The sequence below is a fragment of the Cetorhinus maximus genome, chromosome 8 (genome assembly GCF_964194155.1).
Source record: "Cetorhinus maximus chromosome 8, sCetMax3.hap1.1, whole genome shotgun sequence".
NCBI classification, from domain to species: Eukaryota; Metazoa; Chordata; class Chondrichthyes; order Lamniformes; family Cetorhinidae; genus Cetorhinus; species Cetorhinus maximus.
In genome coordinates this window covers 96,871,260-96,943,348 of record NC_135886.1, presented here as the reverse complement: position 1 = coordinate 96,943,348, position 72,089 = coordinate 96,871,260, and the positions used below count along the sequence as shown (strand labels likewise).

At 43.4% G+C, this 72,089-nt stretch overlaps 1 protein-coding gene across 1 annotated transcript; it reads left to right on the top strand.

Annotated features, from left to right (window-relative positions):
* Window positions 1-25,129: 25,129 nt before the first annotated feature.
* On the top strand, window positions 25,130-60,952 carry LOC144683820 (5-hydroxytryptamine receptor 2A-like). Its single transcript, XM_078547284.1, has 3 exons — window positions 25,130-25,463; window positions 51,225-51,425; window positions 60,132-60,952. Exons 1-3 carry the CDS (start codon window positions 25,130-25,132, stop codon window positions 60,950-60,952), a joined length of 1,356 nt encoding a protein of 451 aa, XP_078403410.1.
* Window positions 60,953-72,089: the final 11,137 nt, after the last annotated feature.

Here is a 72,089-nt window from a genome sequence, read left to right as displayed (position 1 = left end):
TCAACGATCTCCTGTGATCGGGAAGGGTGAGTACCATGTTGGCATGGGTCACTTTGCAAAGCAGTTAAGAGCTGCCCATCCTCCCATGGACCTCAGAGGTGTTAGAGCGTGAGTGGCAAATGTCAATGAGGCAGGAGCTGGCCAAGGGGTTGAGGCCTGGCTGCTTGGACTGAGTGCCTTGAGACTCATCATGAATCGGCTGAGCCCTGCGAGGTGTTCCTCAGGTGGGGTTGGCCAGGCTGCAATGGCACCGCAGGTAGAGAGTGGACTAATCAATGCTCCTCTATCCTTTCAGGAGAAGACATCCCATAAAAATATTGAGAGGTCACGGGTTGGCGGGGGACGCCCACACCTCCTCATTCTCACACGTTATGAGCAGGAGGCCCTGGAGCTCGAGAGGTGCCATGCGAGGTGGTCAAGTGGCCGTGGTGAGGTTGGAGTGCCAGACAAAGGTAATAGTGCAGTGCACTGAGGTGAGAATGTCGGCTTTTGCAATCATTCTAGTGTAGTCTCTATATTGATGTCAGCCTCGAACCTGGAGTCCCCGTTGATAATGGAAAGATGAGGGCACCATGATGCAGATCTCTGTCTCACCAGGGTGCCAGGCATGCACCGTGACAGTGTCATGACTTAAACTAATGACGTGTCACTCTTGTCCCTTTTAGGCTCACCAGCAGGTGGTCACTATGAGAAGACTGAAGGCCCGTCCCTGACACCGGAGGACCACCATGCTGAGCACACACATGCGTCACACCCTCTCTGTTGAGCAGGCATCTATGCCCCTTGGTGGGCATAAGATGGTCAGCTAGTGTCTCGGTGCACAACGGTGAGGGCGCTTCACACTTGCTTGAGGTACAGGCGGAGGCAGCGAGTGCCCATGGCACCGGCAGTCGGAGGATTGCTGGAGACCAGGACAATGCCCAGTCAATGGCTGATGATGGGCCTCTGGAGCCGTCCATTAGGCAGCAAATGCTGGGAGTCCAGCGGGTGTGCGGGAGGATCTGGTGAAGATCCAAGAGGATATGCGTGCCATAGTTTCTATTGTGGAGGAGTCCATGCAGAGCATGAGCACTGTGTTGACCCTTATTTCTGAGCTCACCCTCCTCCATGGAGAGAGTGGCGACTCTCATGGAGAGGCTGCTCCAGGGACTCAATCAGGGGTCCCTGGGGACACAATCAGACCTGCAAACCCACACATCAGCAATCACCTCAGCTGGTCAGTGTGCGGGATGGATTGGGCACCCAGTATCCCAGCTAGGTGCCCGGCCATCAATGGTGAGCAGGGAGGTTAAATGTAACCTCACGTTGGTGCACGGGCTGCCTGTCGTCTCTGCGGGCTCCTCTCAGGGTGCTCCAGATGACAGCAGCAGCTCCTCTGCCCCACCCCTGTCAGCGACTGTGGAATCTGATGAGGCTGCAGCAACTGGGGAGATGTCAGCCGTAGCATTGACCACTCCCTCCCAGGCAGGACCATCAAAGGCTCCACAGGTCAGAGGACAACCGCCAAGGTCATCAAGGCCAATAAGACAGCAGAGTCAGCAGGCTGTCTCCAATGCTAGTGCCAGCGAGAGGGGAGACCAAGACGTAGCACCCGCAAACGTAAATATAAAGCACCTTAAGCACAAGACGGACTTATCACTGGTGATATTTTGTTTCGCCATTTTGGTTTAAATTTTTTCATGGTGTGAATAAAACACCGATTAATGTTCATTTCAGCTATGTTTCACATTCACAATTCAATGAGATGTTATTTTGTGCTATTGGCCTCTGTATGCTTCATTTGTTCTGGTAGGTGCAGGGAAGGTCATTATGTAATGATGGACGTGAGTCTCCTGAAACTCTATTGCAAAGGCACAGAGAATATGTTGTTGGCCAAGGAAATGGTCCTGTAAGGGATAGAGTATGGAGCCCGCAGCCCTGGCATGTGGTGGTGGTTCTTATTTGGTAAGCTAGCTGAAGGAGCGTTGGATCAAAGTGTCCCAGGTGTCCCTGCCTCCCTGGAGATTACCCAGGTCTGCGTCCATGCCCTCAGCGTTCCCCTCACTGCCCTCGTCCTCGGACTCACTACTGGATCATCATCTGTTGCCTGTGCAACTGCGTCAAGATCTTCTTCCTCCACTGGATCCCCCCCTGCCAGTGCCAGATTGTACAGAGCGCAGCATGCAACCACTATCAGTGACACCCGCTCTGGGGGGGTATTGTAATGTTCCCCCTGAACAGCCCAGGCATCGGAAGCGCATCTTGAGAAGTCCGATGGTTCTCTCTACCACAGCCCTTGTGGAGGCATGGCTCCTATTGTACCACTGCTTGGCCTCTGTTCTTGGGTGGCGGAGAGGCCTCATGAGCCACCTTTTGAGGGGATAGCCCTTGTCACCCACTAGCCATCCATCCAGCCGGGCTGGAGTACTGAAGAGCCCTGGCACCTGGGAGTGCCTGAGGATATAGGCATCATGGGAGCTGCCAGCGTACCTTGCCCAGACTTGCAGAATCTGCATCTTGTGGTCACAAACTACCTGCACATTCATGGAGTGGAATCCCTTCCTGTTGAAAAAGGCACCCAGCTCACTCGCTGGTGCCTTGATGGCCACATGTGTGCAGTCGATTGCACCCTGGGCACGGGGTGAACCCAGCAATGGCTGCGAAGCCTCTGGCTCGCTCTGCCTGGCTGGCCTTGTCTTTACGGCAATGAATGAAAGTCAATGTACACCTGAACAGAGCGCTGGTCATCAGCTTGACGTAACTGTGGACAACTGATTGTGAGACTCCACACAGATCCCCCACTGAACCCTGGAAAGAGCCGGAGGCATAGAAGTTGAGGGCCACTGTGAACTTCAGTGCCACTGGCATAGGGTGTCCACCCACACAGTCAGAGCTGATCTCAGGCCCGATCCTCTAACAGATGGAGGTCACTGTCTCCCTTGAGAGACAGAGCCTCATTTGGCATTGCACCTTGGACATATTGAGGTAACTGCATCGCCGCCTGTAAACCCTGGCAGAAGGATAGTGACATCTTCTGCTGCCCCTTCCGCTTTGGACTTCCTGCTGGCCCTGCACCCCTTGTGCCTGCACCTCTCCTCCCACAGGTCACTCCCCTGGAAGCTGCATTGGGACACCTGGCCTCCTCTCCCTTCTGCCCCTCTCTTCCTCCTCAGAGGAGGTGCCTCCAACGGAGATCACAATCCCCATTACCAGGATAACAGAAGCTCATCTGATACCTGGAAGGGCCACATAGTCTGAATCCTCCGGCAGCCTGGAAGACAACAATGAGTCCTGAAATGAAGCCTAGAAATGCTCAGAATGCAGCTCTGAAGTGAGATGAAGCTGTCCAGTTCACAGAAGCAACTAGCAGCAAGTTTGATCCAAAGCTCCTCACTACTCACATTGACAATGCCACTGACCCTTCTTATCCTGCCCATGGATGAGCTTTTGCTAATTGTGGCCTGCCCGCCTGCCCGTTTTGCCCGTGCGACGGCCGAAAAATGGCACGGGCTATGTAAAGTTAGGGATAATTGTTGTGCCAAGGGCCTTAACTGGCTTCTTAATTAATGGCGGGCGCCCCTCCGATTCCATTGCACGCCAGCCGAGCGATATGTTGCGCAAGTGCGTGTTGATGTTAGTACGCTTGGTCGACATGATCGTGCATTATTTCATGCTCGAGCGGGTCGGGCGCACGCGTGCCCGCTGAGTGAAAAATCCTGCCCAATGGTCCAGATTTTGTGATAGCAATGACAGCAAAACAGTCAGCACCGGCAGTTGTTACTCAGCATTCTAGGGCAGAATTTCACCCATGTCAGACAGGTGCGTTGGGGGCATGTGGGGGTGGTCAGGAAGTCAACCGCCGCCTGCGATTGGGGCCGCGATTTCATGCTGCCAGTGCTCAGCACTGCCTGAGCTGGTGGGAGTGGAGTGCGGGTGGGCCAAACGCAAACTTTGCGCATGCACACAAACGCCATTTGCAAATCTCCCCGAGGCAGAAATGAAGTGTGATTAAAAAAATAATACAGGAAATAAAAATGTAATGAAACATGTCCCCTCGTGACTCTGTCACATGAGCAGGAAAATGTTATTAATGAAAAACTAAAGTTTTTATTTTATTTTTATTTGCTTTTGGAAACCTCATCCCACCCATGGATGAGATTTCCAACAAAGTGCAAAGGCTGCTTGACCTTTCCGTCTGCCCGCCAACCGTAAGGTTGAACGGGAAGTGAAAAATTTCTTTTAATTAACTTTTTAAAGGCCTTAACAGGCCTTTTAATTGTCGGCAGGCACTCTGCCAACTCCAGCGCGCGTCTGCTGACTGAAATATCACGCGAGTGCGTGATGGCGTCAGGACACTCGCCCAACGTCATCGTGCATCATTTTACGCTTGGTCGGGTCGGACGCGCGCCCACCTGCCGAGCTAAAAATTTTACCCCTAGAGTCCGAACATGCACAGTTGAATGCCAAAACCCAGAAGTTGCTGTGAGTGATTCTATGCTTTCCTATAGGGTGAGCTGTTAAAGTTCAGGTTGCAATCAAGTAGAAATCACTGATCTGACAAGAACTTGACCTTTTCTGCTATTGTGTCATTGCAAAAACCCTTAAAAAGTTGCACTTTATTGAATGGCTTAAAACATAGCTTTTAACAGCGTACTAAGTTCATAATTACTACTGAAAGACTTTTCTCACTCTGGGAAACAAATTTTATATTTATGGAATGTCCTTTATGACAGAAAATTTCACATTTTTAAATTAAGAATTTTTTCAAAGTTTGTTTTTGATATTTCAGTTTCAACCTAATCCCATTTGTATGTCTCAATCATTTATTTGGCTCTCCGTAAAATGTTAATAGAAAGTGAAGAATGTCAATGTATTTTAATTCTTGGCTTGCTTTCTGTGAAAATACTTTAATGTGATTGGCCGTTTACCTGCTTGATGACTGTTGTTGGACACTTGGAGATCCTCTTGCCTTGGAGCCAAATTCAAACTGATGTCAAGAAAGGGGAAGTTCACTCCATAGAGATTGCTAGATCTTTATGGGCAGCTTTCTTCAAGGTCAGCTGTGAGCAATCACTTTGTTGCTGACTGCAGAACCTGGGCTAATGACTCTTCTGATTAGATCCATTTTATTTTATCATCTCACTGGATGCGAATATCTTAAAATTAATATTTCTGGAAGAGAGACATGCTCTCGAAGCTTTTCATCTTGCACTCATCAGGGCAGATGCAAGAATGTCAAATTTCAAAGAGAACAATTTATTCTGCACGAGAAAAGGATGCAGATTGGTTGTCATGTTGACTCTGATCAAGGCGTTGTCATAGACAATACACCAGGGAACAATTGCTCCCTTATGCTTCTATTTAATTCAAAAAAGGCACAATTCTTCTACCAATTAGAGTCAACTTTACAACCATCAACATCATTTTTTTATGAAATATAAATTGTTGCTCCCTTTGAAATTTGGCATTTTTGCATCTGTTCTAATGAGTGCAAGAAGAGTAGCTTCAACAGCATGTCTTTTCTTTTAGCAATACTTAAAATGAATGTTATTTTTTAACAATAAAATGACAAACTAATAATGTGAAGCAGTGTTATAAAACATAATGCAATCAGGACTTTTCATGCCAACATTCATTTGAAATATCACTATGTAACAACATAAGCTGCTGTTAGATTTCTTCATGTATATAATGTGATGTAATGCAATTTGAATAATTCACTGAAAATTATTGCCACATCTGCCCAACTTTGTCAGTAAATCTGGCTATACCTTGTAAACTATGATTGAAGAGGCACTACAGTACATTAATGGGAATCCACAAGTAATTCCATCTGTCTCTGTAAACAAAGCTTTTATCTGATTCCTATACACAAGTTCCGTTGGCTTCTTCATGTATTTAGAATTGCCTTTATTTATTTTACTTCAGATTCCAATTGTTTTTAAATTTATGAAATGCAAAGCCTGACAAGGTGGTGGAAGGAGGTTCATTCAATAGTAACTTTCAAAAGGATATCGGATAAATAGGAGGATATCGATAAAAAAGGAAAGATTTCCAGGGCTATGAGAAAAAAGCAGGGGATTAGGTCAACTTATATTGCTCCTTCAAAGGCACGATGGGCCAAATGGCTTCTTCTGTGCTGGTCCTGATATTTAGGGGAAGTGGTTGGGGGGTGAGGGAGAGGCTGCAAGCAGCATAGAACCCAGAAAGGCTGAGGAACGCAGCACTCCTGCCAAACTTAACGACGGGACCTCTACCATTTTCCAGCTCCATTTTGCACCTGGCGGCCAACTGAATGGATCACCTAGCCAGAGGCTGGGCGGGAACACCAGCAGCAGGAGGCCACAGCCAGAGACCCTTGGGAAAGGTCCCCAGCAATCAGAAGGCAGGAGGGAGGCTCCCTCTGCCATCTGTTCTTGGAGTGGGGACAGGGGACAGGTTAATATTGAGGCCAATGATTCTATGAGCTCCTCAACTTAAAGGTACGATTGCCTAATGCTCCTGTTCTATTGTTCATTGTTAATCTGAGGCCAGGAGTTCAGTTTCTAATATCGGGAACAGTCCCTCTTCAGTTTAAATCACCAACCATTAAAATACAACAGATTTACTGGAGCAATGGGCGGAATTCCACTCCTTTGGGGCTGTGTAGAAGTGTGTTTTCTGCAGCCCCAGTCTTTGCTCTAGGTCAGTTCTCTGCATCTGGAATTGTTTGCCATTGCAAGCTGAGCTGCCAGGAATAATTCCATCTGCCAACAAATCTCCCGGTATAGATACTATCACTGCAGAAATTCTCAAGGCAAGCGCAGAATCAACTGACCAGTGGCTATGTAATCTCTGTAACCTGGTCTGGGACACTGCCTTTGTTCCCCAAGACTGGGAAGAAAGGTTAATTGTCTGCATCCCCAAAAAAAGGCAACCACACTGAATTGGAGAGGAGTCACACACCTATCAATGCCATGTAAAATCTATTGCCAAATGATCCTTAACCATATTTAAGACATGGTGGATGGTGAACTTTGGGAAGAACAGGCAGGCTTCAGACCAAAACACACTTGCTCTGAGCAGGTTTTTACACTGTGGTACATCATTGAGAACTGCCAAGAGCATCAAGCCCCCCTTGCCATCTTTAGTCACTTTTGATAACCTACACCGACCTTCATTCTGGAAAATTCTCTCCTCATATGGAATCTCAGCAAGAACGGTTACAACTAATGAGGAGATCCATGAGAATTCCAGATGCTGTGCCAGGACATGGGTTGGTTACATGTGCTGCCTGGGGTCAGGAAAAGTTACATCCTTTCCCCCTTTCTTTTTGCTGTCACCATTGACTGGCTATTAAGGAAGTCATCCAAGGGATAATCTTGGACTAAAATGGATCAGTGATAGTCAGCTTACAGACTTGGACTTTGCTGATAACATTGCTGCCCTATCAGACAGCATAGCAAGGTTGCAACAGCTCATTAACTAAATCAGCAATCAGGCTGAGAAGGTGGGACTCACCAAAATGCCCAGAAAACAAAAAATATGAGGCTGGGTAAACCAGCAATAAACAACAGATGTTTATGTCAATCAAACCAAAGTTGACATCGTAGAGGACTTCACAGACCTGGGCAGTTCCATTGAGCTGCAGGGAGCCATTGACAAAGAGCTCAATGCGAGAATAGATAAAGCACCATCAGCTTTCAACCAACTGAAAAAGATTTGGAACAGTACAAAGCTTTTCATGAAAATAAAGCTTAGGTTCTACAATGCAAATGCGCTGTCCTCTCTCCTATATGGTTGTCGAACTTAGAACCTGTAAGACCTGCCAAGAAAGGAAACTGTATATATTGGATAACAGATATCTCCAAAGGATCCTAAGCATACACTGGTGGGATTTTATACCCAACACTGAAGTAAGAAAATGCACAGAACAGTTCCAATTTCATCCATCATCTGCAAAAATGGCTGCCTTGGCCATGTCACTCAACTTCTGTCTTTGCAGCGCTCCATCAGGTCATGCACTGGGCTCCCACTGGGCATAGAGAATGAGGGCAACCCAAGATGAACTGGTACCAGACCATTTTTGGAGAGATCTCCAGCTGGCCAACAGATGCTGGACTGATGTGAGAACATTGGCTGTTAACATGAGAGAATGGAGAGCTTTGTCTTCCTCGTGCATTTCTAGACGTGGGTACTACTAAGTCTAAAACTTAATAAGAGGGGCACTGTCAGGGTCAGAGAGGAGAACAATAGGCAGCACTGCTGTGGGACCATTGCTACAGGCCTTAAGATTTGCTGAGACACAAAATTAGGGGCCACAAAAAGGAAAAAAGCTTCCTGGCTTTGTAGGCAGAGGCTTAAAGAGCTGCTGACCACCAGAATGATGGCCACTGCTGGGCTTGAGGAGGCGAGCAATCGGAGCTTGTGGAGGCAAGAAGTTAGGGCTTGAGGAGGTGAGTGCTCAGGTTTTGAGGAGGCAGGCACTCAGGGTTTGAGGAGGCGAGAACTCAGTGCTTGGGGAGGTGAGCAGTCAAGGCTTGAGGAGGTGAGCACACAGTTTGTGGAGGCAAGTTGCACTGGCTTGTGACTTTATAAAGTCATCTCAATTTCTCTGCTCCTCTCACCCATTCTAATCTGTCTCTCTCTGAACTTACTGCACTCCGTTCTCTCAGGTCCAACCCCAACATTGTCATCAAACCCGCCGACAAGGGTGGTGCTGTTGTTGTCTGGCGCACTGACCTCTACCTCGCGGAGGCTGAGCGTCAACTCGCAGACACTTCCTCCTACCTCTCCCTGGACCATGACCCCACCACTGAACATCAAGCCATTGTTTCCAGGACTGTCACTGACCTCATCTCCTCTGGAGATCTTCCTCCCACAGCTTCCAACCTGATAGTCGCCCAACCTCGGACGGCCCGCTTCTACCTCCCACCCAAAATCCACAAACAGAACTGTCCCGGCAGACCGATCGTGTCAGCCTGTTCCTGCCCCACGGAACTCATTTCTCGTTATCTTGACTCCCTTCTCTCTCCCCTTGTCCAGTCCCTTCCCACCTATATCCGTGATTCCTCTGACGCCTTACGGCACATCAACAATTTCCAGTTCCCTGGCCCCAACCGCTTCCTCTTCACCATGGACGTCCAATCCCTCTACACCTCCATCCCCCACCAGGATGGTCTGAGGGCCCTTAGCTTCTTCCTTGAACAGAGGCCTGAACAATCCCCATCCACCACTACTCTCCTCCGTCTGGCTGAACTTGTTCTCACACTGAACAATTTCTCCTTTAACTCCTCTCACTTCCTCCAAATAAAAGATGTAGCTATGGGTACCCGCATGGGCCCCAGCTATGCCTATCTCTTTATGGGGTATGTCAAACATTCCTTGTTCCAGTCCTACTCTGGCCCCCTCCCACAACTCTTTCTCCGGTACATCGATGATTACTTCGGTGCTGCTTCATGCTCTCGTTGGGACCTGGAAAAATTTATTAATTTTGCTTCCAATCTCCACCCCTCCATCATTTTCACATGGTCCATCTCTGACACTTCCCTTCCCTTCCTTGACCTCTCTGTCTCAATTTCTGGTGATAGACTGTCCACCAATATCCATTACAAGCCTACCGACTCCCACAGCTACCTCGGCTACAGCTCCTCACACCCCGCTACCTGTAAGGACTCCATCCCATTCTCTCAGTTCCTTCGCCTCCGTCGAATCTGTTCTGATGATGCTACCTTCAAAAACAGTTCCTCTGACATGTCCTCCTTCTTCCTTAACCGAGGTTTTCCACCCACGGTTGTTGACAGGGCCCTCAACCGTGTCCGGCCCATCTCCCGCGCATCCGCCCTCACGCCTTCTCCTCCCTCCCAGAAACATGATAGGGTCCCCCTTGTCCTCACTTATCACCCCACCAGCCTCCACATTCAAAGGATCATCCTCCGCCATTTCGGCCAACTCCAGCATGATGCCACCACCAAACACATCTTCCCTTCACCCCCCCTGGCGGCATTCCGTAGGGATCGTTCCCTCCAGGACACCCTGGTCCACTCCTCCATCACCCCCTACTCCTCAACCCCCACATATGGCACCTCCCCATGCCCACGCAGATGATGCAACACCTGCCCCTTCACTTCCTCTCTCCTTACCGTCCAAGGGCCCAAACACTCCTTTCAAGTGAAGCAGCATTTCACTTGCATTTCCCCTAACTTAGTCTACTGCATTCGTTGCTCCCAGTGCGATCTCCTCTACATTGGAGAGACCAAACGTGAACTGGGCGACCGCTTTGTAGAACACCTGCGGTCTGTCCGCAAGAAAGACCCAAAAATCCCTGTCGCTTGCCATTTTAACACTCCACCCTGCTCTCTTGCCCACATGTCTGTCCTTGGCTTGCTGCATTGTTGCAGTGAAGCCCAACACAAACTGGAGGAACAGCACCTCATCTTCCGACTAGGCTCTTTACAGCCTTCCGGACTGAATATTGAATTCAACAACTTTAGGTCTTGAACTCCCTTGTACATCCCCACCCCCTTTCCGTTTCTTCCCCCTCCCTTTTGTTTTTTCCAATAATTTATATAGATTTTTCTTTTCCCACCTATTTCCATTATTTTTAAATCTATAACTGTAATACCCTATCAGTCTTTCCACCCCACCCCCACTAGAGCTGTACCTTGAGTGTCCTGCCATCCATTCTTAATTAGCACATTCTCTTCGATAATATCACCACCTTCAACACCTCTTTGTTCCTTTATCTGTGACATCTTTTGATTATCTGCTCCTATCACTGCTTGCTTGTCCCTACAACCACACACCCCCCCAACTTCTCTCCCCACACCCCCCACCCCCACCTTAAACCAGCTTATATTTCACCCCTCTCCTAATATTACTCAGTTCTGTTGAAGGGTCATGAGGACTCGAAACATCAACTCTTTTCTTCTCCGCCGATGCCGCCAGACCTGCTGAGTTTTTCCAGGTAATTCTGTTTTTGTTTTGTTTTGGATTTCCAGCATCCGCAGTAGTTTTTTTGTTTTTATCTCTGTGACTTTATAAGTGTTTGGTGTCTCACCGGGGGTTTTGAGGCTGGGGTTTGAGAGGACGGGGTGGGGGGAATCCGGGAGAGGTGGTAACACCCAAGGGGCCCATTAAGGAAGGTGATACCCACCGACCACCAACCTCACTCAGGGAAATCTATTGAGCTCAGCATTGTGAAGGCTGAATCGGAGGGCTAGGAGGCCTCTACCAGGTTTTCTCCCTTCATGTTACAAATTTATCATTGCTATCCCTTTCACCAGGCAGCCCTCAGGGACGGTGGAAAGAGGGACTGATAGGAAGGAAATGGGTAAGGAAGCTGGGCCCTACCACCCGTTAGCATTTATATTCAGTGGGTGAGGAAATTGGGGGTGCATGACAGGAAACAGAACTGGCACTGAGAAGGAGACAGTCAGTCTTGCAGCCAAAATTTGTCACATTTTCTGCTGCTCATCCTAACCGATTTCAGATAGGATTATGCACGATAGGCATAGGCGCATGGGGTAGGATTTTATGGGGTGCAGCTATTTTACAGCTGAATGGCCATTGATACACTGGACGTGGGATTTCTTCCCCTGAGGAACAAGAAGTCCAGCTGCTGGCCACCAGAATGATGGCCACCGCTGGTCCCGAGAAGGCAAGCACACATGGTTCGAGGAGGCGAGCTGCACTGGATTGTGACTTCATAAGTGTTTGGGGTCTCACCAGGGGTTTGAGGGCTGGGGTTTGAGAGAGAAAATGGGGGGAGGGGAGCACAGGAGGGGTGGTAACACCCAAGGGGTCCATTAAGGAAGGAGCCCCCTGCCCACCACCAACCCATGCAGGGAAACCTACTGGGCTGGGCATTTGACATGAGCTTCTCCCACCGCCAGTTAAATCCCAGCGGCAGTGAAATGAGGCCTTTGAATGGGCATCAATTGGCTCGCTGATGGGCAGGTCCTCAATGCCACCCCTGGCACTGGTAATATTGCAGTGGGGGCAAGGACGGGCTGGTAGATGGCAGGGAGATTGCGCATTCAATTTTATGTGCCCACCCCTGCCTTCAAACCTTCTAGTGGGGAAGTGTAAAGTTCAGGCCATACTGTCAACAACGATGCCCAAGACTATTCTGGATTACAACATTGTATTCTTTGAATAAACTGCTATTTCTTCTCATGCTGTTTCCAGTTTTCCATGGGAAAGCTGGTGAATTCTCTGGCTCTAGCAAGCAAGACATCAGTCATCTGTTTGATACTGGATTGGCTGATGTTACTGATATCCCCTGGGGAAGCCTGCAATGAGTTCGAAGACAAAATTTTCAGGCTATAGTGACCTTAATAGCCCCTGGCAAAGCCATGTCAATGGTGGAGGTCAGGAACATGCTGCACATCTTTATCATAGCAACCAAACTAAATGTCAGTCATGGTTTTAATTATTTATTCTTGGGATTTGAACATTGTCAGGAGGTGAGTTACTCATTGCAGGGTTCCTAGCCTCTGACCTGCTCTTGTATTTATATGGCTGGTCTAGTTTAGCTTCTAATGGTAACTAATGGTAACCCTTAGATTATTTATGGTGGAGATTCAGCAATAGTAATGCCATTGAATGTCAAGGGGAGATCATTAGATTCCCTCTTGTTGGAGATTGTCATTGCCTGACACTTGCGTAATGTGTATGGTGCTTGCCACTTATCAGTCCAAACCTGAATGTTGTCCTGTTCTTGCTGAATGAAGGCATGGATTGTTTCAGTATCTGAGGAGTTATGAATGGTACTGAACTCTGTACAATTATCAGGGACCATCCCTGCTTCTGACCTTATGATTAAGGGAAGGCCTTTGATGAAACAGATGAAGATGTTGGGCCTAGGACGCTACTATGCTGACAGTGTCCCTTGGACCAATCTAGCTAATTTTACTTCTGTCAGTGTAAGTGCTTTGGAGTGTCATGGCACAGCCCTTTTCTAGTGTAGTCCCATCTGCCAGACACCCACCCTTCCTCACCTGCCTCTTCCTCCAAATAGCATGTAGAGGACGATTGCCATGGAGATATCCATGGTCCAAATTTGTAGGTAGCAAATAAAAAAGACTATTCCAAAAAGCTTATACAACCTTTTCCACTGATAACTTGACCAGAAATAAAGTGAAAAATAAAAGCCTTGCAAAAAAATACCCAAAGCATTCATTTAACTTGTAATGTTCCCCTTTAAATTTTGTTTCACCAAAAGACAGGATCCAATAACCCTTGAAGTATGAAGGGGTGCACTTCCAGTGTGCCCAACAGGGAATAGTGTGAATGACATCTCTTTTGGTCCATTATAATATCGAAACAAGACTCCTGCCCGTATGCAATGGAGGGTCCAGCGTCAGTCCAAATTCCCACTGGGAATGTGCTCCCTACACGTATTGCCACAACAATGCCCATGGTATATAAACCTAGTTCTGATCTTGCTTAAGTCATTTCATTGTGTGTAATTTAGTTTTACTGGAACACTGCTGGGTTTAATTTCTTTTATATGTTAATTTTAGCACCATGGTTATCCTGTTTGTATAAAATCCTTTCTGCTCTATTTTACTGTAATCTATCTGTTCAAAATTAATTGCTTAATGTGTGTTCAAATCACTTTTTGAGAAATTTACATGAATACATCAATTGGTGTACTGAAAATATTGCATGGAGGAATTAAAGCCACATAAACAGACATGGGGCTGGAATTTACACCCCCCCCACCACCACCCCCCCAACCCCCCTGCCCCCACTGAGCATGTTTTCAGCAGTGCGGCATGTAAAATATGCCAGCTGGCCAGGCCACTTCTTTCCCACCCAGCCGCTGACCCATTCCCCATAATATGGGGGGTGGATCAGGCATCCACTTGGTCGCCCACCCTTAGGTCTATTGAGGTCCTTAACTGCCCAATTGAATGGCAATTAAAAGCTTCAATCCACTTCCTAAACACCTAAAACGCTGGACAGTGGCAGGTGGACCAGAACGCAGACAGTTTTTAAAACTGCTTTTTTGAAAAAGCGAAATAGAAGTAGGAGGATGGTACATCAATTGGGGAGTGATCTGTGCACATCGGGGGCACCCAATCATCACCCCACCCCCGGACCCCAAGATGTCGCTCACCGACCCCCCCACCCCCCGCCCAATTTTGTTCCTTCCCGCTTGGCCTCCAAAACTCACATCCCTATTCCCCTCACTCCCTCCCAAGGGTGCCCGATTCCTCCCTGTCCTAAAAGCCCTGGACCTACCTGGGTCAGGTGTCCATTTATGATCTATGTGGGCCTCCTCGCAGTCCCATCAGCACTCACTACTCAGTTCTGGCCCTGCTGGGGCTGATAGAGCAGCCAGCTAATCAGATTGTCTGGCAGCTCTCGGGGACGGGACTTCCTCCCACTGAGGGTCAATGGTCTGACCCTCAGCCTGTTTATGCCACCACATGGGGTTATCTCCATGGGGCAGGCTTTTTAAGTACGCACCCCCACCGCACCACCAACCCACACCCTGTTAAACCCAGCCCATGGTGTAAATTCTATTTGCTTTTGTTTTGAATTAAGCTCATAGTTTGAATTCAAGTTGGATAATGTAGAACAGTGATAAAAAAAAATCCGGTGCAAATTTCAGGAAGAGCATTGCAATTTGATTTTTATATTCAAATCATTTCAAGGAAACATTGAGCCATCAGCTGGGAAATCTACTGCGAGAGATGAGCAACAGGTGGAGTTGTGTAACGTTTTAACCTTTCCAGGAGCTCAGTGTCCTTTAGAGGTGTATTCAAAGCCATATACAAAAGAAGAATTGTTGGTCACAGTGTATCAAGCCTTATTGTTTAAAGAATACTGCAACCAACTGTACATGTATCATCGTTCCCACAATGTCCCATGAGATGAGTCCCAGATCACAGCGGGGCCATTGGCAAGAAGTGAGTGGAGACCAAACACAGGAGTAAACCCAAGCCAATCGTGCACACCTCATAGCAACCGATCAAAGAGACATTGGCAGGCTTGGGTTTGGTTTGCCTGCTGATTCATTCAGTGGATAATAAGATGTGACACAAGGAAACTGGGTGAAATGAAAAAAGAAAATACTGGAAACACTCAGCATGTCAGGCAGCATCTGTAGGGAGAGAAAAACAGGGATGGATTATATATTGAGGGTGGGCCCCCCACATCCCAGTGTAAATTTTGGGGGTGAGCCTGCCTCCACTTAGCCAGCTCGTCAGCTCTCCCCACTTTAATTTTTGAAATGACAGCCCTTTCATTAGTATGAGATGGGATTTCCATTCCTCTCCTCAGAGAGCTGCTGGACAATCGGAGGTCAGTAGCTCTGCACACCAGCAGCACTAGCAGGAGCGGTGGCCACTGCTGATACTGCAGGTGGACCAAGAAGTTGGTGTTCAGCGATGGATACGGACATTTTGGTATGTCTGGGAGCTCGCTGGGGCCAGGCTGACAGCTCCTGGCGAGGTGGGAGTGGGTGCATGTTGGGCAGGGAAGTGGGAGAGAGTGCTCGTGGGGAGACAAAACTATGGAGAGGGGCCTCTGTTGACACCGGGAACCCGGTAAGAGGCAGTATCACCTTCCACCTCCCCACCGCCAACTACCAACCAAAACCCTTTACTTCCCAGGATGTCCAGAAGAATGTGCACATTCCCTACCTTTCCGAGAATCTCACCCCTATCCACATGACCTTCCCGAACTCCTCCTTCCCACCCCAGCGTCATGTCCGCCTCCAAGTCCCTACCAACCACTCTTGCCGTCCCTTCTACCTCTACTGGTTGCACCCTCACCCATCCACCCACCCTACCAGCTCCCTCTGCCCTCTAATACTCACCATTCCCTCCTACAATGCCCTTCCTGAGTCCGCTCCCCAGGATACAGTCATTGACTCCACAGACCCCACTTTGCACATTCACCTGAACATCATCCCCTCCTTACTCCTTTCTCCTCCTCACAAAGTCCTGCCCCCCTCTGAACTCCTTCTCCCCTCTGAACCCCTTTCCTTACACCTTCCTTCCCCCTTACACCTGCCTCCTCAGTTGCCGCATTCTCCCATGTTACACCCTCCTCCCCCCGTACTCCCTCCCCCCTCAAACTCACCCCTTCCCCCGACATCATGGTTCTCCCCTCCCAACCTCATCTCCCCGAGGACACCTTCCTCTCCCAGTCAAACCTAGACCGTCCTCTTCACCCCCCGCTGACCATCCCTAGCAGCCCATGGCCAAGACCGTGATGTTTGGAAGCAGACCCCAGACATCAACGGAGACCTCCCACCTTCCATGAGTTGCTTCGGGGCAGAGCCATGTCCATTAAAATCCACCCAGCAGGGGATGCACATGTTCCTTCAGGGCCCAGTAGTTTTCGGGCTCCAGCATCTCCTGCTCCTCAGATGTCCATGATGCGAGCAAGGCCCCAATGGTAAGTCCCAACTTCTGCACGTCACACTTGTCAAGACATGTTCCGGGCTGGTGTGTTTTCCTGCTGACGTGATCCAGCATGGGGGATGATTCCAGCAAGCAGGGTTTATAATAATAAGCAGATGTATTAAAATGACATTCCAGATGTGCGCCGGCAGGAAAGGCGGCCCGCCATTGACGGGCGGAGCAGACAATCGCAAACCGGTTTCACAACGTCAGGAAACTGATTTTGTCACCGCCTTCTCACCATATTGTCTGCTCACACCCACCATGACACCCGATGCCAATGGGGACGGAAAATTCCGGCCATGGAAACCTTTGTAATCTTTGCGTGTCTCCAAGGCATAAAACACAATAGGCGACCAGATGGAGAACAGTTTAAATTTATCAGCTCCAGCATCTTTCCTTTCTTAGCAAGGGCATCCACCAATGGCATGGGATCAAGTAATTTTGTGTGAACCCCAAGTACTGAACAGACCTGCTTGCCCTCTACAGGGATAGACAGTCCAGATTTAGCAGTGACCCACAAGAAGGCAATGCTTGTACATTGTCTCACAACTAAAGGCCAGCAGTTCACAGAAGACACGCCTATGATTAGTACGGTGGTAAGTGCTCTCAAAAAATACTTCAGGCCAAAGAAAAGTGTGATGTTCAAATGATATATGTTCCGCCAGAGATGCCAGGGAGTCATCATGGTCAGACACTCTCAAAATGTGCCCAAATTGTGGAGACGCTTATTGACTTACAACACATTGTCCAGCTTGAGGGAAAAAGTGTAGCTCATGTTTAAAGTGGAATCACTTCACAAAGGTATGCAGGTCGTTGAAGAAGAGGACTTCATCGGCTTGACACATGGAGTGTCTTTTCCTAAGAGTGAGATACGGCATGTGTATACCACCATGGACGGTAAAGCACCAGGTAATTTTAAAGAATGCTCAGTTGAGTTTGCAGGCATTTCAGTGTCACTTCTCATCTGTGTTGACGCAAAAGTATCTATTTTGAGCGACACACTCTACCATCATTATTTTTCACAACTTTCTCTCACTCCTGTGACAGACATTCTTCAAGCTGACGATGACTCAATTATTCCAGTTTTTGAAACGATCACAAATCCAGTGCAATACAAAAATGTCACATGAGACAAGTTCATGTTCTCTGTAGCCAAAGGCAGAAGCCTTATGAAGGTAAACCTGTTTGAGGAGCTTGACTTCAAACCTAAAGATTCTACTGGAGTACACATTAACGTGATCAATGATACTGACTATGTACAATGGTATCCTTCCTTATTTACTGGATCTGGGGAGATTAAGGCGTACTGTCATGCTCCTTGTATCGATTGTCAATTCTGCCAGTTTCGCAAAACTTGATATGATTGCTATTCGTGATCCATGCCACAGTGTCACAGGAGTTGCAATGTCTTGAAGCAGATGGTGTCATTGGACTCACCACCTTGGGTATAAAACCTAGTCGATGCATTTTGCAGTACTGCAAAATTGTGAACTTAGTCTATGCGTCAACCTTAAAGCAGTCAACAAAACAATCATTCCAGGAGAGTATCTGTAGTAAGGGTCTGGCACATATAGGGTTAATGTTGGACTGAGTACAGTACTGCCCACACAATGATGTAAGAGAACACATGACCTGCGCCTAGGGGTCAGCCCAGTATTGGACAGAGTTGTGTGCACAAGCAAGAGAGGAGACAGCTCCTAGCTTGAACCCTTTACTGTATGTATGTACATAGCTCTTGTAGTTAATAAATATATACACTTATACATAAGATATATACTACATAAGAATACAAATAATTCAGTAAGACCTACCGAACGGTATCCAACCCCCTACAATAGTATCCATTTCATTCAATCCAAGAGCTATGGCATCATCTCTGCATATCACCACAGCACAAAACACAACTCTGGCCAAAATTTATCCCACAACTCATACCTAAAAACAGATTATTTGGTCATTATCACATTGCTGTTTTATGGGAGCTTGCTGTGCAGAAATTGCCATGATCCTTAAAATACAACAGTGAACTACAAGCCAAGAGTAACTCATTGACTGTAAAGCACTTTGTAACAACCTGAGCTCATGAAATGTGCTATGTGAATGCAAGTCTTCCTTGCTCTTTAATGGACATCTTCCTGAGGAGGCAACATTTTCATATTATCTAGGTTTCACACTTTGATGACAGACTAACCAGGTGGAGCAAATTGTGACTCAGAATTAATGATGCTTTCTTGATATGCTTTAGAGGAAGGTATTCACTCTGGATGCAAATTTTCACAAAATCAGTCAATCATGCTTCTTGAAGCTTGCAGCATCAGTTGCTTTGCATGCACACATTAGCATTCTGACTGTTACTGAGGGAACTCTGCAGAAAAAATTGATGAGAAATATCACGGTGAATAACTTTCAGTAATAGAAGAACATTCAAATTAATTTCTAAATCCCATAAAAGACCAACTTCTCTTAGCATCAGTAACAAAGGCACAAGAAGGAAAATCGCAATGAGATTCCACTTCCTTTACTCTGATCATAAATTATGAGGTAGAATTTGAAATTTGCACCTGAGTATAAAAATGGCATAGTCAATGGGCTGCCTATTCTCGAAACTGCACATGATTCCTTTCCAATGATTTCACAGGGAATTAAGTCCAAAGGATTCTACAATGACAGGTCAATTCACAATATAAGTTTTACATCCTGGAGGCAAGTTGAAAATCTACCCCAATAAGACTGTTGTCTTTAAATATTTATCTCTGCAGTCATTGAAGTACCAGAAATTAGTGTGTATTGATAAGACTACCAATGCAAAAAAAATTGCTAGTCTGTGCCGGAACTTTGGTACTCCTTTTAGCATTTTACAGAGCCAGCAAAACATGATTAATTACTGACAAAGAAACTACAATAATATTTCACAAGCAACTATTTATTGAAGATAATTAAAAAGAGAATCAAAGATTTAGAAAATGATATGAAATTCAACAATTCTAGGAATTTTCCAGCGTCTTTGCCTGTGACCTCATGGCCCCACTTAAAATTACAAGAAAATATCAAAACCTCCACTAGGCTAACTTTTCAAACCTCCCAGAAATCAGTGTTGGTGACATTAGTGACTGAATGGTGAATGCATTGATGTAACATTCTTCAGTGAACTACCTTTACAGGGATGTTAGATCATTTACAACAGATGGGCTAGTGCCACCATTATAGGGGACTGAGAAATTTAGTGGGATATATCATGACTTTATGCAATAGCGTGAAACAGGTGATAGTCAATCAACAGCTCAATTTACATTGAAGTCAGTGGAAATAAAAAAATGGGAAGTGATGGAAAACTGGTAGTCAACTCTCTATCTCTACTCTTACACTATGACATAAGTCAAGGTCTATCCTAATAAGTGCTTATCCACTGATGTTGCTCAGTTCTAGACTTGGTGTGGTATGTGTGCTCTGCCCAAAAACAGGTCCTTGGCTCATTGTCTGCTGATGCTTCATCTTGGGCTAATTTTCTTGGCAGTTTGCCATTGACTTTCATTCTCAAGGGCAGGGCAAGGAAGCAAGTTCCAAGTCTACCTCAGCTGGAATGAGAATTGAACTCACACTATTGGCATTATTCTGAACCACGTGCTAGCCAGCAATGCTATCTGGCTCCCTTTGTTCTAGGCTTATAGACTTGAAATTTATTTCTCCATTTCAGTTTAGTTCACAATTTAAAGTAAACTGTGCAAATAGAAAAGTACAGCAAATATGTCACAATACATTGTCTATACATACATAACAAACACTCATTTACAATATTTCTCTTACAACATTATAAAGAATCATAGAAAAAGCAATGTTGTGGGTTACTTGTTATAATTACTCCCGTGTACTGGGTGAAAGCCCCAGCTGTGCAGAAGACTTTCATCTCTTTGCATAGTCACCATGGTGTATTTAATTGCTGCGCCAGTTCATTGAGTCATAGAATCATGCAGCACAGGAGACCATTTGGCCCATTGTGTCTCTGCTTGCTCTTTGAAAAAGCTGTCCAATTAGTCCCACTCCCCTGACCTTTCTCCACAGCCCTGCAATTGTTTTTTCTTTTTCTTTTATCCAATTCCCTCTTGAAAGCTATTGTTGAATTTGCTTCCACCATTCTTTCAGGCAGTGAATTCCAGAACGTAACAACTCGCTGTATTTTTAAAAATCCCCACTTTGCCTCAGATTCTTTTGCCATTACCTTAAATCTTTATCCAACAATTACCAACCCTTCTGTCACTGGAAACAGTTTCACCTTATTTAGTCTATCAAAACAAATAATAATTCTGTACACCTCCCATTAACTCTCCCCTTAGCCTCATCTCTAAGGAGAACAACTCCTGCTTACTAGTCTTTCCATGTAACTGACGCCCTATATCCATGATACCATTCTAGTAAATCTCCTCTGCACCTGCCCTGTGACCTTGTCATCTTTCCATAAGTGTAATGTTCAAAGTTGGACACAATACACCAGCCAGGGCCTAACCAGTGTTTTATAAAAGTTTAGCATAACTTCTTTGCTTTTGTAATCTGATTTTTTTTTGTTCGTTCATGGGATGTGGGCATCACTGGCTAGGCCAGAATTTATTGCCTATCCCTAACTGCCCTTTCTCAGAGGCATTCTAGATTCTGCAGTCAAGACTGAAATCTAATCTCAGATATGATATGCCCGCTGCACCTCTTAAAGGTTTTGCTCCAGTTTGACAATTTTTTTACGAATATTTGAGTCACGATGGTGACGTAACAATGGCTAACATTTCTGAAAGGAACTGCTGTTGACAGCTCGTGAGATGGGCGGTGTCAAATTTTGAATAAGAGCAGGTAAGTGCTCCCTGGTGTCCTGGCCCAATATTCATTCTTCAACTAATGTCCTTTAAAAATCAAGAGTCTCTGCTGATTATCAGATTGCTATTGTTGGAGCTTGCTGTGTCCAAATTTGCTGCAGCATTTCCTATATTACAACAGTGACTACACTTCAAAATTAATTAGTTGGCTGTAAATTGCTTTGGGATGTCCTGAGAGAGTGAAAGATACTATATAAACGCAAGTACTTTCCTTCCTGTGTTTTGAAATTACAAATTGTGAAACATAAATTATATATAAATATATTATTAAATCATATATATCTATTTTATTCTTTCACAGGATGTGGGCATCACTGGCTAGGCCAGCATTTATTACCCATCCCTGATTACCATTGTTCAGTGGGCATTTATGAGTCAACCACATTGCTGTGGGCCTGGAGTCACATGTAGGCCAGCAGATGTCCTTCCCTAAAGGACATTAATGCACCAAATGGGTTTTTATGACAATCAACAGTGGTTTTATGATCACCATTAGACTTTTAATTCCAGGTTTTATTGAATTCAAATTCTACCATCTGCCATGGTGGGATTTAAACCCAGGTCCCCAGAGCATTATGCTGGGTCTCTGGAATACCAGTCCTGTAATAATACCACTATGCCACTGCCTTTCCTTATTCTTCCTACAAAATACATCACTTCACACTTCTCTGAATTAAGTCACACTATGTGTTGGCCCATATCCACTAGTCTGTCTATGTCCTCCAGAAGCCTGTTGTTATCTTCCTCAATGTTTCACTGTTTATTACATTTCTGAGTCCTGTGTCATCTGCAAACATTGAAATTATGACCTGTATACTGAGCCCAGGTCACGAACACATATCAAAAAGAGCAATGGTCCTAATATTGACCCCCAGGGAAACAACACTCTATATCTCCTCCCAGTCTGAAATACAATCTTTCACGACTAGTTCCTGCCTTCTGTCCCCTATCCTTTTTTTCACCCACACTTTCATTGCTTCTTTAAGTTATGGGTTTTAATTTTGCTAATTACATTACATACTGATTATGTTTTATTCAGCTGCATTGCGTTAAGTTATAATTTGTTTCAAATAAATACAGGTACTATACTTAATGAATGCTTTCTTGGAGCAATCAAATAAATACAAAGTAATTAAATTAAATCTCTAGGAGAGTTATTGTATTCATTTAACAGAAAAGCAAACATAAATGAATAGGATGTTATGAAGAGGCAATGTGATTTTTTTTATCGTTTTATTGTAAAACACTGCTTTGAATCTTGTTCCCATCCTAAAATTGTTGGGTAAGGATTATTAACACATTTTTAAAGACCACATAGGCACTTGATTTAAGAACTGAAAATATTAGCCGAGCATCGACAAGTGCACAGTAAGGAGATATTTCACAACCTAGGTACAACAGCACTGTCACAGGAGAAGGAGGATATGGGAGGGGTCCCATTCATAGAACAAATTTCTCCACACTTCAAATCTGCTAAATCACACTCACTCACCTGCCTGCGCATATTGAAGGCACAGGGTTCAGTGAGATTTGTCATCTGGTCCATGAAGACCTGCAGGGTGTAGCAACCATCTGTGCTGCACTATCAGTGGCAGGAAAGATCAATGCTGCCTGCAGCTCTTATGCCAAAGTGCTCTTGCATCAGCTGTTATATTGTCCATTATACAATGTAGCCAGGGCCATGTTTCCCCACAGGCCCACCAACCTGCACTTCAGAAGGAAACAGCAGCAGCAGGGACAGCTATAGTTTTACAACATTCATAACTTCCCACAGCTACAAGACGTCATTAAAGCCACTTGCGTGCCTACTAGTAATGCTATGGCGTAAGTAAATAGGAATGGATATTATTCCATCAACGTACAAATGATATATGAACCCTTTGTATGGAAAGGTTGCATAGTGTCTACTATCCCTGCTATCGTTAGCTGCAGTGTGTGCGGTGGAAATCGGTACTCTAATTACTGCTACAGACAACTTTTAAAGAATAATTATCCTCAGGATATGGACATCGCTGGCAAGGCCAACGTTTATCGCCCTTTCCCAATACCCTTTGAGAAAATGTTGCTGTGTCTTTTTCTTGAACCACTGTGCAGTATCCTTTGAATAGTGAAGGTGTTCCTATAGTGCAGTTTGAGTGGCAAATGCCAGAATTTTAACCAGCAATGAGAAAGAAATTAAGCATTGCTGAAAGTTAGAGTTGGATACTTCAAACATATTTTGCAAAATGGGGTCCAGTGGCTTCATGCCAAGTGATAATAACATGTTCTTTGAGTGAAAAAATGCTTCCCAATTTCTCTCCTAAAAGACCCAGCTCTAATTTTAAGATCGAGTCCCCTCATTTTTGGATTCCACATCGTAGGGAATAGTTTCTCTGTGTCAACCAATCGAAGCCTTTTGACTCTTTAAATGCCTCCACCAGATCACCTCCCACTCTTCTGTACTCAAGGCAAATTTATGCATCCTGGCCTCATAGTTGAACCCTCTAAATTCAGGAATCATTCCGGTGAATCTGTGCAGCAAATTTCCAAGGCCAGTAATCTTTTCTGAAGCCCATGTGCTCTAAACTTAATGCAGTACTCCAAATAGGGTCTGACCAAGGCTATATAACTTCCTCCCTTTTGTAATCCACACCCCTTGAGATTACAGCCAACATTTCATTAGCCCATTTCATTGTTTTTGGATCAATCTACCATCTTTAAAAGATTTTTCTATTTGAATTCATATACACAATGCATTAACATCATGATGCAATTTTCTGGTTGAAAAAGCAAAAAATGTTGCACATTGGGTGCAAAATTATGTTTATCATGTTTTTCATCTTATACAAGCCTCAGTTGGCAATGTTAAATCGCTAAAAAGATACACATCATAAGCTCTGCACATAATTAAAGCATCTCTTCATGATTAATTTGGAACATACAAAGTTAATGCTCCCCTCATGTTCTGTGTGAGGTAGTGATGGATAAAGCAGAAGTTAATGAACTCAGGAAAAAGATAACTGTCAGGGCAACAGAGATGAAAAATACATCAGAATTGGCACTTCAATAAATCTCTTGCCTATGTGTGATGATAGTTTTGGCAGAGATTGCAATAAATTAGTTGATTGTTTCGCCTTGAAACCCTGCTGCAGAGGGAACTAGAATGAATAAATATGCATGTGAAAATGTTAGTTACGTAGGCAGCAGATACATTTTGATATTTTTCCAAGGACATGAGGCACTATTCATTGAATGTTGAATGCAGGTAGGAGTGCAGAGTTTTGATGAAATTAATATTTACAAGTATTGAATGAAATAACAATGTAATAACCTTCTAATTGTGATTCTTTTCAGAACTGGACTCATTCAACTTCAGAAGAACATATTGATTTTGATCTTAACGAGTTCATTATAATGAAAAAAAAACAGCCTGTGGAAACCCACATGAAACTTCTCAGCTTCTGAAAAAAGAAAATCAGAAATGAGACTGAGAGATGTAAAGTATACAACAAAGAAGAAAAATTGAGAAAAGGGGATGGCAATATGAGCCATTTGAGGAGCTTGGCAACATGTGTGGTGATATTGTGGTTGGTACTGCAAGAGGTGTGAAGTAAGAAAATACTGCACTTTTGATTCAATAACCCAGGTGCGAACTTTGAGAACCCTACTATTGCCTGCACTTTGCTTTTACTCATTCTGCTCGTCTGACAATAGAATGTTTGAAGGCTTGAAATACATGGCTTCTCAATTGAATACTCACAGAATAATGGATGGATTATCTTCTTATGTGTCCAAACTCAGAGAGCTAGTCTTCCCTTTAGTAGAGACCTTTCACAAAAGTAAAGGGCAAAGCATTTCAGATCTCATTTAAGGAAGTACTTCAAAATTTGTCAGCATTGCTACAGTTCCATGTTTCTGTATTTCAGTTTGCACAGTGTTCTGATGGCCAGATACATCAACAGCTCTTATACCCTGAACCAGAGTTTGACCCCAGGGGAAATATTTAATGCCTCAGACTCAGAGGACATCTCACGCACAGCCATCTCAAAAAAGAACTGGCCAGCCTTGCTGATTCTCGTCATCATTGTGTTGACTGTTGGGGGAAATATATTAGTGATCATGGCAGTCTCACTGGAGAAAAAGCTACAGAATGCTACAAACTACTTTCTAATGTCCTTGGCTGTTGCTGATATGCTGGTGGGAATTTTAGTTATGCCAGTTTCCCTAATTACTATTCTCTACGGTAAGTTCTATTTGGGCTTTATCAACCTGTTGACAATGGGGTTGGCATTCTTGCAAAATTGTCCAGAGATTTCAATTAAATAGAATGATCAAACCATTTTGGAATTGTAAATGGGCTGAGATCTGTAAAGTAATTAATTTTCTCTTTCAAGGACAGAAACTCTCAGTCAGATTCCAGTATTGTGCGAAGGAGCACAATTCATCATACTCCTTAGTGCTGAATTGGATGTAACCAGAACAGCAATAGAATTGTAGACACATTTAAGATTAGACTTAATTGTAATCTGATACTGAGTAAAATTTAAAGAATGCAGATATCCTAATTATAAATTTAAAAGCATGAGTTTTAATTGAATTTACTAACTCGTACTTGCAAATATGGGCATGTTAATTAGATTTATAGGCCACAAAATTCGGCTCCATAACGCCTGTTTTTATGGCACTGCAAGTGTTGTTTTAGCTCCAAAATTGCAGCCACACCACACCCGCACACTTCCGGTGTGAGCCGTACTGGGCAGAGTTTTTGAGAGACCATCATCCTGTGCTCAGGGAGCATCCACTGGAAGCATGCAGAGTAGGCAGACTGTGACATCAATCAATATGTAACATTAATTAGATGCCAGCCCTGCCACTTTCGAGCTCAGCAGTCTGGCTAATACTTTCTCTTAAACACGTACAGCTGAATGCAAATTTAGCAGCAGGAATGACCCCCAACAGGACTATTTAAAAGGTCATCAACTACTTAGAGGTTAGTTGATACTTGACTTCTACTGGTTCTTGTTGGAGTTTTAGAAATGTTCTATAGCTTTTAGAGTTATTTAAGGATGTCAAACTCCACAAAGAATAGTGTGGCATGTGCTGAGGGACTTAGCTCTGACTTCAAGGATTCTGCACCTTCAGCACTTGCTCTCAAACATAGGTGCATTCCTTGCATAGTATGCATTCCTCTTGGACTATAGCAGAGGGAATGAGTAGAAGTGGTACAGAGAAGGATAAGCTGCTGGTAAAGGGAGGAGGAGGTGGAGAAGGGTTCTCAGTAGGAGGCCATATCCAATCATGCTGCTTAGCGAGCAAATCTCCTCCCTCTACCCCACCAAAGAACAATGTGGCAGACTTCAATAATGGATGTCCTCACTTAAGTCTGCCATCTGCTACAGCTAAATCTGCTAACTCAGAGTTGGGTGAGGGCAGCATTACCGGAAGCTGTGAAGGTGAATGTGCTCATGAACTTTAATGCATCAGGCCCCTTCCAGGCTGGAGTTGGAGCCATTTACATCAACTCCCAGTTCACCACCCACTGTTGCATAAGGGATTTCAGTGAGGCTCTGTATTCCAAGAGAACTGAATACATTTCAATCTATCTTGCCAGAGAGAAACAGGCGGAGGAAGCACACTGTTTTATGAGGATTGCAGGTCCAGACTGACATTGATTGCACGCCTATCACTTTGCAGCTACTGCATGTAAACTCTGAGATCTACCACAACCAAAAGAAATTCCATTCCTTCAATGTTCAGCTTGTGTGTAACCTAACGCAGAATATCATGCAAGTCAATGCCCAGTATCCTGGCAGCAGTCATAATGCCTTCATTCTGCAGCAGTTTACTTTGCCATCCGCATGCTGTTACAGTAGGTGAAAAAGGATGAACTGGGTCCCCTCTATTGAATCTCCTCAGTTGGTCACAACAAAGGTTTAAGTTTCTTTTTCATGAGGATATACTTTTTTCAAATTAGAATGTATTTAACCATTTAAGCTGTGAGCAAAAGGAGCCAATCAAACAAAGCTTTCTTGAGTTAAAGAAATAACAAATTTATTAACTACTAAACACAAGAAAAATATTAAAAATACATTGTCAAGCATTCGGCCCTCATGTAGTCATTAGGGCCCACATGCGCACACACACACACATGTCAGAGAGTTCAATAAAAAAAAAGTTAAAAGTATATACAATTAAGTGGCATTTGATTGTCCTTGAGGTATAGATTTTAAACATAGCAGCCGATTTGGATTAGCTAGTTTCGTGGATGCGGTCAGATGTGAAGATGTTACAATTATTATGAGATCTCAGTTCTCTGGTAGATTTCTAGTAAAGTTGGCTTCTGAACTGGGCAATGCACTTGTTCCAAAAGAGGAAGAGAGCCCATGCAGCTTTCTGACTGTTTCCTCTGCTGAAAACTTTATTGCAATCTCTCTGCAGTGCCTGCAGCCTTGCCCTGAAATACTTCAGCCATTGTGTATTTCCAAGGGGTTTTGGGTGCTTCAATATCCAGCACGTTGCATCTTCATGTCTCTTCCTTAGACAATGAGTTTCAATGGGTGCCTGAATTGTAGGAAATGTCTATCTCTTCGCACTCCCCTGAGGGTGATTTACTTGTTTTTCACCTTCACCTTGGAAGGTGATCTTGTATTTTTAAGTAGTTTGTTCTGTCTCATTTCAAATTGCAAAGTTTCCAGTTAGTTGACATTTGAAAAATAATATTTTCAAAAATAAATAGGTATAGCCTCATGGCAATGATTGCATGCTCACCATGTCAAACCAGACCCGGCAGTGCCAGGCAACAAAGGACATCCTTTGATGGTATGGCTGATGACTCTGGTGCGCAACCCAAGCATGAGTCAGTGACATGCAAACAGTGAAAGCCATGCAAGAAAGCTGCCCACAAAGATTTAGCTATCCCGCTGGTGGGGATTTCCCATTTCCGGGCATCAGTTCAAATCTGGCCCCAAATCAAAGGGGTGTTCTGACATGCAGTGATGTCAGCAAGCAAATGTACAACCAATCAAATTGAAGTTTATCAAACAGCAAACACAGCAAACCAGTAAGTTAAAGGCATTTCAAAAATTTTCAGAAAGCAAAATGGATGTATGACTGTATTAAGATAGAAGCTAAAGTAAAGATGAACACACCATTAAAAAAGAAATATTTTTATTCTGTTTTTAAAAACATGAAATTTTTAATCAGTTTGGAGAAATTTGACATTCTACAAATGTAAAATTTACTTATATAAAAACAAAAAACTGTGGATGCTGGAAATCCAAAACAAAAACAGAATTACCTGGAAAAACTCAGCAGATCTGGCAGCATCGGCGGAGAAGAAAAAAGTTGATGTTTCGAGTCCTCATGACCCTTCAACAGAACTGAGTAATATTAGGAGAGGGGTGAAATATAAACTGGTTTAAGGTGGGGCGGGGGTGGGGGGAAGCCTTTAATGCCCTGTTAGTCTTTCCACCCCACCCCCACTAGAGCTGTACCTTGAGTGTCCTGCCATCCATTCTTAATTAGCACATTAGTTTAGATAATATCACCACCTTCAACACCTCTTTGTTCCTTTGTCTGTGACATCTTTTGATTACCTGCTCCTATCACTGCTTGCTTGTCCCTACAACCACCACACCCCCCCCAACTTCTCTCCCCCAACCACCCCGCCCCAGCCTTAAACCAGCTTATATTTCACCCCTCTCCTAATATTACTCAGTTCTGGTGAAGGGTTTGAGGACTCAAAACGTCAACTCTTTTCTTCACCGCTGATGCTGCCAGACCTGCTGAGTTTTTCCAGGTAATTCTGTTTTTGTAAAATTTACTTTTCAGACCAGTTAAAAACCCAGTTATACCTTATTCAATAAGGTGTAACATTTTCTAGGCTTTTTGCAGCAAGATTAATAGCATAAAAGTTGAATTTCTTGTCAATTTGTGATTGCAGTGGAGATTTCAGACTGTAGGAACCTCGACAATGCACTCAATGGAACAGCATAGACATTGACAGCAATTTCTGGATTTCACATTATTCTGTGCAAGTCTGAGCTCACGAAGTTGCTGTCAGTTTCAGTAGAGTAATGACAGCGCATGCTGCCAGTTTCATCATCATTACCACAGCAATATCAGGGCCAGTGCCCCTGCTGCCTAAAATAATCTGCAGGAGGTCTGCAGTTCTCAACAGATAAGTGCCAAGATTCATGGTGATCTGCTGCATTGCCTTGCTACCATTTTTATGGTGACTGACTGAGAGCAGGCGGAGGAGGAAGAGGACAAGGAGGAAGAAGGTGAAGGAGGAAGCAGCCAACACGTCCCCTTTCGGGTCGGGCTATCTGTGATCAACTCAGCCAACTGAAATGCCTGTCAACATAACCCCAATTTCCCATTCACCAAGAGTCCCAAATCTCACCTTCCCTATGTTACTGACCATCCACTTGGCCACAATGTAAAAATAAAAGCCATCACTGAATAAGCATTCCAAACCAAAATTGCAAATTAAATCATTCCATATTGCACAGTTGTTAGCTAATTACCCTTGTGCATTCATGTCAAAGTTGCCTTCCATGTTCCTTTGTCATTCCGAGTGCTCTGATATACTACTACACCTGCCTGCAATATGACGGTGGAAGGTTGTTGACTGTCAGTGGAGATCTGAAGTAACCCAGGGCCTAAAAGTCCATTTTGCAGACTGTCTTGCATGTCTGGCAGCATTCTGGCAGACAGGCGATAGCAAAGGCACTGATGGAGCAGCAGTGGTGAGAAGATGAATGCTGTCTTGCTGGGAGAAGCTAGCAGGTTTGTGCTACATGGAACCGTTGCCATTTCCCCAGAGTGACACATCAGCAATGCTGGTAATCTGTTGGAGAACAGGTTGCTGGACTGCCATGCAACTCTGGAGAACACTGACATTCACAGTTATGATGGTGGCATTTTGGGTTTGCATGGCAAAAGTTGACCATGTCTGACTTTACCCTGAGCTTCCACTGCAGCATTCAGATGTAGAATGGCTGCTGCTTGAGCTGTACTGGAAACTGAGACATTGGCCATCAGACACGATAATGACCGGGTCCACTGATAGAGTTGGCCACCAATTCCATGCTGAAGAGGATGAGCTCCAAGCTGTGCACAAAGCCTTGTGCCCTGTGCCAAGTTAATGCTGAACTCTTCCATTCTCCTTGATATTGATCAGAAGCTTTCTAGCAAGCTTCCCAATGCACCAGGTATGTCACTGTGCATACAGATCAGCCTCCTCCTGTTCACTGCATCACTGATATGCTCATCTGAGTCTTCTGGAGCACAAACCATTTGTGGCTTCAAGCTCAAGAAGGCACATGACAAAATGCCCAACTTTCAGTCTTGGGCCGATAAGTGGCAAGTAACATTTGTGCCACACAAGTGCCAGACAATGACAATTTCCAACAAGAGAGAATCCAACCATCTCCTCTTGACATTAAATGGCATTACCATCGCTGAACCCCCTACTTTCACCATCCTGGGGGGGGTTACCATTGACAAGAAACTGAACTGGACCAGCCACATAAATGCTGTGGTTACAAGATTAGGTCAGAGGCTGGGAATTCTGTAATGAGTAACTCACCTTCTGACTCCTCAAATCCTGTCCACCACCTACAAGGCACAAGTCAGGAGTGTGATAGAAGACTCTCCATTTGCCTGGATAAGTGCAGCTCCAGCAACACTCAAGAAGCTCAACGCCATCTAGGACAAAGCAGCCCACTTGTTTGGCACCCCATCCACTACCTTCAACTTTCACACCCTCAACATCCAACCCACAGTGGCAGCAGTGTGTCCCATCTGCAGCAACTCAGCAAGGCTCCTTCGACAGCACTTTCCAAACTCGCAATCTCTACCGCCAAGAAGGACAAGGGCAGCAGATGCATGAGAATAGCATCACCTGCAAATTCCCCTCCAAGCCACACCCTATCCTGACTTGGAACTATGTCACTGTTCCCTCACTGCCGCTGGATCAAAATCCTGGAACCCCCTTCCTAACAGCACTGTGGATGTGCTTACACCACATAGACTGCAGCAGTTCAAGAAGGTAGCTCTCCACCACCTTCTCAAGGGCAATTAGGGATTAGCAATAAATGCTGGCCTAGCCAGCAAAGCCCAGATCCGTGAAAAGAGTAAAAAAATGCTGCATTAAAGAGTTATTAAGAAGATGGAAGTCTAAGGAATTAAGGGGAAAGTGGTGATATGGTGCAGAATTTGCTCAAGGAAAGGAAACAAAGGATGGTGATGGATGGATATTTCTCAGGTTGGGAGGTGGTTTTTAAATACGTTCCCCAAGGGTCAGCTTTGGGTCCATTACTCTCTCAATTTTTATGAACTACATCGACTCAGGTGTAGGAAGCATTACTGGAAAAGTAATGATGATGATAGTTATGTTCTTCATGATTACATGGAGAGGATAGTGAAATAGACAGAAGCATGGCGGATGGAGTGAGAATTGTGAAGTGATGCACTTTAGTGTTATGACGCAGCAGATGATGTGTGCCACGTGGATTAAATCCACAAGAGAAACTTGATCACACGGTCACAACTGTTTTGCAATTTGTATTTTATTTCAAGATGCGGGTCCTGAATTCAGAAGTAATAGGATTACCATGACATCAGAGGTTTTTAGAAAATTAAATTAAACACTTACTAACAAAAGAAAAAGATTTCAAGCACATACATAGGTCTACAAATTACTACCATAATAGTTCCTAAAACCCCTAATTAATCTGACTTCCAGTTGCACTCCCATTAAGGCAATACTAAAAACAAATAGATTTAAACAGACCCAGGCAAAGCCATACAATACCCTGGACAGTCGAATTCAAAATTAGTTTTCTCAGCTTTGGTTCCTGTAGACAGCAACTTTATGTACAGATGCTGGAGGTTTTTCACACTTGTGTTAGATCTTAGAATTCCTTCTCCCTTCCGACACATAACCTCATCTCCTTTATACATGTTTATCCCTTTTTAATGTAAATTCCATTGTTCCCATATGATTTTGCAACTTTATTTTTCTCATAATATAAATCTTTTATAGTATAATTTTATCAGTAACCTTTAGGAAAAATAAACACACTGTTTGGCTTAGCTCCTTCTGGCTAAGTGTAACATCTTACCATCTCTTTGAAATTCAAACTAACCTAATTTATCTAAAATTCTAAACCACACATTCTAAAATTTCAGCCATGTTTACGTATTTAGCATCCCAAACCTAGCTTTTTTTGATAACTCAAAGTCTCCAGACCAGCTCCAATTCAATTATATCCTACACACACGCACACAGAGAAACTAATCCAAACCCCACCGTTAACCCACTTTTACAATAAATCACAATAATATGAAAATTATTATATCTTCATGACATTAGGAGGATTAATATGGAAAGACAGCATTCTACATATGGCACAATTTTGAAAAGTGTTGTTGAGCAGGGGCGTCCATGTAGATAAATCATTAAAGGTGACAGGGTAAATTGACAAGATGGTTAAAAAAAGGCATATAGGTCACTTCAGGACAGGAATAGAATATAAAAGCAAAGAGATCATGCTGGAACTTTATAAATCACTGATTAGGCCTCAGATAGAATATTGTGATCACTTCTGGGCACCACACTTCAGGAAAGTTGGAAAAAGCTTGAGGAAGCAAATCAGGGAAGTTTACAAGGATGTTATCAGGGATGAAAGGCTTTGGTTAAGAGGAGACGGTGTAAAAATTAGCATTGTTCACCTTGGAACAAAGAAGGTTAAGAGGTGACTTGATAGAGGTTTTCAAGGTGATGAGAGAGTTTTTCTAGAATAGATAGAGAAAAACTATTTGCTCTACTGAGTGAGTCAATAACCAGAGGGCACAGATTTACTACCATTGGCAAAACATCCAGAGGCCAGATGAGCAGAATTTTTTTCACTCTGGTCATGTTGAGATCTGGAATACTCTGCCTGAAAAGATAATGGAAGAATTTTTTTTATTCATTCATGGGATCTGGGTGTCATTGGCTAGGCCAGCATGTATTGCCCATCTCTAATTGCCTTGAGAAGGTGGTGGTGAGCTGCCTCCTTGAACCGCTGCAGTTCATGTGATGTAAGTACACCCACAATACTGCTAGGAAGGGAGTTCCAGAATTTTGACCCAGTGACAGTGAAGGAACAGTGATATATTTCCAAATCAGGATGGTGGCTTGGAGGGGAACTTCCAAGTGGTGATGTTCCCATGTGTCTGCTGCCCTTATCCTTCTAGATGGTAACGGTCATGGATTTGGAAGGTGCTGTCTAAGGAGCCATGGTAAGTTCCTGTAGTGCACCTTGTAGATGGTACACACTGCTGCCACTGTGAGTTGGTGGTGGAGGGAGTTAATGTTTGTGGATGGGGTACCAATCAAGTGGACAGCTTTGACCAGGATGGTGTCAAGCTTCTTGAGTGTTGTTGTACTTGCATTCATTCAGGCATGTGTGGAGTGTTCCATCACACTGCTAATTTGGGCCCTGTAGATGTTGAACAGGCTTTGGGGAATCAGGAGGTGAGTTACTCACTAGGATTCTTAGCCTCTGACCTGCTCTTATAGTCACAGTATTTGTATGGCTAGATGACTCCAGAAATAATTTGAAAGGCAATTAGACAAACAGGTTCTTGAGGATGAGGAACTTAGAGGTTTACAGCCAGAAAGATTTGAGATTAAGCACACCTGCTGTTTTAAAGTCCTAGATGGGCTAATTGTTCTCCTGTGCTGTAAGTTTCTATGGTTCTGTGGTTCTTCAATTTTGTACTTCTCGTCTTGGAGCACCAACTAATTAATATACTTGCCGAAACTGGTTCAGTGATTGCAGAAATTACAGCAAAGGACACCATTGGGGTTTAGCTGGCCTGAACAATCTCACATTCAAGCCAGCTCATTGGAACCGAGTACATTGCCCCTAAGAACAGAGCAGGAAAGCTTATATACATTCCTTCTAAAATGTCACAATAAGTGGAATACAAATTGCAGCACAGTTAATGCGACACATTTTGTGGCCTTGGGAACCAGCGGATATGCTGGAGAAGACACTGAATGGTATACAGCACTTTGCAGACAAAGTGTGAAAGTCATAAGTGATAATTATTATTAATAATTACCTTGAATTATTTTCTGACTAGAATAGCCAAAAATTCTTTATGGCAAAAAAGACCAGCAACTTGCAAGAGATTATAATGTGTTTAGGCTTTAATGCTTAATTTTAGTTTAGTTCAAGTCCTTCAATGAAACACTTCAAATGCCTTTGTTGAGGTTAGGCTTTATTTTAATATGTAGATTCCACAATAATACAAGCCATGCACTCATAAGTGAGGAGAAACTATAAATTATATACGAGATTCTACAAAGGAATCCTTATTGCAATATTCATACAATATTCTAGTTATATAGCAAGGATCTAATCTAACAAGTGTACAGAAAGTTCGCAAGTCTGGGAGGCACCAGACATTCTGCCTTGACTGTGTCCATCGGCTTCTTCTCTAAGGAGCACAGACTCTCAACTAAGCTGCTGTCTCTCTATTTGAGATCTGAACAGTACAGACTGTATGACTCTTGCTACATCTGTCATTAGGATCATTCATTTGAAAAACAGTCACAAAATAAATCATTAAAGGGTGAAATTAATAGACAAAGGCCCTCTAAAAAACTGCAAGGACTGTTACTTCCTTATCATTTGTCTACATTGTTTTCATTGATGACCTCCATCTATCCAAAAGGGGTATCACTTCTCTTATCATTTATCTACATCCCTTCCTTAAATAGATCTAGCATGTAAAATTGCTTTTGTATCTAACATGTCCTACAAATAGGCTCCTTTCTCATAATTAGGTGTTGTGGTTCAGGCATTAATTGGAACTTTAACTTCGGTTCTGTTGAAGGGTCATGTGGACCCAAAACGTCAACTCTTTTCTTCTCCACCGATGCTGCCAGACCTGCTGAGTTTTTCCAGGTAATTCTGTTTTTGTTTCAAAATATATGGTTTGCCCCTTGATTGGATAGAGAGCAGAATGATGTTTCTGTCTCGCCAATATATCCCTTTCCTGCTAAATTAGCTTATAAAGACACCTAGTCATCATACTCCTGCTTCCTTGTGAAGCTGGAAAGGCAAATAGCATACAAGTTGCCCCATTGTCTCACATTCACATTCAGGCCCTGAACATCTTGACTTGTTAGAGGATTGTTTCTTTTAAAATGCTAATTGAACTGTTTAAAGTTGCCAAACCTCCAGGATTGGTCTGAAGCCTCCAGGAGTTGAAGATTAATCTCCAGGAAACTAGCCAAGTCAGGGAAAAAAAATCATAGGGTTATTAAAAAAATGTGATTTTTCTTTTTTTTTTGAAAATTTGTATTAATTGTGAAAATATTGGAGATGCGGCAAACAGCCTGTTTGACTGACTGTCAAGAATCATACACTTAAAAAAAGAGCCAGTTCTCTTTCCAGTTGGCTTGGGAAGGCTATGTGACCCAAGGATGGACATGTCAGGTGACCAATAGTGGGAGCATAGTGGTGGGAGGTTGAAGATCATGTGGCAAAATCTCCCAGAAGGCATTCAACCAGTGCTGGTGACCCTCAGATTTGTGTTAACCGATCAACTACAATTCTAAAATTACTGGATACAATGCTTTAATACTTTTATACAAATATAGAAATTAGGAGCAGGACTAGGCCACTCAGCCCGTCGAGCTTGCTCCGCCATTCAATAAGATCGTGGATGACCTGAATGTAACCTCAACCCCACATTCCTGCCTATCCCCGATAATCTTTCACCACCTTGTTAATCAAAAATCTATCTAGCTCTTCCTTAAAAATATTCAAAGACTCTGCTTCCACTGCCTTTTGAGGAAGAAAGTTCCAAAGACTCATAACCCTCTGAGAGGAAAAATTTCTTCTCATCTCTGTCTTAAATGAGCAACCCCTTATTTTTAAACAGTGACCCCAGTTCTAGTTATGGCTACATGTTCTGAGCTTTCAGCAGTATCTGACAGAAATGACTGAGAATTTTACATATTTCTTTCTTAATGAGGTCATATGTTGTTTAATGTTAACCATTGCAACTACTTCAATCTAGTTCATGACATTTTAAATGAAGAATGACCGGGTTCTGAAGATTAACCTAGTCTTAGCCTTTTCCTACATTGTAATTGCACCCCAGAAGGATTACAGACAACATATTACTGCTTCTGACAATAAAAGTACTGAAAAATATATGTTTCTTTTTGATATCAGACTCCAAGTTGACAAATAACCTTTCCGTGGCTGAATAGACCACCAGGAAACAGCAGGAGACAATCAAGGGCACAATTTTAGTGGTAGAATTTTTCATCCTGCAGGTGGGCGCGTGCCCGACCCGAAGGGGAGTGAAATAGTGTGCGATGACGCCGGACAAGCGTCCCGACGTCATCGCGCACTCTCGCGATCTTTCGGTCGGTGCACTATCCAACAATTAAGAGGCCTATTAAGGCCCTTATGTAATTAATTAAGTTGCATTGTTTGCTGCCCGCTCAATTGTTTGGTTGGCGGGCTGGTGAATAGGCCAGGCGGCCTTTGCATTTTAAACGAAACCCCATCCAAGGGCAGGACAAAGTTTCCAACGGTTATTCAAAAAACAATAACGTTTTTTTTGACTGAGTCACATGTGGGGACATGTTTATATCATATGTAGAAAATTTATTTTTCATTTGAAAACCTTCATCTCCCTGAGGCAGCTCTGTGCCTTCAGGGAGTTGTCAGTGTTCGCTCCCCCTCACATGCGCACGCTTCGATGCTCGTGCTCCTCCCACCCCCACCCCGGCAGCACTGAGGCTCCGACTGCATTTCACACTGGCTCACCGTTAATTGGCCCGCCAGCATGAAATCGTGGTCGGAGCCCGATCAGGGGCGGCGGTCGGTCTCGTGGCCGCTCCCGGGTCCGCCTGCCGTGCCCATCCGATGAGGGGAAAATCCTCCCCAAAACACAATTTTAATGCGTTTTTAACTTTTATTTTAAATACTTCATACAGAATAAATGCAAATTTACACAAAGATACCAGTATAACCATTTGTCTTTCAACAGTTCTGCTTTCTCCATTTGAAATGCATATACATAGCAGGTAGCACATTTTAACAATCTCTAAATGACTGCAGGATGCACTACAAAGTCTTTTTCTTGGATCTGAGCACTTCCTAACTGGTTCCATGCTTAGTCACTTTATGTTATCAGTAAACCAAGCTCCTTAATTCTGTGCTGGCTACATATAAAGGAACTATACTCTTTCTGAGTCAACCAAATAAACGAAAGCAACAAAATCAGGGGTAAAATAAATACAGCGCCTAAGTTAGGTCAGCTGTAAAAAACCAAAGACAATGTTTAATGGAAACTTACAAACATCAAATCAAAATGTGATTAAAAGGGCCGATAAAGCACCCCAGTCTCCGCGGTGCCCACCGGGCATGGTTCCTTTTTTTCTTTTAAAGCATTACCCTGGGTCTCTGGATTACCAGTCCAGTGACAATACCACTGTGCCATTGCCTCCCCCCCTATAAAGGAACTATATAGGTAGTACTGAAAGTTTAACTAAATTTGCCACCAGGCAGATAATAGTGCAGCTCAGATATGGGATAGCACATAGATTTTATACTCAAACAGTGTGAGGATACTTTTGCGCTCCTATTACAATTTCTGTGGCAAATTTCAGAACAATTTTGTGTTTCCTATGATAAACCTTTGCCAGCAAAACTAAGAATGCCCACTCAAATAAGATCATATTGGCTAGTTCTTCCCCATGATCAAACTAAATTTTGTATTCCAGTCTCTCACTTTTAGTTTTCTTTATACTTATCCATAATGTATATCCTAAATTCAGTACATGGGGTGTATATTTCATTGAAAACTTCATGTGAAGCTTCATTAGAACCCAATATAGTACCTGGGGTATCTACTGTTCACATAGGTAGCATTATGATAGGAGCTTTCTATGTTTAGCATGTCACACCAGCACAACAGTCTCATTAATGTTATTTTGAAAGAACTACCTTTTGGAGGGGCCATAGTTTGATTTAATATAGCCTCTGGGCCTGTCCCTTCACTTTCCCCCTCTTCCTCTTGCTTCATCTGCCTCTCCCCCAATAATAACCTCTTCTCTTTGACTACTAACCCTTCTGTTACCTCAATCACACTCTAACCTTATCTTCCGCACTGCTCCAACGTCACCTTGTCGAACCTTCTAGGCTTCAGCATGGCTGCTCTCCTTCAGCATTGGTTAAATTATTTCCACCTTCTAACCCCGCTTGTCCTGTGACATCCATTTGGTTCTCTGTGTGCTACTGGTACCTATACTATAATAAAAGTCTTGTGTATGGAATACACTTCCTACAAATGCCACACTTGTCCTCTATCATACTTCTGCAATCACATGTCTGCATATTGTCTGACACACCATGAGCTGAACTATGGAAGATATGGTAGTCTAAATTTTATGGGGTTGATTTTAACTAGGGTGACCAACTGAACAAGTGTGCCAGCTGTTTTCCCAATGCTGCCAGTGGGAGGTCTGGCCCATTTGAGTGTCGGATGTCATTGCCATGGTGCTATTGAACTTTGAAGGCCACACTGCTGCTCGCTGGCTCTAGGCTGGTGTGATACCTTATGGTCCTGAGGCCAGCAGGAAGGCTGGGGGAAGGAATCTATTATACAGAAGTTAAGGCCAGAGCATTGGCAGCCTAAGCTTATACCTGAAAACTCAAGCTCCACCTGGCCCCACAAAAATAATTATAAAATTAACCTTTTTGGGGGCTTCTTCAGCAGAACTGTCCAGTAAAATGGGGGCAGAGCCTGAACACCCACCAGTCATCCTTTAAAATTATTATTGGAATTTACACCATAGCACTTAATTTGCATATGGAAAAGGCCTACCACCTGAAACAGGCAGGCACATCGGTCATCAAGCAGAACCCTTTGGAGAATGGCAGTGACCAGAACACCAGCATAAACCAGGGTGACAACCCATGCGCGGTCCACTACAAACTCATTAAGCTATTAAATAAATGTCTTGGAGGAACAGGGATTAGGTGCAATGGGGGTGAGCAGTCATTTCTGGAGAGCAGCAGCCAGCCAGACTGTGGAGATATTCAAATGAGTCGAAGCTGGAGTTAGGCTTTGGGGATTAGGGCCCAGTTCAGCATGAATGTCCCCTAACAGATTAAAAAGGGAGAAAGGAGACACAAGTGAGAATCCTGATGGGCTGAGTAGGTTCATTCTTTGCTTTTCTATGCTCTGAAAATAGAATTAATCTGTTCCCGTAAATCCCATCATTATAAGGGATAAAAATAGTATTGTTATATTTCATATAACATGGATAAATTGCTTAATCTTCTCTTAGCTGCCACAGTTTACAGTACCATTTGATGTATGACCACTTGCTGAATTAGTCAATTCTGTATTTTAATTTTTGTACATTATCTTCATAATCGTCACCTTAATCCATTAACAGAGTTGCAACAGTGTTACAATTTATCTCATCCTCATGGACTGATCTTTTTCATATGATCTTTCTTCAAGCAATTGATATTGAATTTTACCCTCAGTTTGGGGTCACACTTTTCATGTGGATACTAAGTTGTCCTCTACATAATGTATGTTATAATAATCTATATTCTACATCTGGAATACTGTGTACAGTTTTAGTCTCCTTATTTGAAAAAAAAGAATTGCATTGGAAGCAGTTCAGAGAAGGTCCACTCATCTCAATCATGGGATGAAGGGCTCATCTTGTGAAGAAAGGTTAAACAGGTTAGGCCTGTACCCACTGAAGTTTAGAAGAACAAGAGGTGATCTTGTTGAAACATCTAAGATCCTGAGAGGATTTGATAGGGTAGATACCGGGAGGGTGTTTCCACTTGTGGGGGAGACTAGAACCAGGGGACACAATTTAAGAATAAGAGGTCTCCCTTTTAAGACGGAGATGAGGAGAATTTCTTTTCTCTCAGAGAGTTGTTAGTATCTGGAATTCTCTTCTGCAGAAAGCAGTGAAAGCTGGGTCATTGAATTTATGTAAGGCAGAGTTAGACAGATTTTTGATAGACAGGCGAGTCGAGCATTATGTGGGGCAGACAGGAAAGTGGAATTGAGACCACAACCAGATCAGCCATGATCATATTGAATGGCGGAGCAGGCTTGAAGGGCCAAATAGCCCACTCCATGTGGAAATTTTGAGGTGATGATCTCAGAGACAGCAGTGGAGAAGAAATGCTGAGATTCCGCTGTAAATCCAGCAAAATTATATATCACACTGCCTTCAATTATAAAGTGAGAACATAATGTCAGTTAGTGCCCAGAAAACACAAAAAAATCACAGTGGCATAAATAGTATATTCAGTCCACCTGAAAGTTGTGTGTGCAGTGATTGTATGAGGTGTGAAAAATATGATTTCCTCTCTTTCCAAGCAGCTCCTGAATTTGATTCCTGACTGTTGCTTAGTGCAGAGGCAGTGAGTAGATCCTCTTGGATCCCAGAGGCTGATCACAAATTGAAGTGGAAGAGTTGTCTGATTTCATGGGCCTGACAACCAGCTCTTGTATTCTCTTTTTCTGCCTGTTTCTTGGACAAAAGGATGCCCCCAAGAGATCATGTACATTCAGGTTCATGATGCTGAGGTTGGAACAGCAAGAAGTTAGGAGCCAGGGTTTACTGAAAATGTAATGCTGCATAACTAACTCATGGGGCAGAATTTTGCCGTCAGCGAGCTGGGGGCGGGGCCCGCTCGCTGACGCGTAAAATGACACAGGATGACGTTGGGCGAAACCCCCGCCGTCACCCCGCCCCATTTAAATTTTCAGGAAGGCGGACCTGCAACAAAATCAGCTGCAGGCCCGCCGACCTGTCAATGGCCAATTGAGGCCGTTGACAGGAGCAATTATACAATTAAAGGACCTGCCCGTCCAACCTTAAGGCTGGCGGGCAGGCCAGGAGCCCCGGCAGGCAATAGAAAAAACATCAAACCTCATCCACCAGCGGGATGAGGTTTCATGTAGGGTTTTAAAAAGTTTAATAAATTTTTACTGTAATTTATGAACATGTCCCATCTCATGTGACATTGTCACATGAGGGGGACATGTTAGGGAATTTTTTTTCTTCTATTCTTAATCTTTTTAAAAGTGTAAGCGATTTCCCTGAGGCAGCACTTAGCCTCAGGGAGATGTGCGCTCTTGCGTGCACATGCGCGAAAGAGCGCACTCTCGTTTTTAGGGAGTCACCCCCGCCCGCACAGGAAGGGCATAGCACTTCCTGCCAGACGTCACGGTGAGCGGGCCTTAATTGGCACCCCCCACGTAAAATGGCGGCGGGGCCCGCTTTTCCGGCAGAGATCAGTTCCCCCCCCGCCGGCGATTGGGTTTGGCCCACCCGCCCGACAGGCAGAAAATTCTGCCCATGATGTTATTAATTGTGTAAATCGGCCAGTAAATTGTGGCGTAGAAGAGATACCACACAAAAATTGTTACTTGCTCGGAACCTTCATGTATTTTTCATGAAGTTGATGAATTTGCATATTAATTGCCCACACCACAGAAAGTTAAGTCTAGTAATTAATTGTGGGAGTACCCTTTAACAATGGGATAATAGTTAACAATTGCCAGTCAATCTCTCTGGTTTAGAAAGTTAAAAATCAAAAACGTGGAATCTCATTCCTGTAGAAGATTTTAGAAGTGCCAAATTTTACATTTTTGAATTTCTTTTCATACTTTTCATTCCTGTCATTATTTCCCCTTTCTCATAATCAAATCTTTCTTTTTGTTTCTTTATTTTGCTTTCTGTAGCTGATTTGACATTGAATGCATGCACAATAATCCACCATCCTTCTCATTCCTTCCTCTGCTTATTTCTTGTCTTATGAGGAAAGGTTGAGCAGGTTGGGCCTGTACTCATTGGAGTATAGAAGAATGAGAGGTGATCTTATTGGACCATATAGCATTGTGAGGCAGCTTGACAGGGTAGATGCTGAGAATGGTTCCCCTCTTGGAGATCCTAACACTAGGGGGCACAGCTTAAAAATAAGAGTTCTCTTTTATGATATATGAGGAGGAATTTCTTCTCTCAAAGGGTCATGAATCTTTGGAATTCTTTTCCCCAGAAAGCAGTGGAGGTTGGGTCATTGAATATATTCAAGGCTGATCTACAAGGGAGCAAGGGAGTCAAAGATTATGAGGAACTGCAAGAAAGTGGAGTAAAGACCAGGATCAGATCAGCATGAATCAGCCGAATGGCCTAACCCTGCTTCTGTTCCTTATGATCTTCTGAGCTTAATCCTCAAAAGGAGATGCACTGTTGGTCCTGTTGTTCACCAGGTTCCCTGACTTTCTTGTTGCCCTTGCCATGTCATTATCAGCTCACATCTCCAGCAACTTACAAGGAAAAACAGTTTTGAGCTAAAGGGTGCGGGTAAATGGTTAATTAATCAGGCACACATGAGATGAAAATTTTGAGCCAACGTATGAACGTAAGGTGAAGAAAAAGTCAATAGTGGTACCTGTATATCTGTTATGATTTCCTGATACAAGTCAGTATACAGTGAGGACCAGCACTGTATAACAGGTTGTTTTGTCTCTGGATTCTATCTTACCTTTGTGTTTTTTTAACAAAGGTTGTCACAACAAAAGCTCAATAAAATAAAATCACAGATTTTAACATGATACATCACTGCAGAACCTTTAAGAGGACCCTGGGAGGAATTAACTGGTTAATTGCTGGGGACAATCAGAACAACATTATCAGAAACCTAGCTGGGAAGGAGTCACTTGAACTACCCCTAAACCACATGTTGTTCATAGAGTGGGAGACCAGGGGATCTGGGGAGAAAATCAAGGGATTATGAAGCTCCCATACATATATGCTGTGGTAATGATAGTTTTTGGAAATGTAGGACTGTAGCTTTAAGAATAACAATAATAATAATAATAAAAACAAAAAACTACTGCGGATGCTGGAAATCCAAAACAAAAACAGAATAACCTGGAAAAACTCAGCAGGTCTGGCAGCATCGGCAGAGAAGAAAAGAGTTAAAGAGTTAAAGTTGAAGAAGTACTGCTCTGCTCTCCGACAGGATTTTCGTATCTCTCTTCTGCCTTGTTCACCTTCATTGCTTTCCATTTCTCTCCTGGTGTTTGACAAGGTGTTTACTAAAACCCGCTTTCACAGCCATATTTCCTTTCTCGGTGACTGTCTCCGTCTCCGACTCACCCCACGTGGATTTCAACTGAAATTCCATCCCTCTTGTTTCGAACCCACCCAGGATTACAGGTATCTCTGGGACTTAAAACGTTTTTCGGACTGCTGTTCCCGTCGCATTCTGAGATCCACACTCAGTGCCATGCGCCGCCATATGAACACACTCGACCTCTTCCTCCAGCAGCACTGCTGCACCCTTTTTCAAAGCTGCGCGTGCCCCCAGTTTCATTTTATTCTTCATCTCATCCGACGCCTCAACAAGAAACTTTTTCTCTTTCTCTCAAGTGCTAAGGAACACAAGCTCCAACAACTCATCGACACCAACACCCATCTAGGACCCTCCACCCCTGCTTGTCCCTCCGTCCCCACCCCATCTTCCAATCCCAGCCCCATCCGCGTATTCACTATACCCCCTGACCTTCCCCTCTCCGATGCTGAACGTTCAGTGCTCAGCAAAGGACTTAGTTTCATACCCTTACGCCCTCATCTCAATGAATTTCGGGCTCGGCATGATGCTGAACTCTTCTTCCGCCGTCTTCGTCTCCGTGCTCACTTCTCTGGGCAGGAGTCCTCTCCCCGTTCAACGGATCCTTTTACCCACCTCCAATATTCTCCCTCCACCTGGACCCCTCCCTCTGGATTCTTACCTTCTCTTGATCTTTTCATTGAGAACTGTCGGCGTGACATCAGTCGTCTCAATTTCTCTGCTCCTCTCACCCATTCTAATCTGTCCCTCTCTGAACTTACTGCACTCCGTTCTCTCAGGTCCAACCCCAACATTATCATCAAACCCGCTGACAAGGGTGGTGCTGTTGTTGTCTGGCGCACTGATCTCTACCTCGCGGAGGCTGAGCGTCAACTCGCAGACACTTCCTCCTACCTCTCCCAGGACCATGACCCCACCACTGAACATCAAGCCATAGTTTTCAGGACTGTCACTGACCTCATCTCCTCTGGAGATCTTCCTCCCACAGCTTCCAACCTGACAGTCGCCCAACCTCGGATGGCCCGCTTCTACCTCCTACCCAAAATCCACAAGCAGAACTGTCCCGGCAGACCGATCGTGTCAGCCTGTTCCTGCCCCACGGAACTCATTTCTCGTTATCTTGACTCCCTTCTCTCTCCCCTTGTCAAGTCCCTTCCCACCTACATCCGTGATTCCTCTGACACCTTACGTCACATCAACAATTTCCAGTTCCCTGGCCCCAACCGCTTCCTCTTCACCATGGACGTCCAATCCCTCTACACCTCCATCCCCCACCAGGATGGTCTGAGGGCCCTTAGCTTCTTCCCTGAACAGAGGCCCGAACAATCCCCATCCACCACTACTCTCCTCCATCTGGCTGAACTTGTTCTCACACTGAACAATTTCTCCTTTAACTCCTCTCACTTCCTCCAAATAAAAGGTGTGGCTATGGGTACCCGCATGGGCCACAGCTATGCCTGTCTCTTTATGGGGTATGTGGAACATTCCTTGTTCCAGTCCTACTCCGGCCCCCTCCCACAACTCTTTCTCCGGTACATCGATGATTACTTCGGTGCTGCTTCATGCTCTCGTCGGGACCTGGAAAAATTTATTAATTTAGCTTCCAATCTCCACCCCTCCATCATTTTCACATGGTCCATCTCTGACACTTCCCCCCTTCCCTTCCTTGACCTCTCTGTCTCAATTTCTGGTGATAGGCTGTCCACCAATATCCATTACATGCCTACCGACTCCCACAGCTACCTCGACTACAGCTCCTCACACCCCGCTTCCTGTAAGGACTCCATCCCATTCTCTCAGTTCCTTCACCTCCGTCGCATCTGTTCTGATGATGCTACCTTCAAAAACAGTTCCTCTGACATGTCCTCCTTCTTCCTTAAACGAGGTTTTCCACCCACGGTCGTTGACAGGGCCCTCAACCGTGTCCGGCCCATCACCCGCGCATCCGCCCTCACACCTTCTCCTCCCTCCCAGAAACATGATAGGGTCCCCCTTGTCCTCACTTATCACCCCACCAGCCTCCGCATTCAAAGGATCATCCTCCGCCATTTCCGCCAACTCCAGCATGATGCCACCACCAAACACATCTTCCCTTCACCCCCACTGTGGCATTCCGTAGGGATCGTTCCCTCCGGGACACCTTGGTCCACTCCTCCATCACCCCCTACTCCTCAACCCCCACCTAAGGCACCTCCCCAGGCCCACGCAGAAGATGCAACACCTGCCCCTTCACGTCCTCTCTCCTCACCGTCCAAGGGCCCAAACACTCCTTTCAAGTGAAGCAGCATTTCACTTGCATTTCCCCTAACTTAGTCTACTGCATTCGTTGCTACAAATGCGGTCTCCTCTACATTGGAGAGACCAAACGCAAACTGGGCAACCGCTTTGCAGAACACCTACGGTCTGTCCGCAAGAAAGACCCAAAAATCCCTGTCGCTTGCCATTTTAACACTCCACCCTGCTCTCTTGCCCACATGTCTGTCCTTGGCTTGCTGCATTGTTCCAGTGAAGCCCAACGCAAACTGGAGGAACAGCACCTCATCTTCCGACTAGGCACTTTACAGCCTTCCGGACTGAATATTGAATTCAACAACTTTAGATCTTGAACTCCATCCCCCATCCCCACCCCCTTTCCGTTTCTTCCCCCTCTCTTTTGTTTTTTCCAATAATTTATATAGATTTTTCTTTTCCCACCTATTTCCATTATTTTTAAATCTATAACTGTAATGCCCTGTCAGTCTTTCCACCCCACCCCCACTAGAGCTGTACCTTGAGTGTCCTGCCATCCATTCTTAATTAGCACATTCTCTTAGATAATATCACCACCTTTTACACGTCTTTGTTCCTTTGTCTGTGACATCTTTTGATTATCTGCTCCTATCACTGCTTGCTTGTCCCTACAACCACGCCACCCCCAACTTCTCTCCCCCCCACCCCCCCCCACCTTAAACCAGCTTATATTTCACCCCTCTCCTAACTTTACTCAGTTCTGCTGAAGGGTCGTGAGGACTCGAAACGTCAACTCTTTTCTTCTCCGCCGATGCTGCCAGACCTGCTGAGTTTTTCCAGGTAATTCTGAACTCTTTTCTTCTCCACCGATGCTGCCAGACCTGCTGAGTTTTTCCAGGTAATTCTGTTTTTGCTTTAAGAATAACCCTGTGTTGTATGATCTGTGTAAACCAGTGTGGTAGCGGTGCGGGAACCTTTACCTTTAGTTATGGAGTTTTATTTGGGACATGTAGTTGCTGCTGCTGTCTTGTAATTAAAGTTAAATGTTTCCACTAAGAAAAGTTGTCTGAAGGTCAACTCTATAACAAACTGGTTATGAGGATAAATCAGATTCGGTGCTGTACCTCTCCCAGCTATTGTGAGCATCTAAGTTCGTTAAAAATAAAAGAATATATACTCATCTGAAATGCCACAGTTTGGCAGACCAATCTCTTTGAGCCAGCCACAGATGACTGGTCTCAATATATAGAATGTCTCGCATTCTTCTTTCAAGAAAACAAAATCATGGGGGAGGAAAAGAGGAGAGCAATTCTCCTCAATATTTGTGGGAGCAAGACCTGCAGTTTAATTTGAAGCTTGATGGCCCCCAGTGCCCTAGATTTAAAGACTTACAGTGAATTAGTAGACCTTTTTAAGGTACCTTTTCAACCCAAGCCCTCAGTCAAAATGCAGAGGTTCATGTTCAATTCACAGAATAGAGCCCCAAGGGAGACAATTGCTACCTATAGGCAAAACTAAAGCAACTAATGGAATATTGTGATTTCATTGAAACCCTGAATGACATGCTCAGAGATTATTTAGTATGTGCCATGCAGGAAGACACTATTTAGCAAAAATTGCTGGCTGAAGTGAATCTTGATTTTATGAAAGTGTTAGAAATAGTACTGGTGATGAAAGTGCTGTGAGGGATTCACAAGCAATTCAAGGGATGCAAAATGTTGCCGTACTCCTAGTCAGGTGAGAACAGTCTGTCGAAAGTGGTGCGAAAAGCCAGGACTCCGCCGCAAAGCGGGAATCAGTCCCTGCTAACCGAAAAATCAGAAGAAACAGCTTAGCAACTATATCGAAAAATAATTTTCATTGACGTGGAGTCAATCAGTCGTTTAGTGATTGGCAATTTAAAAGAGTAGAATGTTGTTTTTGTCATAGAAGTGGACACATACTGAAACAGTGCAAAGTGGGATTTAAATAGGTCTCCAAACAACAAACCAAGTCCAATGAAGTCTATAGTGTAAAAGAGCCAGAAACAACCAATTCTGACATGAATATTCAACATGAAAGTTGGGAAGACAGAGCCAATATTTGTTACAGTGCGAGTGAATGGTATCCATTAAAAATGGGAGTAGACACAGATGTTTCTACCACCATAAATGGAGAACACACTTTCAGATATTTAGATAAAGGTGAACAACAATTAAATTTGGAACAAACATCTGCGAAGTTGAAAACACACCCAGGCAAGGGAATCCAAGTAAAAGGTATCACCAGAGCAAATGTTCATTATAGGCACCAATCGGCATAGCTACCAGTGATGGTGGTAGAAGATGAAGGACCAAGCCTTCTAGGGCATTGTTGATTGAAGGAGATTAAATTGAACTGGTCCAAAATCTTCCAGTTGCGAGCAGGTGGACTACAGAGCTGCTAAAAAAAATGACACCATCTTCAAGGATGAACTGGGAAAAATCCAAGGCCTACTGGCCAAGATTTATGTGGACCCAGAAGCAAACCCATGCTTCTTGAAAGCAAGACCGGTGCCATGCGCCCTGAGTGAGAAGGCTGATGCTGAGCTGAACCAGCTAGAGAGCCCGGGTGTCATAAAAGCGGTTCAATTCTCAGAGTGGGCAGCACCCATAGTCCCTGTTCTTAAACCAGATCAGACTGTCCGGATCTGTGGGGACTATAAACTAACAGTCAACAGAGCAGCCAAACTGGACAGGTACCAAGATTGAAGACCTATATGCCAAACTAGCAGGAGGGGCTAGTATATTTATATATATATATATATATATATACAAAGCTTGACATGAGTCATGCATATCAGCAACTGGAGCTGGATGATGGCTCCCAGGAATGCATCACCATAAATACACACAGAGGGTTATACCAATATACACGCCCACCCCTCGGTGTTCGCTCAGCCTGTGCCATTTTTCAGAGGATGATGGAAAGCTTATTACAGGGACTACCTCAAGTTGTGGTCTACCTGGATGATGTACTGATAACTGGATTCCCAGAAAAGGAACACTTGGCTAACCTAGAGGAAGTCCTGAAACAATTTGTAAAAACAGGATTGTACCTGAAGAAGGAAAAATGCACTTTTCAAGCAAATTAGGTCATTTATTTGGGCCACCAGGTAGATGTTCAAGGGTTACATCCGATTGAAGAGAATGTTAAAGCAATAAGAGAGGAACCTGCAACCAAGGACACCTCTGAACTTAAATCATTTTTAGGGATGATAAATTATTATGGGTGATTTCTACCAAATTTATCCACAATTTTGGCCCCTCTACATTCACTGCTAAGAAAAAAATGTTGGTTTTGGGAGGCACCCCAAAAAGAAGCCTTCAAGAAAGTAAAACAGTTCTTACACTCTTCAAATTTGTTAGTGCATTACAACCAGATGAAGGAATTGGTGCTAACCTGTGATGCGTCTCCCTGTGGAGTGGGAGCGGTACTATATCACAAAATGGAGGACGGCACAAGAGGCCGATAGGCTGTGTATCCAGGACACTTACCCCAGTTGAAAAAGGATATATTCAGGTTGAAAAGGAAGGTCTGTCGATTATTTTTGGTGTAAAATATTCCACCAATACGTGCATGGGCAACACTTCATGTTAGTATCAGACCACAAACCTCTTTTGGGCCTGTTTAGCGAGAAAAAGGCTATACCTCCCATAGCCTCCCCAAGAATACAAAGATGGACCCTAATTTTGGTAGCATATGAATGCAACTTTGTACATAGACCAGGGATTCATATAGCAAATGCTGATGCCCTAAGTTGCCTTCCTTTGCAAGGGAATGATGAACATGTCCCAAACCCCTGGAGCTCATATTAATGATGAATTTCTTGGATTCCTCACCAGCCTGTGCCAGGCAGATAAGAAACTCGACAAATCATGATCCAATCCTTTCTGGAGTGAGAGACCAAGTTTACATGGTTGGTCCCAGGAACCAGTCTCTGATGAATTGAATCCATTTTTCAACCAAAGACACGAGATGAGCAGACAAGATGGTGTTCTATTATGGGGTGCACGGGTAGTAGTTCCTGCACAAGGAAGGGAACCACTTTTAGTTAAGCTACACAGTGCCCATCCAGGGATCTCCCAAATGAAGACGATAACGCAGAGTTATCTTTGGTGGCTGAGGATAGACGATGATATTGAAGATGTGGTAAAACACTGTGTGCAATGTCAACAGCTACTAAAGTTGCTGGTGGAAACTCCATTACACCCATGGGAGCGACCTGGTAGACCCTGGGTCCGATTGCAGATTGATTACACATGTCCTTTCCTTGGAACTATGTTTCTACTGATTACAGATGCTCATTCCAAGTGGTTAGACGTTTATGAGGTAAAGTCGCTAACATCTGGCCTTACTATAGAAAAACTATGCCAGAGCTTCGCCACCCACGAATTGCCAGAAGTAATCGTCTCAGATAATGGTACTGCATTTACAAGCATTGAGTTCCAATGATTTATCAGCCTCAACAGTATCAACCATGTGAAGACTGCACCATACCATCCATCATCAAACAGACTGGCAGAAAGGGCAGTACAAACTTTTAAGGCAGGAATGAAAAAGTTAACAGGTGATTCGTTGGAGACCAAACTTGCTTGTTTTCTATTTCACGACAGAACGACACCCCCACACTATGGCAGGAGCTACACCTGCAGAATTACTGATGCAGCATCGTCTTCGGACAAGATTAAGCTTAATACTTCCCAATTTGGAGGGAAAGGTGGAGAGAAGTCAAGGGAACTAAAAAACAACTCATGATTTGCATAGTAGTGAGCGACAAATTACTGTTGGAGAAGCAGTACATGTAAAGAATTTCAGTGGAGGGCCAAAGGCGTTACCTGGTAAAGTGGGTTCTGTGCTGGACCATTGTTGTACCACATGGAAGTGGAGGGCCAAATCACCTGTAAGCATGTGGATTCATTTAAGAAAAAGAGAGATACCCCATCAAAATCATGTTCCATCTGTAACCATTACTAAACCAGTATTTCCTGTTGAAGTTGCTCAACCCAGAACAGACATGCCCGATGTCTCTGTCAGAGTGGAAGACACTGAAATGAATGTTCCTGATGAGGTACCTGATGTTAGTGCGGTTCCAAAGAATGTGTTTCCTGCAAAATAATCTGATGTCCTGGAGCTGCGACATTCCACACGGATCAGGAAACCACCTGAAAGACTGAACTTGTAATTTCATGACCTGAGTAAACATTGTAATGTCATGGAATGAATATCCTTGTAAATACAAAATGTACAGAAAAGTTAAAGGGGGAGGAATGTAGTAATTATAGTTTTGGAAAATATAGGACTATAGCTTTAAGAATAATCCTGTGTTGTAAGATCACATGATCTGTGCAAACCAGTGTGTTTACAGCACAAGGAACCTCTACAGGAGAGTTCTTCTTTAGTTATGGAGCTTGATGCACACATGTAGTTGCTGCTGCTTTCTTGTAAATAAAGTTAAATGTTTCCACTAAGAAAAGTTGTGTGAAGATCAACTCTATAACATATGCATAAATATAAAATTCCACTTTTAACCTAAATAGTTTGTGTTTCAGACAATACCTGGCCTTTCCCGGAAAAGCTGTGTCCCATCTGGATTTACTTGGATGTTCTCTTTTCCACTGCATCCATCATGCATCTGTGTGCAATATCACTGGATCGCTACGTTGGAATACGGAATCCTATTGAGCACAGTCGCTTCAACTCACGAACCAAAGCTATTATTAAACTAACTGCCGTCTGGACCATTTCAATAGGTAAGTATTACATCTGTTTCTAGTCCATATAATGTAGAACATCAAGCATGACTGAATTCATGATATTAGTAGCATTAGTTCATTCCTTTACACTTCATTAAATAGAGTTCCAGAAGACTGTGGGGTACAATCCTGAATGGTGCTTTCTCCAACTATTCATGTTTTCACAATTTGAGCGCTGCAAGCCAATGAGCCTATTTCTTCGAAAAGCAATGCCACCATATAAAGTATTTTATTTTTTTCTTCCACCCTGTTGTAATAGAGAATAACATGGAAATCAGCAGCATGCAGTTATCCATTAAAATAATTTGCATTGATATATCTCTATTACCATGGCTGAAGATGATGGCGTTAGTCTTCCCGATGTTTAGCTGGAGGAAAGATTCAGAGAGCTGATGGAGAGGTACCTCTGGCTGTTATCAGCTTATCACTGGAAGATGACCCTATATCTTTGTAAAAGGGTAGTACATATCTGAGGAAGAGGAGGGAATCAAGGCTGAAATCAAGAAATGATGCTGTTGGGGGTGGGAAGAGAAACTATTGCAGGGATTTCTCTGGGTATGATTAGGTAGCTAAGAGTCAACCCAAAGGCCCACAGTGGCAGTTCCACAAAGTTGGACAGAAGAGGAGAGATGTTGGAGGATGTGATGGTGCGATTGACTGTGTTGAAAGCCACAAAAAGGTCAAGAACTCTGGGGACGGATCATTCACTAATTTGAGTCACACAGAACATCTTTCAAAACTTTGTATGAGACTGTTTCAGTTCAATGGGATATGTTGGAAGGATTCAAATCGGGAGTTCTAGGAAACATGGACACTGATCTTAGGGGTACCCACACATTGTAAATAGGACAGTAGTTGGTCAGGACAGAGGACCTGAGAGTGACTGATGTGACTTTCTTTGGGGTCAGTCCCAGAGTTCTAGAGTTATACTCCAAGTATCAAAATTCCTATGCTCTTAGTTTTATAATTGTGCATGAGTGCTTTTATTCCCTAAATAATAACCTTATTAGTTACCAACTGATTATATTCCACAAAGGGAGCCCTTGTTATTTTAAGCTACAAAGCATGCAATCCATTTATATTGATCAATTTATATCCAACAATCCATACAAGCTAATTGGCACAGGGTCAATAAGATTAAAGGGGTAACTGCGTGGCTCAAAGATTGGTGTGGGAGAAATGGGTTCGAATTCATGGGACTTTGGCACCAGTACTGGGGAAAGAGGGAGCTATTCCGTTCAGACAGGCTCCACTTGAATCATGCTGGGACCAGTGTCCTGGCGAATCACATAACTAGGGTTGTAGTTAGGGCTTTAAACTAAATAGTGGGGGCAAGGGTTCAGTTGCATGGAAATATAAAAAAATCAAAGTTTAAGGAGAGGGTAAGAGTGCAGGTTAGTGACGAGGCTGATTGTTACCAAAAAGTGAAAGGATGGGACAGAATGTGTGAACGCCATATTGCACCAAAGAATCATATAAGTGTAGGGAAAATTGACAATAGGGCAAACTTAAAGGCTTTGTATCTGAATATGCGTAGCATTCGGAATAAAACTAATGAGTTAACAGCACAAATAGAGATAACTAGGTATGATTTGGTGGTGATTACTGAGACATGGTTACAGGGAGAACAAGTTTGGGAGTTGAATATCCAAGGATACTCAGTGTTTCAGAAGGATAGGCGGGAAGGAAAAGGAGGTGGTGTAGCTTTCTTAGTAAAGGAAGAGATAAGTGCGATAGTGAAGAATGATATAGGCACTGGAGAGCAATACGTAGAGTCAGTCTGGGTAGAAATAAGAAATAGCAAGGGAAAGAAGTCCCTGGTGGGATTAATCTATAAGTACTCAAACAGTAGTTCAGCAGTAGGGCACAGTATAAACCAGGAAATACTGGGAACATGTAAGAAAGGCACGGCAATAATCATGAGTGATTTTAATATGCTTATAGACTGGACTAATCAAATTGGCAAGGGTAGCCTTGAGGGAGAGTTCATAGAGTGTATTAGAGATTGTTTCTTGGAGCAATATGTTGTGGAACCAACCAGGGAGCAGGATATTCTGGATTTGGTTTTGTATAAAGAAATGAGATTAATTAATGATCTCATAGTACAGGATCCTCTGGAGAAGAGTGATCATAACATGCTAGAATTTCAAGTTCAGTTTGAGAGTGAGAAACTTGAGTCCCACACTAATGTTCTGGAGTTAAACAAAAGAAACTACATAGGCATGAGGGCAGATTTGGCCCTAGTGGACTGGGCAGGAAGACTACAAGGTAGGACAGTTGATGAACAGTGGCAGATATTTAAGGAGATATTCAATTCCTCCCAAGTAAAATATATTCCAAAGAGGAAGAAGGATGGTAAGAGGGGGAAAAAGCAAGGAAGTTAAAGATAACATAAAGGCAAAAACTAAGGCATACCAAATTGCAAAGGTCAGTGGCAGGCTGGAAGATTAGGAAAATTTTAAAGATCAACAAAGGGTTACTAAAAAAATAATAAAAAGAGCAAAGGTAAATTTGAAAGAAAACTAGCGCAAAATGTAAAAACTGATAGCCAAAGCTTCTACAAGTTTTTAAAAGGAAAGAGAGGAGCTAAAGTGAATATTGGTCCCTTGGAGGATGAGACTGGGGAGTTAATAGTGGGGAACGCAGAAATGGCAGTGAAACTTAATCAATATTTTGCCTCAGTTTTCACGGAGGAGGACGCTAGTATCACCCCAATAGTAACAGGTAGTGCAGAGGGTATAGAGAAGGAGGAACTTACAATAATCACCATCACTAGAGAAAAAGTACTGAGCAAACTATTGAGATTAAAGGGTGACAAGTCCCCAGGACCTGATGGCCTACATCCCAGGGTCTTAAAGGAAGTGGCAGCAGAGATAGTGGCTGCATTGGCTATAATATTCCAAAATTCTCTGGATTCTAGAAAGGTTCCAGTGGATTGGAAAAATGCTAATATAACACCCTTATTCAAAAAGGGAGGGAGGCAGAAAGTAGGAAACTATAGACCAGTTAGTTTAACGTCTGTCATTGGGAAATAGTTGGAATCCATTATTAAGGAAGTAGTAATGGGGCATATGGAAAGTCAAAATGCAATCCATCAGAGTCAGCATGGTTTTATGAAGAATAAATCGTGTTTGACTAATTTGCTAGAGTTCTTTGAAGATGTGGCAAGCAAAGTGGATAATGGGGATCCTGTAGATGTAGTGTATCTGGACTTCTAGAAGGCCTTTGATAAGATGCCGCACAAAAGATTAATACACAAGATAAGATCACACGGAGTTGGGGGTAATATATTAGCTTGGATAGAGGATTGGCTAACCAACAGAAAGCAGAGAGTCGGGATAAATGGATCTTTTTCTGGATGGCAAGCTGTAACTAGTGGGGTGCCACAGGATTTGGTCCTCGGGCCCCAACTATTTACAATCTATATTAATGACTTGGATTCAGGGATAGAAGGTACTATAGCTAAATTTGCAGATGACACCAAAAGAGGTGGGAAAGTAAGTTGCAATGAAGAAATAAGAAATTTACAAATGGATATGGACAGGTTAGGTGAATGGGCCAAAATGTGGCTGATGGAGTTTAATGTGGATAAGAGTGAAGTTATCCATTTTGGTCGGAAGAATAAAAAGGCGACTTATTATTTAAATGGAGAGAAACTTCAGAATGCTTCAGTGCAGAGGGATCTGGGTGTCCTCTTGTATGAATCACTAAGAGCTAGTATGCAGGTACAGCAGGTAATAAGGAAGGCAAATGGAATTTTGGCATTTATTGCTAAAGGAATAGAGTATAAAAATAGGTAAGTGTTGTTGCAACTGTACAAGGCATCGGTGAGACCGCACCTGGAGTACTGTGCGCAGTTTTGGTCCCCTTACTTGAGGAAGGATGTAGTTGCATTGGAGGCTGTTCAGAGGAGGTTCACTAGATTGATTCCAGAGATGCGGGGCTCGTCTTTTGAGAAGAGGCTGAGCAGTTTAGGCCCATACTCGCTAGAGTTTAGAAGGATGAGAGGAGATCTAATTGAGGTATATAAGATGCTAAAGGGGATAGACAAAGTAGATGTGGAGCAGATGTTTCCCCTTGTGGGGAATTCTAGAACAAGAGGCCATAGTTTTAGGCTAAGGGATGGTCAATTTAAATCAGAGATGAGGAGGAATTACTTTACTCAAAGGGTCATGAATCTGTGGAATTCACTACCTCAGAGTGCAGCGGATGCTGGGGCGCTGAATAAATTTAAGGAGGAGATAGACAGATTTTTAATTAGTAATGGGTTGAAAGGTTATGGGGAGAGGGCGGGAAATTGGAGGTGAGGCCGAAATGAGATCAGCCATGATCGTATTGAATGGCGGGGCAGGCTCGAGGGGCTGAATTGCCTACTCCTGCTCCTAGGTCTTATGTTCTTATGTTATGTTCTTATATTGTTACTTGTATCTTAGATTATGATTTATTTCCAATTGACTATGAAATTACACCATTATATAATGGCCCAGAACTTCTGATCTCCAGATAGCCGTACCCCAGAGGTACCCCCAAGACACGTGCTGGAGGACCCCTCGGAAGCTCCGTACACTGACAACGCGGGAATTACCCAGGAAGTTTGGACTTCCTATGGGAAATTACCCTGCGTCTGGAACTCTCTGAAACTCTGTGTTTAAAGTCAGAGCCTTCGGATGGTTCCAACTCAATTAGCAGAATGGTTACCGATAAAAAGTTGTAAGGATTCAAATCATTTATAACTCCTGCATAAATATACTATTGACTACCCAACTTCTCATTGGATAGCCCAACTACCCACCCCCCAATTCACCTGACTACACTCATAAGCACCCCCCCGACTGCCCCTTGACCCCCCAGCTACCCCCAACACACCCGACTACCCACCCTGACCCTGTGACTACCTCCCGACCCGACTACCTCCCCAACGACAACCCCCTGCTAACCTCCCAACTACCCACCAGACCCCCCTGACTACCCACCCTGACCCCCTGACTACCTCCTGATCCAACTGCCTCCCCACCCAACAACCCCCCGCTAACCTACCAACTACCCCAAGACCCCCCGACTTCTCATCCCACCAGGCCCATTATTTCCATTAACTCTGTACACTCCCAAGATCACAGTCAGGCTTCAAACTCTAGCAACATTACTTAGACCGTTTAGGCACTATTACAAATTTCCTGCCTCACTGAACCTGCTTCAGCAGAAAGTCACAATTTTCACTCCAGGGGCATGGGTGTGGGATAGAATCAGGCCCGTCATTCCTGGAAACAGATGGAAGTTTCAACAGGAGTGCTGAGGGCAGGTTGGTTAAAACACCTGCTTCAGTTCTCTGAGACTTTGTCCCAGTTGTAATAAAGGTTGTTAGGCCCTCTAGCCCACACACACCTCTCACCCGTATCCCCACACTCCCCACCACTCCCCACGGCCTCTTATACCCTCCATGCCAACTAATACTCCTCACCTGTTCCAATGGTCCCTTATAGGTCACATATACCTATAGGTCACATATACACCAACTCAATACCAGCTCATGCCCCCCCCCATCCACCCCATTCCCCTTATAGCTCCCATGCCAACTCAAGCCACCCACCCACCCCCAATAGCCCCTCATACCTACCAAGCCAACTCATGGACCTTTCATGACCATTCACCTAGTATAGTATGTACAGAACCAATGAACCCTATATTAACAATGGCATGTGTGGAACTGCTCAGAAAGAAACCCATTCACAAATCTTCCTTTGGAAAAAACCTGCTGTTCCTACAACCCTTTAATAGTGTCAATCAAGCAGACCACTAAAATATGAATAACAGAGGCTTCAAGCACTTCACACCTCTTAATCTTGTGCAAATGAACATTGAGACATTGACAAAACAGATCACAACAAGAACAATTTATTATAAACACTTAAAGGTGTCAATCAAGCAAAGCCAATAGTTCTCTCCAGCTGTCAAAACAGAATCCCTGCTGAGCAAATCCTTTTATGAGCCTGGGCTCTCAGCAAAGCATGTAGAATGAGGACAATTGTAAGCACCCTTTTATATGTCCTCATTCTACATGCTTGGCTGAGAGCCCAGACTCATAAAAGGCCTGACATTCAACATAAAGTTTGACCAACTGGCCAATCAGTGCCAGGTTGTGCACTCACTGCTCTATTAAGAAAGGCAGGAAGACTTCTGAGGCTGGAGGGCCAATAGGATGCCTTCCAGCAATGACACATTGGCAGCCCCACTGTCTGAGGTGGGAGCTGCCTATGAAGGTGGGTGAGAGGATGCTCCTTTTGATGAGAATACCTTCTGAAGAGCTGGTAAAAAATTTGATAATCAAAAAGGCCACATTGCCAGGCCATTATTGTGGAGCGGCAATTCCTCCACTGGGCGGCCAGCGGCCACAACTGTGGCTCAACAGCCATGGAGGATGCAGGGCCGCTCTCTCACGGGGTGGAGCACTAGCCTCCCAATCAAAAATGGCCCAGAGAAAGGAACATGGTTGGAGTCCAGGAGACCAGCACACCAGCCAGTGTGGGGAAATTGCGAGGCCATCTACTTCCAGTCCCACCTCCGCAACTATTTAAAAATGTAACTATAGTTTCCAAAACTTTTCACTAATGGGTGCATTCCTAACCTCATGTCTAAATTTCCCTAGACTAATTGATTGATTGCCATGAATAGTCAAAAACTTCATAACCATTGGATCACACTGATGGTAAGCAAACTAGATGCACCTTCTTTAGTTTAGTATTTAGCAGTTCCTGCAAATGCAGATTTCACAACCATTAATGTTATTTCAAGGATTTCATAATCACTTCTGCTATTCTACTATTGCTTATGGAGCAATCCCTTCCAACTGATATGGTCACCAGACTGGTGTAGCAGGTACAAATTTTCTATAGCAGTAAGCAATTTGTTATTTCAAATGCATCAACCTAAAACTTGCAAAACTAGTGAACTCCCTCCCTAACAGCACTGTGGGTGTGCCTAAACCACATGGACTGCAACGGTTCAAGAAGGCAGCTCAGAATTATTTTCTCAAGGGCAATTAGGGATGGGCAATAAATGCTGGCCCAGCCAGCAACACCCACATCCCATGAATGAATAACAAGAGAAAAAAATTCTTCTAAAAACATTAGAAATTCTTTTGGAAAAATAAAGAGCTTACCCTAGACTTCCCATTTAGGAAATAATTATTACTTGAGGAATGTTTATGTTGACATTTTACCAGAAGCGGCAAGCAATTGGTATTCTAACACTTTACTCATACAGAAGAGTTCAATATCACAGATTAACTGCAGGTTAACTTGCAGGTTGAGTCGGTAATTAGGAAGGCAAATGCAATGTTGGCATTTATTTCGAGAGGACTAGAATATAAAAGTAGGGATATGCTGCTGAGGCTTTATAAGGCTCTGGTCAGACCACATTTAGAATATTGTGAGCAATTTTAGGCCCCGTATCTCAGGAAGGATGTTCTGGCCCTGGAGAGGGTCCAGAGGAGGTTCACGAGAACGATCCCAGGAATGAAAGGCTTAACATACGAGGAAGGTTTGAGGACTCTGGGTCTATACTCGATGGAGTTTAGAAGGATGAGGGGGGATCTGATTGAAACTTACAGAATACTGAAAGGCCTGGATAGAGTGGACGTGGGGAAGATGTTTCCATTAGTAGGAGAGACTAGGTCCTGAGGGCACAGCCTCAGAGTAAAGGGAAGACCTTTTAGAACAGAGATGAGGACAAACTTCTTTATCCAGAGAGTGGTGAATCTATGGAATTCATTGCCACAGAAAGCTGTGGAGGCTAGGTCATTGAGTGTATTTAAGACCGAGATAGATAGGTTCTTGATTGGTAAGGGGATCAAAGGCTACGGGGAGAAGGCAAGAAATGGGGTTGAGAAACCTATCGGCCATGATTGAATGGCGGAGCAGACTCGATGGGCCAAATGGCCTAATTTCTGCTCCTATGTCTTATGGTCTTATGATATTATTAGTCAAAAAGCTCAGTGGGACCAGCAGAATAGTAGAAAAGTGAAGAACAAGTGGAAAGTCAAACATATGGCTCCCCTATCATTGAGGACTGGGACATTTGTGGAGCCTCCTTCTCTTGTTAATTGTTTATGGTCCATTACCATTCATAACTTAACTGAATGTTGCAGGTCTACAGATCATTGATCTGATCTGTTGGTTATGAGACCAGTTAGTTCAATCTACAGCATAGTGCTTCTGCTGCTAAGCATGCTTGTATTGTGTTGTAGTTTCACCAGATTGGCACTTCAGATTTTGTGTATTCCTCATGGCTTTCAAAACAGAACTGGATAATTATCTGAAGAGAAAAGATCTGCAGAACTATGTAGAAAATGTAGGGACTTGGGAGTAGCTGAGTTGTTCTTGCAGAGACAGAATGGGCTGAATGGCCTCCTGTGTTATAACCATTCTTTGATTCTGTGTATGGATGTGGCTAATAGTCTCTATAGAATTTAAAGGTATTCAGACCAGCCATTTCCACCAAGATGTGATCTTAAGGAGGAAACCACTGACAAATGGTGAATAGATTATGAAGTAGAATGTGGATGGTGGAGCAAACAAAGCTTAGCAACAACTTCTTGTTATATTCTGGCTCCCCTTGCATGACCTTTCTCCTTTTTGTCCCCAGTTTAATTAAGTTTGTTTTAAGTATTTTACAATTTCATAATCTCTTTGAAACTATTTCTTCCAGGCATATCGATACCAATCCCCGTCATCGGCATTCAAGATAAGTCCAGGGTTTTCATTGACAACAGCTGCGCTATTAATGATGAAAGCTTTGTCCTTGTGGGCTCATTTGTAGCATTCTTTATCCCACTGATTATAATGGTCTTCACGTATTGCCTGACCGTACAGGCATTGCAGAAGCAGATCAGTGTGTTTTTAGGCGATCAAAAACAAAAGCGAATAGGCTTGCACGTCTTTAAAAAGGAGAACTTAGGAGAAAGCACAACAGTGATACAAAGATCGGAGACTCCAGATGCAAGTCCGAAGCCACCTTTGAATAAGGAATCTCGGCTCTTCCGGAAAGGAACCATGCATTCAATCAACAATGAACAGAGGGCTTCAAAGGTTCTTGGAATCGTCTTCTTTTTGTTTGTTGTCATGTGGTGCCCGTTCTTCATCACTAATGTCATGTCCGTTATCTGCAAGGATTCTTGCAATGAAGCCGTCATTGGAGAGCTGCTCAATGTGTTTGTCTGGATTGGTTATACCTCATCTGGTGTCAATCCACTAGTTTACACACTCTTTAATGGAACATACCGCCGAGCTTTTTCCCACTATATTCGTTGCCATTACAGTATCAGAAGAACCAGAAATCACTTCACAGTCAATGCCTCCATGACAGCAATATATGAGAGAAATTTGGAAATGACTGCCGTGAACAATGGAAACAAATCAGTGAGTAATGAATTAAAAGCCCCTGAAGAAAAACTACATGTAGCACTGGGATCGACGAAGCCTTCTATTGACAACTGTATTGTTATCAGTGAAAAAGTTAGCTGTGTGTAACGATATATATATATATATATATATATGGTAAGAAAATGTTTATCGCTTGGTTGAAAGATTTCAAACAATATTGTTATGTGAAAAATACATTTCTTGAGTGTATATCATGTGGATAGATAATTAACAGGTAATGATGTATTCTCTATTCTTCTGGCATTTCAAATACCACATGCTTCTCCAACACTGTAATGAGGGACTGACTACCTCGTCAAGGTATGTAGGGCAGGATGGCTGGACTGGATTGGATTCCTTAATTGCTTTATAATTTAGGATTACAAAATACTGTGGATGCCGGAAGTCTGAAACAAAAACAGAAAATGCTGGAAATTCTCAGCAGGTCAGGCAACATCTGTGCAGAGAGAAACAGAGTTAATGTTTCAGATCGATGGCTTTCCATCAGAACTGGGAAAATTAAAGCTATAACAGTTTTCAAGCAAATAGAGGCTGAATTTGCATTTTACCACCTTCTGGACTCGATGGTGAGTTCAACAATTTCAGATCACAACCATGGCTCCCATTCTTTCAGCCAGTAAGCACCAGTAATGATTTTGCTTTGGCCATTTTCTGCTCCTATAGATCTAACTTTTGTTTCTTTTATTGCCACATTACCAGCCCCTTTTTTTGCCTCAGAGCGTCATTCCTTTTGTCAGTTAATCTCTCCTGCCTTCCAACCTATTGTAGACCTTCCCTAATCTTCTTTGCCTCCCTTTCCCTGCCTCCGTACTTTCTTAAAACCTGTTACCTCTCTAACATTTTCCAATTCTGAATGACCTGAAACCTTTGCTGGAATCTCCCCAGCCTCACGAACACAGGTTTGAGCATATTTCGAAAGTCTCGCTGCTTTGGATTGGGTTGCTGACTCGGTCCAGCCTCCAAGCAATTTTGGTGAATGCAGCATTAAAGCAGCAGTGGTAACATGCCTGACACCAGCAGGCAGATAGCTGAGGCATTAATTGACATAATTAGTGGCAATTTATTGACAAGTCTGAGATTTGCTGAGATCGCATGGGACCCCTGCTTTGCCTCCAACTCGCCTACTCCCAGTGGGGTGAGAGCAGAGCGAGAGATCAGGGCACCCTAAGATCAGCGCAAAATTTTAAGTTGGAATGTTCAAACTAGCAATCCTCAGGCCTTCCGCCAACAAAGGCTTGCAAATGGATTCCCGTAGCTGCTGGGGAATCCGCTAGATGCTGCAGGGCAGAAAGAGGGGATTATCCGTCAGTCACATAACTAGAATCACTCCTCCATCTCTCCTGCTCAATGCACACGGCCTTTACAGTGGGGCTGCCTTTGCCTCAGGTGCTCTGATTGGCTCTCCTGCCTGTCCCACCTGCTGTCCCTAATTGGATGGCAAACACAGAGGTGACCAATTGAGGTGGCTGCCTCCCAGATGCTTGCGCGGGCAGGCAGACTGAAAATACCAGTGGAAATGGTCTCAATGCCTAAAAATGTTTAAAGATCAGTTGACTCCACCTTCCAACTCTTTCCACAGGTGCTGCCTGACAAGCTGAATATTTCCAATATTTTCTGGTTGTGTTATGCAGTTAGGTACTTTGTACCAAAGTTGTCAGCTGGTATGAAACCTGCTGCTGTTTTTGTAATGACCATATTCCTGGACTGTCTGAAATATGCTCTTTTGTAATTGTTGGAAAACAAGATTGTGGGAGAGTTTGTTTACCGCTATTTAACTCTCTACATTGCAGAATTGCCCTGTTCTGAAGTCAGCTTACCCATTCTAAATTTTCTTTTCTCTTCTTCAGAATGATTTAGCATGGTAGATAAAGGGGAACCAGTGGATGTCACATGCTATATTTCGATGAGATGCCTCACCGGATTCTTACACAAGCTTAGGGCTCACAGAGCTCAGGGTGATATTTTAGCATGGTTAACAAACAGAAACAGTGAGTAGGAATAAATGTGTCACTTTCAGGTTGGCTGATTATAAGTAGCAGTGTGCCAGTGCTTAGATCTCACCTATTTATAATGTAAATTACAGCCTTGGATGAGGCACCAATTGTAATATATCCAAATCTGCAGATGATACATAGCTAGGTGGGATCACACAAAGGAATAAAAATGAGTTAAATGATTGGGCAAGAAGGTGATAGATGGAGAATAATGTGAGGAAGTGTGAAATTATCCTCGATTTATTTCACAATAAGGCCACTGACTCTCCGAGCAACCTTGATGACATTTCATCACGCCCCACTTCCTATAAGGCTCTCTTCCATTCTCCCAGCTTCTCCAACTCTGTTGCATCTGTTCTGATAATGCAGCCTTCCATACCAGTGCTTCCAATATGTCTTCCTTTTTCCTCAACTGAGGATCCCCCCACCATGGTTGATAGGGTCCTCAACCATGTCCGTTCTATATCACACACTCCTGCTCTCACCAGTTCCCCTCCTTCCATAATTATGATAGGGTCCTCACCTTCATTGTCCTCACTTCAACCTCCTCTCTATTCAATGGATCATCCTCTGCCATTTCTGTCACCTCCAGCATAGTACCAGCAGCAAATACATCTTCCCCTGTCCTCCCATTTGAGTGTTCTGAACAGACCATTCCCTCCGCAACACCCTGATTCACTCCTCTATCACCCCTAAAACCCCATTCCCTTTCCCATGGTCCCTTTCCAGGCAAGCACAGGACATGCAATGCCTCCACTCTCCTCAATGTCCAAGGCCACAAACACACCTTCCAAATGAAATAGTGATTTACTTGTACTTCTTTCAATTCAGCCTATTGTACTTGCTGCTCAAAATAAGGTCTGCTCTACACTGGAGAGACCAAATGCAGACTGGATGACCATTTTGCAGAACACCTCTATTCAGTCAGCAAGCATGCCCTGAGTTTCTGATGGTCTGCCATTGTACTTCTCCACCTTGCTCTCATACTGACATCTCTGTCTTTTGCCTACTGCATTGTTTCAGTGAAGTTCAACTGAAGCTTGAGTAACAGCACCTTATTTTTCAATTAGCACTTTACAACCTTCTGGACTAACACTGAGTTCAATAATTTCTTTACTTGTCCCATTAACACTCCCTTTGGCCCAGCACCACTTGTTGTCTAATCTCTCCTCACCATAGACCTTGACTTTTGTTCCTTTTCCACCTCCATTCTCCACTAGCCCCAACCCCCACCTTTCACTAGTTTAAAACCTATTACACTTCTAACTTTCCCACTTCTGATGAAAGGATGACAACCTAAAACATTAGCTCTTTCCCTCTCACCACAGATGTTGTTTGACCTGTTGCGCATTTCCAACATTTTCTGTTTTTATTTCAGAATTGCAGTATCTGCAGTTTTTTTGCTTTTGTGTGAAATTGTCCAGTTCAGCAGGAAAATTGGAAAAGCAAAATATTTTTAAAAAGTAAGACAGTAATATTCAGAGGGATTTGTAAGTGCTTGTATAGAATTCACAGAATGTCAATGCGGGTACAGCAAGCAATTAAGAAAGCAAATGGTATGTCAGTCTTTTATTGCAAGGAGGTTGGAGTATCAGAATAAAAAAACTTTGCTGCAATTATATAGGGCATTGGCACACTTGGTACACTTGTGTACACTTTTAGTCTCCTTTCTTAAAGAAGAATATACTTGCCTTGGAAGGGGTGCAGTGAAGGTTCGCTAGATTGGTTACTGAGATGAAGGGGCTGTTCTATGAGGAGAGGCTGATTAGAAAGGCCCTAAACTTCTGGAAGTTAGAAGAATAAGAGGCGCATAAAATTCTTAGAGGGCTTGATAGGATAGATGCTGAAAGGCTGTTTCTCCTGGCTCTCACATCTAGAACTCTGGGTCACTGTCTCAGGATAAGGGATCAGTCATTGAGGACTGAAATAAGGAGAAATTTATTCACTCAGAGGATTGGGTATCTTTAGGAATCTCTGCTGCCAGAGGGCTGTGGATTCTCAATCATTGTGTATTTAAGACTGAGATAGATTTTGGGGCACTAAGGGAATCAATGGATATGGGGATTGTGCAGGGAAGCTGGAGTTAAAGTAGAAAATCAGCCATGATCTCATTGGATGGTGGAGCAGACTTGAGGGGCCATCTGGTCTACTCCAGCTCCCATCTCTTATGGTCCTGTGTTCTTTAATTTATCCTGGAGTACCTCTAGCCTCTCCCAAGTAGCTATTTGTCATGTGTGAGCTGATTAGTGAGTGCCAGCCGGGTAATCACTGTGGGTGCAAACCCTATCCTTGATCTCACCCAAGATCCAAGCACTTTAAAGCATAGACTACAGTCAGTAATGGGATCCAGACTGATCCATTCTCCTGCTGCCCCAACCACACCCTGCGAGAGCATTTGCAGCTTTTAGCTGATGTCAGTTAACAGTTCTGGGATCAAACAGGAAACTTCTGATCTGTAGATTAAGTGTGTGAAATGACTTTCAATAATATTGGTAATGATTTCTTGCATGCATACAAAATTCCTCTGTATTATTTTAAAATATTTGCTAACTCTCTCAAAACTAATGGGTAACAAATATGTTAACAAGGGATTTCACACAAACAAGTAGTTGTATTCAATACAAGCATCACTGAAGGCACTTTCACTCATAAGGCTCCATTCTGTACTGTGCACTGTTCGTGAGATTTTTTTGATGACTGCTTCCATTTGAATGTACTTACATATTTAACACACAACCACCATTACAAATGGCACAATTACTGTGTCTATTATGTTTTAGTTTGCACCACTGTAGGTTGCCATCTCTGTTCATGGTGGTGTGGTTTGAATGCCCTGATGTATTATCAGATGCAGTCACATTATGCTGCTCACTGCTGGCTAAAATAATAATAATGTCTGATTCTGTTTCCCTTTCAATTACACAATCACTGTAAATTATAAATAATTTAAAGATTATGGTGTACATAAAACAGAACTGGATGTTAAACAGGAAGTTTAGTAAGAACATTGAAAACCCTCACTGCATCACGCATTTACTTTCCTTAAAGCTAATTTCAGTTTAATTTTCTTGAAGTCAATTTATTCTTTCTAATGTGAATGTAAAGTTAACTCACCTAATTTATTTTGTTTTTACGAACATTTTTGGATTGTACAACCAGTGTTGAACCCATACCTGCTGCACACAGTTGAGTAAAGCGCTTACCACTTCAGTCCTTCTCAGTTTCTTTTGTTACTAATCCCAAAAAACAGACTATATACATTTCATAGTCTGTTGAACTGAACATACATGGATATATTCTTTAAACACAATGCCAATTTGTGTAATCTCTCAACATTCACTGGCTGCATTTGGTATCGTGTCTGGGTGTGTGTTAGTTGACCTTTCAGACCTCCTACCCAATTGTTGAATTTTACCCTTTAAACAATTCTCCACTCTGCACCTTGGTCTTCACTTACTTTTGACTTCTGAGCAGTTCTGGTTCACCATGCATGGGACTGCATAGACTTGGTCCAATCTCCGTGCCTCTGAAAGCAACCATTGCACTGCCCATGACAAAATCGTTCATACATTAACTCTCGATCTCCACCTTGGAGTATACATTTTGGTCATGCCGAATGGTGGTGCCTCAGCTGTTGGCCATTCATCAACATCAATAGCACCAAGGATTGTAGTTGATAGGTCATGTATGCCAACACTTCATAACAGTATTTTATATGATATAACCTGGACTATCCATTCCAGTGATGTCTTACTGCAATCCCTTAAAGGCATATTACAACACACCAGGCAACACAGATGACATATAACCTTTAATTTGGTTCTTACATTGTAATAGCAGAAAATACATATTGTCTCATTGAACCACAGAACAATGCTAGCTGAGTGGGCAACTGAGCACCAATCCCATTCAGAGATGCACAATTTTTCCCTAAGGCAGATAGCTTCTCCATTCACGCACTCTCCATTCAATTTTCCCTCATTCTCCGCTGACCCTGGGGTGACATATCAACCGCTGCACAGTCCAGTGGAGATTGGCTGAGCAACGTCTTTCACTGTCACAGTGCCACCCATTAAAATATTGGCTATTCAGAGAGTGCTTTATCACACACAGGCTACTGGAAATCTGGAACTTTGTCTCAGGCCATGGATGCTGTCTCTATTGAAATTTTCAAGTCTAATTTTTCTTCAGTAAGCCATGAAAGAATATGAAGCCAAGGCAGGTAAATATAAAGAACAGGTTCAAGGGGCTGAATGACCAACTCTAGATCCATAGCCTGACTTTGGCGGACACGCACATGATCGGCAGGCTCGGGAGCAAACGGGAAACGACCTCGATCGGCCCCTAACTGTGATTTCTTGCTGGTTGGCCAATTAGGAGCCATCCTACGTGAAACCCACACTGAAAAACTCAGCGCTGCTCGGGTAGGGGCGGGAAGAGGGCGGGCGATGGCGTCTCCATGGGCATGGCTGAGTGCTGCAAGCAAGCTCCCTGAAAGCAGATAACTGCCTTAGGGAGCTGCAGAACTGAAAATCATCAAATAAAGGTTTAAAAAGCGGAAAATAAAATGTCTATGCATCACAATCAGGCACCTGAAAATATAGCTGATAAAAGTGCTGTCCACAGATTTATTTTTATTTTATTTCATAATGGATATTTTGTCTGCCCTTAGATGAGGCTTGATGAAAAGGCCGCCTGGCTGATTTGCCCATCCTCCAACCGTAAGGTTGGACAGGCCACGAAAAATCGGAGACAATTGCACCGTTGTGAGAAAAGTTATTGTCCATGGAATAAAAGGGGCAATAGCAACATGGATACAAAATTAGCTGAAAAATAGAAAGCAGCGAGTAATGGTCAATGGATATTTTTTGGGCTGGAGGAAGGTTTGTAGTGGTGTTCCCCAGGGGTCAGTATTGGAACCCTTGCTTTTCCTGATATGTATTAATGATCTAGATCTTGGTATGCAGGGGACAATTTCAAAGTTTGGGGATGATATGAAGCTTGGCAGTGTTGCAAATTGCAAGGAGGACAGTGTAGAACTTCAAAAAGGACATAGACAAGTTGGTGGAGAGGGCACATAAAGTTCAATGTGGAGAAATGAGAGGTGATGCATTTTGGTAGTAAGAACATGGAAAGACAATATAAAACAAGGGGTGAAATTTTGAAGGAGGAGCAGAAAGACCTGAGTGTATATGTACATCGATCATTGAAGGTGGCAGGACAGGTGGAGAGAGCAGTTAATAAAGCTTATGGTATTCTAGGCTTTATTAATAGGGGCATAGAGTACAAGAGCAGGGAGGTTATGATGAACTTATATAAGACACAGGCTAGACTTCAGCTGGAGTATTGTGTACAGTTCTGGGTGCCACATTATAGGAAGGATGTGAACACATTGGAGAGAGTGCAGAAGAGGCTTACAAGAATGGTCCGAGGGATGAGAAACTTTAGCTATGAAGATAGATTGGAGAGGTTAGGACTGTTCTACTTGGAGAGAAGGTGGCTAAGAGGAGATTTGATAGAGATGTTCAAAATCATGAGGGGGCTGGACAGAGTAGATAGGGAGACGCTGTTCCCGCCCATAAAAGGATCAAGAACGAGAGGGCACAGGGTTTCATGTTATTTGCAAAAGAAGCAAATATGAAGTGAGAAAAAAATGTTTTCATACGAGTGGTTCGGGTCTGGACTGCACTGCCTGGAAGTGTGGTTGAGGCTGATTCAATCGAGGCATTCAATGACTATTTGAATAGAAACAATGTGCAGGGGTATGGGGAAAATGCAGGGCAATGGCAGTAGGTTGTAATGCTCATTTGGAGAGCCAGTACAGAAGTGCCGAATGGCCCCCTATTGTGCTGTTAAAATTCTGTGATTCTGTTAATGGGCTTAATTGCCCTCTTAATTGTCAGCGGGCACGCCTCTGACTTTTGTGCACACCCGCCGAGTGAATATCGCGCGAGTGCGTGATGATGTAGGGACGCTCGTCCAACTTCATCTCACGTGATTTTGCGCCCAGTCGAGTCAGGACTTAAAATCCAGCCCCATGTTTTTAACCACTCCCATTTTAAAAACAGAGATGTACTAATCAAGAAGAGAATCTAAACATCTCCCCATGACATTCAACAGCATTAACATCACTGAATCCCCCGCTATCAACATCGTGGGAGTTACCATTAACCAGAAACGGAACTGGTCTAGCCATTCAAATACTGTGGCCAAAAGAGCGGGTCAAAGGCTGGGAATTCTGCAGCAAATAACTCACCTCCTGACTCCCCAAAGTCTGTCCACTATCTACAAGGTAGAAATCAGGATTGTGATGGAAAACTTTCCACTTGCTTGGATGAGTGTAGCTTATGCAAAACTCAAGAAGCTCAACACCATCCAAGACAAAGCAGCCTGCTTGACTGGCACCCCATCCACCAAATTTTAACATTCGCTCCCTCCATCACTGATGCACATTGGCAGCAATTTGTAGGCAGCAGTGTGTTTCATCTACAAGATGCACTGCAGCAATTCAACAAGGCTCCTTCAACAACACCTTCCAAAGTTATGACTTTTACCACCTAGAAGGACAAGGGCAGCAGGTGCATTGTAACACCTGGAAGTTGGAAGTTCCCCTCCAAGCCACACACCATCCTGGCTTGGAAATATATCACCTTTCCTTCACTGTTGATGGGTCAAAATCCTGGAGCTCCCTCATTAACAGCACTGTGGGCATACCTACACCACAGGGACTGCAGCAGTTCAAGAAGGCAGCTCACCACCAGCTTCTCAAAGGCAATTAGAGATGAGCAATAAATGCTGGCCTAGCCAGCAATGCCCACATCCTGTGAACGAATTTTTAAAAATATTAAACAACAATGTGCCACAGTGAAAAGCTGGGAAACGTGTGTGAAGTCCCATATGGGTATCATGCCCAAAAGCATTTAAAAATGGTTTGTTTTGCATATTCATGGTGACTCAGGATGAATGAACTTCCCCAACAGGAAGCGAGATTCTTTGAGATTCTCATGGACAAATGTTGGTGAGGGTGGGTGTGGGTGTGGAGTATTGATGATGTACACTATGAAACTTCAACATGGAGACACTCTGGGAATCTCCCAATATGGCCAGTCTGCCCTGCTGATGACGAATGATCTAAAACCAAATGAGAGAGATGCACAGGAGCACAGATCCGTTCTTTGAATTTTTTTTTTAATGGGACTAAAAAGAACTTCTCGTTTTGTACAATGTACAATATAGCCCTTGAAGATTGTTGGCAAAAATACAGATGCTACCAATTTATAAAAGAAAAAAGAATCCAGTTCTTTGTTCTCACCTCTAGATGCTGTATCTATAGTTGAAGATCGTAAGCAGTGAACAATGTTTAAGGTGAAACCATAATAGGTGCAACATGTTAAATGCAACACTTTATGCAGTATTAGACTGCAATTATATTAGTGGTGCTATGGTTGGTTTCAAACCTTTTATAGTTTAATAACTATTTATTGAACATTTATTCAAAAAAAATTTCAAAATTGTCAAAATATGCTTACTTAATAGGATGAAAGCAGCCAAACATTATCTAATGTCCTTCTGCTTTAGCCCAACATTTCACTGAACTAGAAAAGCTACTGGAGAGAGTGAAACAAAATAGTGAAAAATACTTCATTTCTGATCTGTTTGCTTAGAGATAGGATAAAACACATATCTTATTTCTATCATTGAGGTGACAGGAACCACCACCACCACCAACAACTTGCATTTATATAGTGCCATTAATATAGGAAAATGGCACAAGCAACTTTCTAGGAATGTTATCAAACAAAATGTGACCAAGCCAAGGGTATATTAGAGCAGATGACCAAAAGTTTAAGCAAAGAGATAGGTTTTAAAGAGTGTCTTAAAGGAGGAAAGAGAAAAAGAGAGGCAAAGGGGTTTAGGGATGGAATTCCAGAACTTGGGGCCTGTTGGCACAACTGCTGAAAACAAGGTGAAAATTTTAAAATCAAGGTATTGTTTAACTAGGAATCAAAGTAAGTCAGTGAATGGAACTCAGTTCAAATTTGGATATGGGCAGCAGAGTTTCAGATTAGCTTAAGTTTATGGAGGGTGGAATTTGGGATACTGGCCAGCTATGCATTGAAGTAATCAAGCCTAAATTTGCAAAGTGTGGTTCAGTTACCAGAGAAAAGGATGGAGTCAGTGACTGGTGAACAGAGTTTTTATCTTCAACCTTATTCTTTTATTTTATTGTTTCTTGGGAATGTGGGCATCACTGACAAGGCCAGCATTTTGTGCCGATCCCCAATTGCCCTCGAACAGACTGGTTTGCTAGGCCATTTCAGAGAGCAGTCAAGAATCAGACACATTGCTGGAGGTCTGGAGTGACGTGTAGGCTGAACCAGGTAAGGATGGCAGATTCCCTTCCCTAAAGGGGATTAGTGAGCCAAATGGATTTTCACAACAATTGATTGTAGTTTCATGTTCACCATTATGGAGACTGGCTTTCAATTTCAGATTTAATTAATTAAATTTAAAAGTTTATCAATTGCCATGTTGGGATTTGAACTCATGTCCCCAGAGTACTAGCCTGGGCCTCTGGATTACCAGTCTAGTGATGTTACCACCATCTCCCCCTGTGGTGGTGAATGAAGCCAATGGCATCAGTCTTCCCAACACCAGTTGGAGGAAATTTTCTGCTCATCCGGCATTGAATGTCAGACAAGCAATCTGATAATTTAGAGAAAGTGATGAGTGAAGAGAGGTGATGGTGAGCTAGTGCTGGGTGTGATCAGTGTGCATGTAAAATGTGATGTTTTGTTGGCAGGGATGACATATAGAAAGAGACCAACAACAAATTCTTGGAGTAAACCAGGCGTTGCTTGAAGATTTCAATTTTACCTTCAGCTTGAGTGTATGTTAACATTTTAACCTGTTCTGTGAGAAGTCCTATTTATAGCACTATTAGTATGTTGAACCGTCTTGTCCCTTGCTTGGGGATGTTATCTTGTCACTGCTATGTTACAATATCACTGGTTATGTGAAGGTTGTGTAAAATTTAATACTACAATACTACAATCGTCTCTGCTTCATGATTGTTAGCGAATTACAGACTCCCAGAATATCTTCAAACTTCCTACTAATAGGGCAAAGCTGACCTAAGACTTATGCTAAATTTATTTTAGCCTATGTTTTGAAATAGGTATAATATGGTTGAGTAGGCTTCTGTATTGTCATCCTAGTTTTCAATTCAC

Coding starts and splice junctions, on each gene's coding strand:
- LOC144683820 (XM_078547284.1), top strand. CDS start 25,130: ATGTTTCTGTATTTCAGTTTGCACAGTGTTCTGATGGCCAGATACATC. Junction 25,464..51,224: donor CCTAATTACTATTCTCTACG/GTAAGTTCTATT, acceptor TTTGTGTTTCAG/ACAATACCTGGCCTTTCCCG. Junction 51,426..60,131: donor CGTCTGGACCATTTCAATAG/GTAAGTATTACA, acceptor TATTTCTTCCAG/GCATATCGATACCAATCCCC.